This window comes from Glycine max, chromosome 16 (genome assembly GCF_000004515.6).
Source record: "Glycine max cultivar Williams 82 chromosome 16, Glycine_max_v4.0, whole genome shotgun sequence".
Taxonomy (NCBI): domain Eukaryota; kingdom Viridiplantae; phylum Streptophyta; class Magnoliopsida; order Fabales; family Fabaceae; genus Glycine; species Glycine max.
The window spans coordinates 24,531,259-24,603,347 of record NC_038252.2 but is presented as its reverse complement, the minus strand read 5'-3'; the positions used below and the strand labels follow the sequence as shown (position 1 = coordinate 24,603,347).

Genomic DNA, 72,089 nt, shown 5'->3' with positions numbered 1-72,089 from the left:
CACAAGTACAAAGCAAATAAGATGACTTTTAGCACTGATTATTGATTAATTATATGGGGAATTTTGTCCTTTTCATGTGATTTAGAACACCTTTGTGGCGGAGAGCTCAAGAGCCATGGATCATTCATGGGAAAAATTAATCGATCTGTTTCTCTGCATCAGAATTTGACTGGTCACATCTCAATCTAAGAACATTCCTTCATAACAGAGTGGAAGAAAACATGAATTGTTGTAACAAATCATAAAACCTAAGAACATTCCTTCATAACAAAAGAGCTTAACTTTATTCAAAGTTACCTGAATGAGACTACTGGGCCAACCTCCTGGCAGATTTCAATAAGTTGTTCCTCTGTGGCATCATACGGTATATTCCCAACTACAATAAAATCACAATTGTCATAATAACCCGGCAACCACCAATTTCACAATTTCCAATCTAATTGAAATCAAAATCATTTAAGGTTGCAACAACCATTGATGAAGGATTCCTCGAAAAGTTAAGGATTAGTAATCCTTTTGAAAATTAAAAATAAAAAGGATTCCATCTTATACACACCCAAGGAAAGTAATCAAAAAAGAAAGAAGAACTCATCCTCTTTCTTTCACGGTTTTGAATGAGAGAAAGAAGTGAGGAATTCTCTTTGGTACAATTGATAGCCACAATGAGGTCAAAATGAACGAATAACCCAATGCATAGTCATAGAAAATCAATCAGAAATCATAAGAGATCTATTCAAAAACCAGAGCTATAAATTGAATAAGAAATTGTAAAAATATCATGGACAACCTATCATAGAAATCAAAACAACAGAAATATTAGAAGCCTGGTCTCTTTAAAAGTTATACAACATATAGATCTTAGAACCAACATCAACATGAAGAATACAACATCAATTCAATTTGACCAGTCAAATCTACTGCCTCAGAAAACTAACAACATATGGCATGTCATGCACTACAAAATCGATAGATAGATCAAATCAAACATAGAGTTGAGAAGGTTTATTACCCCAACATTATTTGCCTCCCAGAGCTTGTGGACTCCATAATCAACAGCCTGCAACCAATAACGGGAATCTCAAATTAGTTGCAAAATCTTCTTCAGTCAAAGACCAACTCTCCTAGTTTTTTTTATTCATTTATGGTCGTAGTTAATAGTACCTTCATAGTTCATACAACTGACTGGAAAAAATTAAAACTATTAAATTATTCATCACTATTAACGCTTAACATATTTTTATTACGCATAGTCATTTTGTGTTTAATTTGTATCTACCGATAGTGTAAAAGGTTTTTTTTTTTTAGGAATAGCAGTGTAAGAATTTTTATTATGTCAATGTCAATAAATATCACAAAGATGTCTCCAACTGTGAGACTCAGCAGAGTAAACATTAAGCCTAGAGCAACAATGGCTCCAATGAACAGAAAATGGAATATTTAGCTTAAGCAAGAAAAAGAACACAGAAGAGAGAAAAGGCTGAAATAGATAGGAAAAAATGGAATAAATATTGCTTTGGGAAATCCAAAAAAATTGTTTAAAGTAAGCCATTGTGTGATTATCCTTTTTCTAGGTGCAGTTATGTTATTCTCTACATTATTAAGAATCTGTTCTCATCTTACGTGTATTTGTTGATAAGGTGATAGATGAAGACACAGATTTCAAGCTTGGCAAGGTTCATTCTAGGACACATACGTGGTCCACTACCAAATCCAAGAAAGCTGAAAGGCCTCAAGGGTTCCTGCAATTGAATGAAAATATCAATTTTGTGATCCTTAGAAACATAGATGATTATTTATTAGAGTTTCTTGTCAGGAAGTAACTTACATCAAATCTAGAGGGATCAAACTTTTCAGGATTTGAGAAAACTTCTGGGTCGTGGTGGATAGAAACAACATCTAGGTTGATGGACCAACCTTTTCTAACTTTATAACCTGCAAAGTTTAACAAATTTTTTTTAGTCTCTCATTCAAAGAACAATTTCAATAGGCAAACATTATATACCATAGTTGTCCATTTAATTTGTATTGCCATATACCATTAATTTCAAAATCCTGGGATGCCTTTCTTGAAAAGCAAGGTAGTATTGTGGCTCTACGAAGAGTTTCACTAATCACCTGAAATTTAAATGACCAATAATCTTGGTGAGCTGTGAAAACTTAAAAGTTACTGACAAACTAAAACATTGATGCTCACTTTGGCTGTGTACGGCATGTTATTAACTTCAGACCATGTAAGATTTGTTCCACTCTTTCTGTTTTCAATAATTCGTCTGTGTTCCTCCTGCAAAACATCACCATTAATTCATGAAGTTACATTTTAAAATCTTCAAACATGGAAAGGAGAAAGATTATAGTGTAATAAACTTAAAACCAAACTATTAAAATTAGAATTATAAAATGACGAAAAAAATGCGTAAATGAAAAGTTAATAAAATAACTAAATAAATTAAATATTTAAAAGATAAAAACAATGTCATACAACCACTTTAATTCATTGGGAAAAAAACTTGAGTATATACCACCACGGCTCCTCTCTCACTATCCCTTTGTGTGTGAGATATTAAGATCGAATGGAGCATAAGATGCAAGGTTGAATGTGATTATACTATTCTTATGATCCATCATAAAGAGAAAATTTTATTCCATATGCAGTGAAAAGTTGAATATCCATGAAATCCCATATAAATTGCATCCAAATGAATTGCAGAAACGAAATTAGTATGCAAACAAAATTCCCCAAAATCACTGGTTCTGTGATCAGTAATAAACACAAATAAAACCAACTGTCCAAAATCAAAACTTGAAAGAAAAACCAAAATCCCAATTGCAAGAAAGCGCCTATAAACACACCTCAAAAGGCCATGCATCAAACTCTGCCACTGATGCAGTGATATCGTCGTTTCTGCAAGACACACCAATCAAGCAAGAAAATTTCTTCAGTTTTCCCACTATCTCTGAGCAACCCAACATGCAGAACAACAAAAAGGATCAACTTTTACATGAAAATCATGTTGTGGACAACTAAGCATGTGGGAGAGAGTGTGAATAGGAACATCAAATTTACCTCTTAATCATTAAGGATAATATTTAAAATAGAAAAAACAAAAGGGAGTCTCTGTAATCAGCACAAGTCCAAGTGACAATAAAATAAAATAAAATTCATGCTGGGTAAGAAACAAAGCCTGGTTTGGAAAACTATTCTTAAACCCAAAATCCTAGTCTAGAATTGGAACACGCTATTCTGAGTGATGGCAATAGTACAAACACATGGTGGGCAAATAAATAATAAAGAAAAAGAAAAAGGTTTTACTGAGGATGCAGTGTATGGAATGCACCAATAGAATGAATCTACTATAATCATAACGGGAAAAAAGAAGAGAGTGAAAGAAAGAAAGAAAGAAAAAAGTGAACTTACAGAAATTACGTAGCAGTTGCTTGACGTATTGGGAATTCATTTTGAATTGGATACTACAAGAACAGTGAAAAAATGGAAGTGTAGACATTGTTGGAACAATAGTTTATGGCAAACCGAAAAAATTACTGGCTGAGTAACGGACAATGTCGCTTTCTTTAAGACGTTTCGTGGTACTACCAAACATTGTGCAAACAAACTATCAACCACGACGTCCCCAGGATAAAACAGCTCAGATCACTGTATAAGATTCCCACTGTACTGAGGGAACCTTTTCTAGAATTACACCTTCTTGTATGACTTGAAAAGTCACTCTAAAGCCACCCGAAAATATGACTTGAAAAGTCACTCTAATAGCTCAAGTCACTCTAATAGCCAACCGAAAATATGACTTGAAAAGTCATACTAATAATCAACCGAAAAATATGACTTGAAAAGTCACTATTATAGCCAACCGAAAATATGACTAGAAAAGTCACTCTAATAGCCAACCAAAAAATATGACTTGAAAAGTTACTCTTATACCTAACCAAAAATATGATTTAAAAAGTCACTATTATAGCCAACTGTAATTTTAGAGCGACAGAAAGAAAGAGGGAGAAGTTTGCCGGAAATGCATTGGCTGAAATATGGGAGGGAGAAAGAAAAGTTGAGGAAATGCTTCTCCACTGGGACAAGGAAAAATGAAGAAATGAGCTCTCTATATATAGGGAGTGAAACACTATTCAAATGAGCTCTCTATTTCAAACTTTCATCCACATTCTCCTTTGTTCTAACAATCCCCCACTTGAAATTTGAAAAGAACATTTTCGAGGATTTCATAAAATTGTGCATAAACAAAGGTGTCATACAACTTGAACCTTTGCATAGTGAGTAAGGTTCAGATTTTACTAGAGTGACTCGAAGTCTTGAACTCTATCTCCGACATCAAACCACACACAACCTTTTCATATGTGTATTCTATAAAGCCCGTGCGTTAAAGACCAAGCACGTCTATCCCAGTATAGTGAATGCTCTAGAAATTTTTGTCCAAAATTTCATATGAAGCAGCCCCCACTTCAACATTCACATAGGTGAGTCTATCAAGAGTACTCCTGTAGCCTAGGTACTCCACTCAACATAGAGTATAGATCTCATTAAGAATTACGAATTTTTTTTTCATAACTCATCCTCTTGTTACCTCAGGAATCATGCTGCTTTCACTTGTAACATCCTGGGAATTTCTACCCGGAATTTTTGGAAACGATGTATTTTGAATGATTATATATATATAAGTATTATTCAGTGTATATGCATATATGTTCTTGGTAAGGGTAGGAATAGTGGGGGCAAGATACGCGGGTTAGACTAATTAAGGAAGAGAAATCCATAACTGGGAGGTTATGGGTTAATTCTTAATTAATTAGTTTAAAAATCATCGTTTTGCGTGCGACTTAAAATTTAACGAAACCAACCTCTGAACCACGCTCGGGGTTCTATTCTGAGCGTTTTGATATATATATTGGTTACTTTCGAAAACCGGCCCTGACGGACGCAAAGAAACGCGAGAAACTGGAACCAGAGAAACGACATGCAAACCGAGGCATGATTTTAGCGTTTCAAAGGTCAGATTTTTCCTCACTTTTGTGGCTGAGTGTGGGTCACAGTAAAAAGGGAAAGTGGGCCCTTTTGCTCCACTCAAATAGGGACATGTGGCAGAGCTTGAATAAAATAATAGAAAAAAAGAGAAAACCCTTTTATTTAAAAACCAAAAAGCTTTTCTCTCTCTTCACTCAGCCCCCACACTTTTCAGACAGCTCTCTCTCTCCCTCACGTTGCCATTTTCTTCTTCTTCATTCTCCATTGAAGCTTCAAGCAAAGCTTCAACCTTTGGCCATCATTTCTGCCCCAAATCGCGAAAGGAGGGCATTTTCGGGGTCGTGAAGTGCGTGGCTACGAGTGGGACTTCGAAATTTCAGGTTTGGATGGACTTCTTTCCCTCTTGATTTTCGTGGGTATGGGGTTTTGGGAGAAATGATGGGTAGTCTTGCTAGGTTTCTGCTGTGTGATGATTATTTGTGAAGACATTTGCTGAAAACTTGTTGAAATTGCCATGTTTGAATGAGTTAAACATACCCATTCTGTTTTAGGGTTTTTGTGATGATGTTTGTGATGTTTATATGCTGAAATTGCTGATGGAAAACTGTTAGAGATGAAGGGTAGAACTAACCTAGGGTTAGAAAGTGAGAATGTGATGTTATGAGTGGAAAAAGAGTGAGGCTTTGAGAGTTGGAAGGTTAAGTCTGAATTCTGTGATAAATGGAGGTTAAAGTGAGTTAATCCTAGCTTGAAATGTCATTTAGGACTTGGGAGAAAGCTTGGACTGTGCTAGAGAGAAGAACAAATTATCAAAGTGAACAAAGAGCCATTTCTAGGGCAAAATTGGGTGTTGAGGAGTCAAATTTTGATTCGGTGGAATTTTAGGTGTAAATTCAGTTTGAGCAAGTTTAGATTGATGTTATAGACTTGTGTGAGGTGAGAGTTTGCTTCAAATTTACCTCATTCTAAATTTCACTTCTCAAACCTAGAAAACCCATTGAATAGAGGGGTGTTGGACACGTAGATTCTGTGTTGCTGTGTTTTGAAGCTTGGTTTTGAGTTAGACATGGTTGATACATGATTTGGGACTTGTAGGAATTGATTTGGGCAAGATTGGATGAGAGGAAGTGTGATTTTCGAAATCTGCACTTATGCAGAATTTTGCTGTCAAAATAGGTGCAGCAGAATTTTGGCTTTGTGCAGAAAAATGCTTGTGTGTGGTAGGCTGTGGAAAGAGTAGTACAGAATGAGTTCTGGATGTTTGCTAGTAGATCCCAACGGTCACAATGTAGGCTTATGTACTATAGATTTCCAGTAAAATTTTGGAGTCGATCCAACGGTTAACGAATTGGATCGAAGGAATTGTTACTGGGGTCTTTAAGTGAGAAAAGCTGTGATTTTGGTTGGTGTTTGAGCAGAGTTTTCTGCCTTTGCTCTGTTTTTGCTTGGCTGTGATAGCTTGTGCTGTTTGAATGTTGTTTTGCTTGGATGTTGTGGAAGCTTGGGAGGATTGATGGGGACCCGGTGTTGAGAGAAACGAGGATATGGGCTACATGGGAGTACGTGAGCTCAGTTGGAGGTGGGCAACAGGGGATGGTGGGTTTATGCGCGCATTGTGGATGTGGAAAACTTGTTGTGCACCATCGCCCGACCGCCACCTAGTACCACATGTGATGGGTACCCCATAATCCTACAAGCTTGAGATGAGGAAGTGTTGAAGGGTGAAACTTCCTGCTTTTATTGTTGACCACAGAGTGGTACCTGGAGATATGTCGCGGGGGTCAAGAGACCTTGGGGACGTCAGGTGGGGTGCTATTGCCCAAAACCAAGCTTGACCAATCCCGACCCAACCCGGGCATAGTCGGTCAGTGAGAACTTGTGATGTACCTAAACAGGCGAGCTCCTGGCAGTCAACAGATAAAAGGAAACAAGACCACAAAGCAAGGAGGCTTGTGGTGGCTGGCCAGTTGCGAATTTTGTGTGATATGTGATTATGGCCTCTGGTAATCGATTACCAAGGGTGGGTAATCGATTACAAGGCTTAAAAATGAAGACAAGAGGCTAAGATGGTCTCTGGTAATCGATTACCAAGGGGTGTAATCGATTACCAGGCTTGAAAACGAAGTCAGGAAACTAAGGGAGCCTCTGGTAATCGATTACCAGCCTGTGTAATCGATTACACAGAGGGATGGGTCACTGGTAATCGATTACCAGGTATGTGTAATCGATTACATAGTGCATTTTTGCATATTTCATGTCCTGAGGCTGTGTAATTCAAGTTTAGCCTCTGGTAATCGATTACCAAGGCTGTGTAATCGATTACCAGAGATGAAAAGCCTTAAGATACTCCTTTTAATTGCATGTAGTGGTTATGAGACGCATTGTGCGGCGGCATAGTTAGATTCTTGTGAAAGAGTCTACCCCTTTCTTTTCTTTCTTGTAGATCGTGATGGCGGCGCAGCTAATCCGTGATCGAGTAGAGATGGAGTGCCTAGAGGGAGCTTGGGAGACCCTCGAAGGCAACACGAGGTGCCGATTTCGGGGCACTATTCGATTTACGGCGACTTCTTTAGTGCATCCAGATGAGCCCGCACGGACCCTTCAGCGCACGGTGGAGTGGATACTACCCATGCCTACACCATATCGTCTAGTAGAGACCGTCCAAGTGATCGAGGTAACGTCATCCGAGGAAGACCCCGAGGAGGATCTGGAGGAGCTACCTCCTGAGCCTGCTGTGGATGCCCTTGACTTTCTAGAGGGTGATGAGGATCCACTTCTTGAGGTGGATTCTCCCGAGGAAGTCATGTCGGCATCTGAGGCAGACTCTACGGAGGATAGTGGCCCGGGGGAGATGGCGATCAGTGGAGGCTCTTCATCCTAGTGGACAGCTCTTTGGATTAGTTTTGTATACTTTTGAGGGTGGGTGTATCTAGGACTGACTGTTAGGTTTACTCTTTTGTTTTTGTATGGGTAGACCTGATGTATAGGAATTTGATGATTGTATACATGTGGCTGAAGCCACCACTATGGACACCTTTGCTCTGGATGACACTATATTTTGTAAAACTCCCATATTTTGGATAGCTTTAAATGATGAATGCTTTTATGATCGATCTTGTTATTTGAAAAGAAAGCATTAGCAACTTTATTTGTAAAAGAGTTTATCGACCGTATTTTATTCTTTTATTTTCACGTGACGACCTAAAGTAATGGCTGGTACATTGTTCCTTTTGAAACAGCAAAATAGTTTAGAGATTATGAGCGGTAAGAAAGAAATGACTCCGAATAGAGTTGTGAACTGGCCATTCAGGACTCTATAGTGAGGACTTTCCTTCTAAACCTAGTTATGGTGAAAAGAGAAAGAAATGAAAAAGAAAAAGAAGAAAAAAAAATTTACCATGATTTTTGTTATTTAAATTATTACCATTAAACCAGTCGTTAATTTAGGGACGCCACATCACTTATAACAGCATGTTCATCTCATATCACTTCATAACTTGTTATTACCCATTGAACCTAGTTCTTGGGATCTCCAGTCATTTAGGTCGGGTTACCATCATGAATGATCATCGCAGTAAGGGCAATAGTCTCATTCTTTTATAAGTGTTATGGACTTTCTCTCTAGCTAATCCTTTCATCAAAGGATATGCTAAATTATCATCAGTGCATACGTGATCCACTCTAACAGCTCCTGTTGAGAGTAATTCTCTAACAGTGCTGTGCTTACAACGTATATGTCGTTTCTTACCATTGTAATAACGGTTCTCAATTTTTTTTCAATAGCCGCGGTACTATCACAATGGATCAACATAGCTGATATCGGTCTTTCCCATAACGGAATCTCTGCAAGTAAGCTTCTCAGTCAACTTGTTTCCTCACTAGCAGTTGCTAGTGCTATCATCTCAAATTCCATAGTGGACTGAGCTAAGATAGTTTGTTTCTTTGACTTCCAAGAAACAACCCCACCAGCTATGCTAAATATATAGTTGCTGGTTGCTTTGGAATCATATGAAAGAGTGTTCCAATTTGCATCGCTGTATCCTTCAAGTACAGCGGGAAACCTTTTATAATGTAATCCAAGATTTATGGTTCTTTTAAGGTACCTCATTACCCTTTCAATAGCGTGCCAGTGCTCCATACTAGGTCTACTGGTAAACCTGCATAATAATCCCACAACATAGGCTATGTCGGGTCTAGTACAATCAGTGGCATACCTAAGGTTGCCAATGATACTTGCGTACTCAGTTTGTCGTATACCTTCACCAATGTTCTTAAACAGTTTTACACATGGATCATATGGTGTACTAGCAGGTTTACAGTCAAAGTAGTCATATTTCTTTAAGATCTTCTCAATGTAGTGAGATTGATCCAGAGAAATTCCCTCTTTTGACCTAGTAATCTTAATACCAAGGATTACACTTGCTTCTCCGAGGTCTTTCATATCAAAGTTGTTACACAACAATGATTTCACATCTAATTGGTTTGCAGCCAGGAGGCAAGTCTACTAAATGTCATGTCTTGTTAGATTCTAAAGAATCCATCTCATTATTAATGGCTTCTTGCCACAAGTCAGCATCCAAAGAAGACAAAGCTTCTTGGAGGTTTGATGGATCCTCATTTAATGTATAAGCCATATAATCGGACCCATAATCTTTAGCAATTCTTGCTCTCTTACCTCTTCGAGGCTCTATATCTGATTCTGGTTGTGCAAGATTTTCACTACTAATAGCAGGAAGATGACTAAATGAAGTACCCCCACTATTCCTTAATTTAAAAGAAAATCAGAAACCAGATTCTTTCTCATCTCTAGAGTATGCATCACATCTTTGAGAATCAAAGTCTTTCCAGAGGTAAACTTCAGTTCAACATCTCCAGTTCCAGCAATAGTAGTGGTGTGAGAATCTCCTACCAACACTTTCTTATTTTCAACATTCGTGTATGTTTGAATCATAGCACGATCATAGTAGACATGGCGAGAAGCGCCAGTGTCTACCCACCATCCATCTGATCCTCCAATCATATTAATCTTAGTTATCACAGCTATGTATGACTCTTGAGGAATTTTCTGTATCTCATGGGATTGAGACTCTACTGATTTATCATTAGTCATTTGATACTTGAGGTAGCGGCTAACAACATACTTTTTAGTCCCAGCTTTCTCAGTATCATACTTCTCTTCCAAAGTCAGCCAAACTAATTTGGCAGACTTATATAGGCTATAATAATCATAGAGATCATCAGCTAACCCATTAAGAATGAAATTATTGCATAGGTAATCATTTTCATTCCAAAGAGCTAATTCCATAGTCATTTTATCCTTCACTTCCTTCTCAGCATCTTTAGGCATCACTGGAATATCAGTGTTCAAAACATAGACAACTTTTTTCATAGAAAACATCATCTTTTGTTTCCAATGTTTGAAATGATACCCTTCAAACCTAAAAGGTTTGTTGAGGTCATTGTTGTTCGAGCTAGTAATATCAACGGTAGCCATAGCAGAACCGAAACGTCTTAAAATTGTTGGAACAATAGTTTATGGCAAACCGAAAAAATTACTGGTTGAGTCACGGACAATGTCACTTTCTTTAAGACGTTTTGTGGCACTGCAAAACATTGTGCAAATAAACTATCAACCACGACGTCCCCAGGATAAAATAGCCCAGATCACTATATAAGATTCCCACTGCACTGAGGGAACCTTTTCTAGAATTACACCTTCTTGTATGACTTGAAAAGTCACTCTAAAGCCACCCAAAAATATGACTTGAAAAGTCACTCTAACAGCCAACCGAAAATATGACTTGAAAAGTCACTCTAATAGCCAACCGAAAAATATGACTTGAAAAGTCACTATTATAGCCAATCGAAAATATGACTAGAAAAGTCACTCTAATAGTCAACCAAAAAATATGACTTGAAAAGTCACTCTTATAGCCAACCAAAAATATGACTTAAAAAGTCACTATTATAGCCAACCGTAATTTTAGAGCGACAGAAAGAAAGAGGGAGAAGTTTGCCGGAAATGCATCGGCTGAAATATGGGAGGGAGAAAGAAAAGTTGAGGAAATGCTTCTCAACTGGGGCAAGGAAAAATGAAGAAATGAGCTCTCTATATATAGGGAGTGAAACACTATTCAAGTGTTTATCCTGAGCTCTCTATACAGAAATTACGTAGCAGTTGCTTGACGTATTGGGAATTCATTTTGAATTGGATACTACAACAACAGTGAAAAAATGGAAGTGTGGACATGTATCAAGGATATCAGGTACAAACAATTCTATTTCACAATCTAAAATTGGCGGCATTCAATTTTAGCAGCTACCTTTCTACCAAATGGCGATTCATGATTTGAATTTTCTCAAACACGTTCCTCTAATTCTCCCATAATAATAATAATTTAAAAGATCAAGCTTAACTTTAATTTATGTATTAACATAGTGACACAAAGACAACAAAAAAAACAGAAAGATGAAGGTTAACTACACATGCAACACCATTTAATTTCTGTATTAAGATAGCGGCACAAAGAGAACTATGTTGCCTCTTCCAGACTTCAAGTCGGTGACTTTAACGATGCCAATGCTCCAAGATTATTCGTTAAGCAAAAAAAAAAAAAGAAGGAAAGCCACTAAACAACTTTAAAAAATGGGGGAAACAGAACATGAAGGACAAATTTATAAAAGAATCATACAACATAACAAACAGAGTAGGAAAACAGTAACAACCCCGCCAAACACAGACATGCACAACAGTCCCACCTTGAACCGCAGAAGCAACAAAAGAGGAAGAAGAAACACGAAATAAAAAACTATGAATCACCAAATAAACATGCATAATAGAAAAGAAAAGTTAAACCATGGCCCTGAAAAAAAGATGCACAACAACAAAAGTAAAACCTTTATTCGAACAGAAATTCCAAAACTCAGCAGAAAACAAAAGCATAAACTCGAAGTGAAGATGGAACAGATAGACCACAAAAATGAAGAAGAAACAAAGCAAACGGAGGAAGCAAAATGATGAAGAAAGAAAGCCAGTTGCTGAGGAAATGACACAATTAGAGGCAGTGGCTTTCAAGTTGGTGAGAAGACTAAAGAAGAAGAAGACACATGGGTGAAGATTGGATTACTCAGCAAACAGATATCACAATCAAGGCACTCTCAACTGGGCACCCAAAATGTCCAAAAACCTTATAAAAGAGACACATGGCAACATTTTAAGCTGGGATACAATAGTATTTTTCCTATACTCCTCTTTTTTATGGTGAATAAAAGGAGTTGATCCTTTCCATTTCTACGATAAAGGCTAAGATCCTTCTCTCACATGCTAATTGTTATGCGTAAGTGGTACGCCTCGTCCCATGTCTTTTTTTGTTGTTGTTTTGTTTCTTTTTCTATGGAACTGTTATTTATCTTCTCATTGATTAAAATTAATTTAAGTGATTGTTACGCTCAAGAAATAAATTAGTTTAAACTTATCAAAATTTTATAATTTAAAATAAACTGATTTTTATTTATATACTTTTTTATGTTATTATATATGCACTACTCTCTTTTATTGATACTCTATAGATTAAATTGTAAAAATTATTTTAATAATTTTATAAGCTATGCTAAAAAAATTATGATTAATTAATGATAAAAAACTTTAATAAAAATAAATCTTTTGAATGAGTTTTCATATAAATTTATATACATTTAGTCTCTGGATTTGGATAAAAAAGAAATCTTTGGATTTATTAGTAAATTATATTATTTTTTTATATTTATATATTTTTTTTAAATAAATGTAAATGACTTATAAACTTATGATAATTTTATTCTTTTTAACTAAAATTTAATAAATGAATAATATTTGTACCAATTATATTGTTATTTAATAAAAAATTATCATATATAAAAAATCTATTAATTTTTATAATAATTATTTTATAAGTTAAATTGAAAAAATTTAAGATTGATAAGCATCAATTGGCACTGTGTCTCAGCTTCCTTTTTTTCGTCATTGATTTTGCTACCAGCTTTTCGGTAATGTGTCTACAAAAAAAATGAAATAAGGAGATGAAGTCAAGAGGAAAAATGTTAGACAAGTGGCCTCAGATATCTTAAGAAGGGGGGGGGTTGAATTAAGATATTCCAAACTACTTCCCCAATTAAAAATCTATTTCACTTTTTATTCAAGTTATAAATTCCCTTAATAATGAACTTCTTAAATATTGATTCAAATAAAACAATTTGAATATGAATATAAAGCAATAATAAACAAAGGAGATTAAGGGAAGAGAAAGTGCAAACTCAGATTTATACTGGTTCGGCCACACCCTTGTGTCTACGTCCAGTCCCCAAGCAACCCGCTTGAGAGTTCCACTATCTTGTAAATTCCTTTTACAAGTTCTAAACACACAAGGACAATCCTTCCTTTGTGTTTATAATTCCTTTACAACAAGAGACCCACGGTCTCTTAATCCCTTAGAGAATGAGGAGAAGAAGAAGAATGAATCTCTCTAGAAAGAGATAGATTTTACAGATTGAGCACTCAAATAATTCCTTAATGAATTGCAATTGAATTGGCCAAGGAATTCTTAAGAGGATAAAATGATTTTTGCTCTTTGAGAGGATAAACAGTTGTTGTTCTGAAAAACTCTGAGCAAATTTGTGTTATAAGTCACATATATATAGACCATTGGTGGTCATGAATAAAGCCTTTGAAAAGTTGTGACTCTTAGAAATATTTTCCGAAAATCCTATCTGGTAATCGATTACAGAAATTGTGTAATCGATTACAGCTTTTAAAATTTGAATTAAAACGTTTATTAACTGCTGGTAATCGATTACCAAAATTGTGTAATCGATCACACAGTCTAAAATTTCGAATTCAAATTTTAGTAGCTGTTATAAAACATATTTGGCCACTGGTAATCGATTACATCCTCTGGTAATCGATTACCAGAGAGTAAATCCTTTGAAAAACACTTTTTTTTAATTTAAATTACTTGGCCAAACCTTTTGCTAATTCAATTAGGATTTCCCTTCCTAATATACTAGTGATCATCTTGATGTTGTGACTTGTAATCTTGAAGTATTGTCTTGAATTTAATCTTGAAAAGCCCATTTGCATCATATCATCATGATCATCATCAAAACACCAAAGGCAATTGCATCTACAAAAAAGCGGGCTGCTGATGCCTCAGTTGAAAGCAAAATGAAAATACCAAAACACCAAAAAAATGGCATGTGTCAGGCAATAAAAGAGGGCCATAAGCTCTGTCCACTAACATTCCGGAAATGCATTCTTTCCCAGCAATGTAGCACAACAAGAGGAGTGGGAATTGGACACCCAAAATGACCAAAAAACCATTAAAAGGGACAACTGTCTAATTTTTAAGCATGGGTACACCAGTAATTTTCCTATACTTCTCTTTTATAATATAGGATATAGAAGTTGTATTTTCTTTTTGTAGAAACTAGTTAGTTAGCTGTCGTCGTTCTGTTTTTTTTAGTATTGAAATAATTCTTAGATTAAAAAGATAAATATTTTTTGAAAAATTAGAATCTAAGATAAAAAATAGACCTTAGTTGGGGTTAATGTAATTTAAATAGATGCAGGATTGACGATAAATTGAACGTTATTTAAATATAGTTATCATTAAAGTTTTTTGTTGACTATGTTGTAATATTTAAGTTGGTGTTAAACTTTATGTCAATTTTGGAATTTTGTAATGTGGATAATGTTTGATTAGATGTGTGGGATTATAAAATGGATGTGGTATATTTTGGAAGTTTCTAATGACAAAAATGTTGATGTTACTTGAATCGTATAACCAAATAATTGTCACTTGTAAGATGCTATTACTACATACCTCAATGAAGTTTAATTACTAAAGGTCTTTTCAGAAACACACAGGATGTGTTTGCAAGCTATTGTTTGAAAAATTTAAAATAGGTTATAGTTGGAAATTTGGGTTTTGCAATTTTGTGACATAACACCTATATTTAGACATGTGCATTATTAGTAGGTGTGCGGCTGTTAAAATTGCGAGTTAAAATTGTCAATTAGTGATTATTCATAGTGCTATTTTTGCTACTATATTATTTTGTTTTGAGGTATTCATAATAATTCCAACATAAAGATAAAGAATGACAAAAAGACAATAACAAAATTGTAAAAGATATTATAAGTTTGTTGTAACTTATCTGCTGACAATGGAAAGAATATCTACTAATGGCTGAGATACACTGGTTTCTTGTGCATTCTATTGGACATGGTACCCATTTGGGTTGTGTTGCTATCAGATTCATTGTTTCACAAAATCTGAACAAAGTGCAAATAGTAGAAGATTAATAATATTATTGATATAAAATATTATTTGTTCACAAAAGATTACTAATAGTTGATGACCAAAAGATGAGAAATAAGTTAGAAGTACTCTAAATATTCACATAAGAACCTTCACAATATATCCATATCAAAACCATCAAAATTTAAGCACCACTAAAATCTATTTCCTTGCTTGAATTGAGCATGTTTTCGGAATTCCTCCCTCCCTATTGGTTGCCTAATATTCTTTTATCATCAATGTCAGTAGCTCCTGTATTTTTTTATTCAATTGCATGTTGAATCTTGCAAGTTCAGGATCCTTTTTGAAGAACCTAACATGAAATGTGCTATCACCCACATATGCTAACATGATTTCCCTTTGATTATAGACTTCATTTAGTTTTTTGAATTCAGGCCAGCCTTTGTAGATGAGAATTGTGTCTTTGTCATATTTTATAAGTTTGACCTTTGATACCCTCCTTCGGTTGTCAACCAACTCCCAGTCTGAAGTAACTTGACTCTTAAATGTTTACCAAAACTTTGGACAAATGAATAAAGAGTCCTGTTTCATTTACATAGCAATGTAATTTGTATAGGATTTTGAACAATGAACACAATTTTTGAAAAACATAAATAGGAAGTACAGGAAGAATTGAAGAGATTATTTTCAATTATGAGAAAAATTTGAATAGGTAAATTATAACCAAACAATAATGTGGAGTATTTGGTTGCAGTAGAACCAATTATTATAAGTTTCACTTTACTAATTTTTATTTTTGAATGTTTAAAGGGATTAGTATGATGATGATATGACTTTGTTTTTGGCTTAATATGTATCATTTTTATTTTATCGCCAAAACATGCAATATAATCCAATAAATGAAATTTAAGATAATCAGTTCTATTAACACAAATACATGAGTAAGTATTTCATTGTGCGAGTGTGTGGATCATTACTTATCTCACGATATTGCAAAATAGAAAAAATTTATTTGTTTCAGTGCTAAATAGTATTTGTCAGTGAACACATGCACCAATTCCAATCAGTTCCATTTGTTTAATTAATTGTTTTTCCAATTAAAGTTTATAGTTTCCTATAAATATACAAACTTGGAGTAAAACAAATACATGAGTAAATATAGAAAGTTGAAGTTGTCACATCCAAATTACTTTGTTTTGGGGTTAATTATTATTTAACAGTCAATACATGTAACATTAGTGATCAGATACTTCCACTGTCAGAGTTTAAGACATGTAATAAAATTGATTGTACTGTTGATTGATTAAATATGAATAATACCAAAATGGTAATGATCATACTTTGTTCATGGTGTACATAGTATTTTAATGTGAAGAAGTAATTTTTGAAATCAATTTCGGTACCCTAATTTGCGATTGCAAATTTTTTTACTTTATCCCTTAAAAGAAAATTTGTTTGTATTTGTGAACTCAAACAACGAAACAAATAGTTGATTCTATTTAATTTTTTTAAAGGGTACATAAATGGATTAGGTTATGAGGAGCACCACATACTTGATAGAAGAAATCAAATGTCATGAACCCTCCAATCATTGTCTCTCTAAGGAACTCGACATTTTTTGGAGCATCAGCCGTGGTGTTCTTTGCTATGTCATTTTGTCTTCTTCCTATGCGTGGTTGGATCTGGTTTTGAGAATATGGAACGTTTGCTTACTTTGTTATTTGTGTGAGAAGTTTGACAACTTTTAAAATGTTTCCTTGTTTACAATTTACATTTTGGGGCAAAATGCGCTAGTGAGACCGATGTGTTTTGATTGATTTTCTACTTGCACCACTAGACGGTTTGATACACCCAGAGCTTATACAAATTGGAATTTGTTTCAGCCCAAATTTGTAGTCATGGCCTGTGGTAACAATTATTTATGTTGGTTAAAAGATTTCCTGTTTTGATCAATTTTCTACTTGCACTAACAAACAATGTGATACACCTAGAGTTTATACGAATTGAAAATTTGTTTCGGGCTAAAATTGTATAGTCATATCTTGGTTAAGAGATGTCTATTCCTGCACTCACCATATGATTTTATGCACCCTACAATGAGAGATAAAAACCCAAAAAAAAAAATACTGTTATGGGTTGTGTATAGTTGGCCCAAGATGGTGTAGTTATGGGCTTTGGTAACTTGTAGCCCCTATATGATATTGAAAAAAACAAAAATATCCTTATAGATTGCCTATATAGTTTGTTAATTCATGTGAGGTATAGTTATTGGAAATACCCTAATATGACTTTTAGTTAAATTTTATATATTTTGAAAAAAAATATTAGACGAAAATAATTTATTACCACTTACATGTGTATTAAATATTATGACATTTATTATTTAGGATAATTAATGTATGGCCTTAGTTGATTACCGCATTGCGCTAACAATGAGACATAAAGTGACGCATAAGTTTATCTTTGTGAAGGTTCTACAAAATTTGAAAATAGACAAAACAAAAACACATCCAGATGGTTGTTGTGAAAGTAAGTACAATATATACAATTGCATGATTTGCAACATCAAAATGACAAAATAAATAACATTATTAAATTTAAGGACGTGGGCTTACAATTTTGCTACTGGTAGATGTATCCTTAGTCAAAGTTTCTTTGAATTCACTTGATAATGATTGTCATCATCAAAAAGGGGGAGAATATAAATGTATGAATACATGGTTTTGATGATGTCAAAGAAGAATCAAACAAGGTTGGTTACAAGGTTACTTCAACTAACATTCAAAGGTTAAGCATTGTTTTAAGATTAATTCAAGGTTAAGCAAACAAGATCAAGAAAAAGATAAGGCCTCAAAGAATCTCACTGGTTGATCAACTTTTGTCTCAAACACATTGTTTCCAACAAATCAAGGCAGTGTAATCGATTACCAGACACTGTAATCGATTACCAGAAGACAAGTTTGCAAATCAACTTTTCAAAAGGGTTTTGAAATTTGAATTTGAAAGCTATAATCAATTGCCATTGGTGTGTAATCGATTACTAGTAATGGAACTCCTGAAATTCAATTTGAAAAGTCATGACCCTTCAAAATATATACTGGTAATCGATTACCAATGAGAAAATTTCAGAAAAAACTTTTTGTCAAGACACATCTCTTCAATTTCTCACTTTTTAGAAGGAAATTAAAATTTCACATTTTTAGTTGTTTAAAATTTTGTTTTAAAATTCTAAAAATTTAAATTCTTCATAAGAAAATATCCAAACAATGAATTTTAGATTAAAGAAATTTAAATTCTCTAATAAATTACTTTCCTTAGTTAAAATTCTCTATTCAAATACACTCTCAAGGAATTTTCATTCAGCTCTCTGAAATTCCAAAGTTGTTGCTTTGCCCAGTGGTTTCTAGGTTGCTTTGCTACAACAATACCCACCCCGTTTCTCATTCATTTTGTGCCTCCATATTGTCATTATTCATTAAGACTGATTTATTTTGATTTAATAATCTGAATTTGATATAGGTTGACAAGCATATTGCAATTCTTCAGACTCCATTAAAACAACACTATTGAGTCTCTTGACAACATTGCAGCCAGAATTATCCCTATATGCTTCAAGTTCTATGTAAAATAGAAAGAAATACCTTAAAACTCGAATTATCCCAATATTTGAATGTGAGCTGTCTTCTTGATGGGATTTTCTATTGGCCTTATTATTCCCTGAATCATGCATCACCATATCACAGAAAAATATAATTTTGTCAAGAGACCAATTCATTAGAATATGATAAAGTTAAACAGAAACAACATCACACTCGTACTTGCTCGATGGACAAAGGAAGGATAAGTTCTTCATTTTTAGCTAGGGTCTTTCCCGTGACCAAAGAGGAGGTATATGTATGTTAGGGATAAATATATCTTTTGGAAATTAACCTTTTATTTTTTAAGGGTGCTTGGTTTGGAGGATGAAAAATAAAAGAATTTTTTAAAAATTAGAGTGTAGGAGGTGTAGGTCCTAAATGGGACCCATACAATTTCTTCTCTGTTTCTCTCCCCCTCCTTCCAACCAAACACACCTTAACAGTCTAATACACACAAATGCATGTAAACATACCAGTCATACAATCACCACCAAAAAAGCCTTGCTCAAGAAGGTAGCGAATAACTGTAGGGGTCCCTCCAATATACCAAAGAAAGAGAAAAATAATAGGAATTTTAAGCTAGAATAATAATGACAAAAGAGTATAAACATATTGATAAGTAAAGCAATGTTCAATTAGTTAACAAAAACATTACATGCATACCTTGTGAACATCTTCCACGACATATTTCCCACTAGGCTTAAGATTTGCAATACAAGGAACCCTGAAAAATGACATTGATTTCACTTGTGACAACAAATTCTCTATCAACATCTCCCACATTTTGAGTGCATTGTTCCTGAAAAATGACATTGATTTCACTGTTAATGATACTTATGATGTAGTAAATGAATTTAAAAAGAGAGGAAGAAAGAAGTGCAAATCAGCTAGCATAATGACAACCAACTATTGATATACAAGTTGAATTGAAAACATGAAGCATTCTAGAACTATGATTAATCATAAATCTTGTCCAGAAAATGTGTAATTCTTACCTGGGCTATAATGTTATAACATATGTTCTACTAACGGTAATGTCTTGGTGGTAATAATATCTGCTCCTATCTGCCAAATATAATATTTGTATATAAAGATGAAACATGTTACTACATGGAGATATTACAGTACATAGGATCCTACTGGTATTTAGAGTACGGTAGAGGTGACCTAGGTAAATGAGTGAACAAGTGTACAATAAAGGATTTTTTCCTGTGTATAAATTAAATTGTTATTGTATGATTTTTAAAATAGATGTTATAAAATTTAACAAATTTTATTATATATGTGGTGGCATGTGATTGAATTACCAATGAGTATAAAAAAAACTAGAAGGAACAACTTACATTTTCTTGGATTGGAATCTAATAAGTAATCTGTTAAAAAAAGATATAATTGTAAAGATTGATTGAGAATAAGAAAAAAAAAACTAGTTTTCTCTTATCAATAATTATGGCTTATAAGCCCCCAACAGGTTAATAGTAAACAAAATTTTCGACCAAACAGGTTACCTAAAACTTTTATGTCGAAATAATTGAATAAATGAGCTTTATCCCCTACAGATTAAATTCTTGTGTAAAATTTTTTTTGTGACAAAAAGCAAGGAGAATAGGAAAGGCATAACTTGGCATTCATTGGACTCTGTTGAGGAAGGATATTAATCTTGCCCACAGATCAGTAAATGAGCTCATGATACACTCATAGAAATTGGATCAGGATATAACAGTAATAGAATACCTAGAAAAGAAAAGAAGAATGAAATTATGTTATTCCCCAATAATGAATTGAATCACAGAAAGAATGGCTATGGTTCTTTGAGGGACCAGAATCCTCCCCACAATGAATTTCCAATTTTCTTGAATATCCCTTCCTAAGCCTTCCTCCCCTTCTTGTACAAACATCTCTCAATCCTAACTACTTCCAACTAACTCTATTGACTTATGTAACTAACTCAAGCAGCTCTACTCCCTTATTTCTTCTTTCATACACCTTTTTAATAGGGGGTCACACCCTATCATACACCCTATATGTTAGTTACAAATAGCAAAACAATCCAATTTTATTTTTCTCACCAACACAAGATAACAACAACAATATCAACCAGCTAGAGCTTAACAATTCATTCTAAAATTTCAAATGCATTTCTACTTTCCAAAATGTTTAACAAAGGAATTATATGAGGCTAAAATTCTACATACAACCCATTCATGCATGGACATGAAAAATAGAAAATTAAGAGGAGAATATCAAATTATAAGCATTGGAAAATCATATTTTATGACAAGAAAATCGCAAAGTCTTACTTTAGCATATTTTATGAAACCACGTGAATAAGATCCACAATGAACAACATCTTGAAAAAATACATAGCACAACCAGATCCAAGGAAAGTAACAGTTACCCAGTGCACAGAGGCCCTTTACTTGCATCTAAACACTTGGTATTGCCTCTGAGTTCATAGACTCTCCTGCATTTACAAAAACTCAAAGCTTAAGTATGAAATTGATTAGGAAACCCACTTGAGAAAGAACCCATGAATTAATATATAGATTGGGAAAAAAAACAAAAAACAAAAAATCCCTGCTTTCCAATTTCCAGTGATTGTCATTCCCATGCCTCATGATGGAAATTTTAGATTTCACAAACCCAATTGCCCCTTGGTGTAATTACCAGAAGTCATGCAAAGCATAACATATGACTAACATTTGAGCATCAAACTCTTCCTTGAATATTACCATGTACAGATGTACTATGGGAGAAGAAAGTATTCATATAAATTTAGTAGTTACAACTTATAGGGATGTGGAATACTACTGAAGCAGTCAAGGAACCAAGTTGAAGAGTTATATTTGAAGGGGAAAATTATCATACCTATAATTAACTAAAAAAAATTATTTCAAGAAAAAGTTCAATGTAAAATAGTAAAAAATAATGTAGTCAATCATGATTTATCAAATAACTAAACATTGAAGCAAAAATACAGAACAAGCTTACAATGTTGAAAAAATTGGGGAAGGAAAAGAATTAGTGAACAATTCATATTCAATTACCTTGTAGAATGCAATGTTTCTTAAGTAGTTTTTTAGTAGATGTTGCGTCAAACGTATCCGCCACCCTAGAGCCAGCCTAGTTGTCAAGTGCCTAAAGAGTAGAACATAATTTACTCAAGTTTGCTATTTGAAAGGGCAATAAATATATTATAAATTTTGAATCAACAAGCAATAATTGAAACATGTAAACATGAACAACAAATAAGGGATAACAAAGGAAATGAACATTGGAATTATTTGACGGCATTTATGACAGATTTTAATATAAAAAAATGCAGCAAACTACCAAATTCCTTTTCAACTTCTTTCTATCTTTCACGTCTATCCTTTTCAACTTCTTTCTCCCTTTCATGTCTATCCTTTTCTCTTACATGTACATATTCACCTTCATGCTCCTTTTCAAGTTCCTTATTTCTTTCCTTTTGTAGTTTTTTTCTTCTTTCACTTATCATTTGCCTAAGTTCATGCACATCTTTCGTGATAAGATCCCAAGGTTGTAAGTGTCAATAAGATTGATAGCCAGATTATTTACCATTATTTGTGCAAATTTATTGACCCTTTAAACCAATATACCTTGTATGATTTTATAGTTGTAATTGTGTAATTATATCCTTAATTACTTAGCCCAGCTGTAGGTTACCATATATAGTTTTTTTAGCAAACTTCAAGGCTAGAAATCATATTGTATCATATTATTTAAATGAGAATTCTCTAAAGGAGAGCACACAATTTTCATCCTAATTTTCTCTAAGTCTAACATGGTATCAGTCTAGGTTTCAATCCCAACCTAGTTTTTTTTTTTTGCAGCACTCCCAGTCTTCGAGTTCCCAATTTACTGTTCATGCGACATTGTTCACGCGGCACTGTTCATGTAGTGTTGTTCTTGATTTGTCGAGTTTCTTGTTTTTTTTCCTCCTGTGATCTTTTTTTCTCAGCATCATGTCTACTGAAAAATATGATGTCCTCTTTGTTCGTCTTAATGGAAAGAACTACTCCACCTGGGCATTCCAGTTCCAGATCTTTGTTAAAGGCAAGGAGCTTTGGGGTCATGTTGACAGAAGTGATTCTGCTCCTGACAAAACCACGCACAAGGAGGCACATGCCAAATGGGAGGTCAAAGATGCACATGTCATGACTTGGGTCATAGGCTCTGTTGAGCCTAATATCATACTCAATCTCAGACCCTTCAACACTGCAACAAAGATGTAGGACTACCTGAAGAAAATTTATAACCAAAACAACATTGCTCGTAGGTTTCAACTTGAAAATGAAATTGCCATTTATCAATAGGATAGTCTCTCAATTTCTATTTTTTATTCTCATTTCATGAATCTTTGGGCTAAATATACTGACATTATCTATAAAGATTTGTCAATTGAAGGACAAATTGCAGTCCAAAACGTTCATGACACCACAAAACGAGATCAATTTCAAATGAAATTGAGATTTGATTTTGAGGGCATTCGAACCAACCTAATGAATAAAGCTATTGTCCCCTCCTTGGATGAATGCCTAAATGAACTACTTCATGAAGAACAATGTCTCCTCATTAAGACAAACATGGAACAACATAAATCTGCATCCCTTCCTGTGGCATATGCAATACAAGGCAAACCTCAAGGACGAGACATGAGTATTGTCCAATGTTTCTGCTGCAAAGGCCATGGACATTTTGCTTCCCATTGTCCTAAAAAGTTCTGCAATTACAGCAAAAAAGAAGGTCATGTCATAATCGAATCAGACCACCACAGAGAAATGCAACAACCTTCACTACAACTGATGCCTCTTCTACTACTCTTGTTTATGGGGATTAGAATTCGCCTGCTCTAGTGCCAACCCCTGAAATGGTTCAACAAATGATTGTTTCAACATTTTCTACTTTGGGTCTTTCAGGTAAAGCTTATTTACCTAGCTCTCCTTGGTATTTTGACTCTGGCGCATCCAATCGTATGACCAACAATGTTGCTGCACTTACCAATGTCACAAATTACTCTTGTAATTTGCAAATACACATAGCAGATGGAAACAATTTACCTATCACAGCAATTGGTGATATTTCCTCATCTCTTACCAATGTTTATGTTTCCCCTGATTGCACCAATAACCTTATTTCAGTTGGTCAACTAGTTGATAATGATTGTAAAGTTGAATTCTCAAAATCTGGTTGTCTTGTGCAGGATCAACACTCAGGGAAGATGATCAGGAAGGGGCCTGAAGTTGGACGTCCTTTTCCTCTTTATTCATCGTTGTCATCATGCTTTTTTTTTGCCTTTTATTTCTTGTAATTATGAAACTGATAATTTCCAATTATGGCATAAACGTCTTGGTCACCCAATTTCAAATGTGCTTCATGAACAGATGAAATCCAGAGTTCTTGGCAATAAAGATTCCCCATCTTTTAGTGTTGTTCAATTTGATTTCAATTCTTGTAAACATGGTAAAAGTAAAACTCTATCATTTCTAGTTCATCAATCAAATGTAAATTAGCCTTTTGACTTAATTCATAATGATTTATGGGGAATTGCACCTATAATATCTCATGCACATTACAGATATTTTATTACTTTTATTGATGACTATAGTCATTTTACATGGGTCTATTTTTTGTGTTCTAAAGATGAAGCATTCTCTGCTTTCAAATTCTTTCATGCCTATGTTCAAACTCAGTTTTCATCAAAAATTAAAACTCTGCATTCTGACAATAAGGGGGAATATACATCTCATTTGTTTCAAGAGTTCTTGCAGGAAAATGGTATATTATCTCAAAGGTCTTGTCCTTCCACACCCCAACAAAACGGGGTAGCTAAAAGAAAAAATCGTCATCTTCTTGATGTTGTTCATACCATAATGTTGGACTCCTTTGTGCCCTCTCGTTTTTGGTGTGAAGCTCTTTCAACTATTGTCCACCTTATTAATCGGCTACCTTCTCAAGTCTTAAATAATGATTCCCCTTTCTTAAGGTTATTTGGTAAGCCACCCAATTATTCCACTCTCCGCACCTTTGGTTGTGTCTATTATGTTCATCTTCAGCCACTAAAATGCACTAAACTCATAGCTTAATCTGTTAAATGTGTTTTTCTTGGTTACTCAGCCCATCAAAAAGGTTTCATATGCTATGATCCTTATTTACATAAGATTCGAGTTTCTAGAAATGTCATTTTTCAAAGAAGATACATAATTTTTTACTACTAACCAAGACACTCACTCTTCTACATTGAAATTTGTTTTGCCATTTTTTCCTAACAATTTTGCAGAAGAACGAGCTCATCCTCCTTTCATGGTTTACCAAAGACGTCCGATTGTTCCACTAATTCAGCCTTCAATCCCTCTAAGACCACCTCGATCATTCTCTGGCTGCTAATTCAGCGCTTCAACTAGAACTAGTCCCTTTAAGTCGCAACACTTGTGTTCATAAACCACCAGAAAAGTATGGTTTTTCTGAACCTTTATCTTTGACAACAACTTTAGCATCTGTTCCTATTCCTTCTTCATATAAACAGGCAATGGAGCACTTGAAGATTGAGGTGAGTGAAGATGTATTCTCACTTCCTCTCTTAACTTTTTATTGATTTCAAAATAACATATATATATACAAGATACATGAGAGAGAGAGAAGGACAGTTGACAGTGACAACACACTGCTGTCCTTCTGAACTAAGCAAACCAACTAAGCTACCATACATAGAGAAATACTAAAATATTCAACACTCCCCCTCAAGCTGGAGCATATAAATCATATGCACTAAGCTTGGAACATATAGACTGAATCTTATGTCCTCTTAAGGACTTAGTCAAAGTATCCGCTGGCTGATTATTAAAACTAATGAACTCAGTGACAATCTCCTTAGACAAAAGCTTCTCTTGAATGAAATGACAACCAATCTCTATCTGCTTAGTCCTTTCATGAAAGACTGGGTTTTAGGCAATATGAAGATCAACCTGATTATCACAGTACAACTTCATTTGCACCACTTCACATAATCTCAATTCTTGCAGAAATTGTTTAATCCACATGAGTTCACAAGTAACCATAGTCATAGATCGATATTCAGCTTCTGCACTGGACCGAGCAACAACATTTTGCTTCTTGCTTTTCCAAGAGATAATATTTCCTCCAATGAAGACACAATAACCTGATGTCGACCTCCTATCCATGGGACAACAAGCCCAATCAACATCACAATATCCCGATAGTTGCGTATTACCCTTGTCTTCATACAACAATCCTTGTCTAGGGGCTCTCTTAACATATCTAAAAATACGCATGACAACATTCTAATGGTCCAAATGAGGATTCTTCACAAATTGGCAAACCACTCCCACAACAAAGGAGATATCAGGTCTTATAATGGTGAGATAAATGAGTTTTCCCACAAGTCGCCTATATCTCTCGAGGTCATGATAAACTTCACTCTAATCTGCCATGAGCTTCAGATTTGGATCCATAGGGCTATCAACAGGTCTACAATTTTGCATACCTGTTTCTTTTAGAATATCAAGAGCATACTTCCTTTGAGAGATCACAACACTATCTCCTGATTGAGCCACCTCAATACCGAGGAAATACTTCAAATATCCCAGATCTTTGGTTTGGAAATGGCTGAATAAGTGCTCTTTTAGCTGGACAATCTTAGTAGTATCATTCCCTGTAATCACTATATCATCAACATAGAGAGATCGGTGAAGCTTACACACAAGACCATACTCCCCCTGAGCAACAAACCCAGGAGGTTGCTCCATATAAATATCCTCCTCAAGATCACCATGGAGAAAAGAATTTTTAATATCAAGCTGATGGAGGGGCCAGTGACGTATGGCAGCCATAGCAAGAAATAGACGAACAGTAGTGATTTTGGCTACAGGAGAAAAGTATCACAGTAATCAAGACCATATATCTGTGTGTAGCCTTTAGCTACCAAGCGAGCCTTAAAACGATCAACCTTACCATTGGGGGGCCCAACTTTAACAGTATAGACCCATCTACAACCCACAGTTGTCTTGCCAGGAGGAAAGGGAACGAGTTCCCAAGTACCATTATTTTCAAGAGTCTGCATTTCATCAATCATAGCCTGTCGCCAGCCAGGATGATCAAGTGCCTCATGGACATTGGAAGGAATAGTAAAGGAAGATAATGAGAAAACAAAGGAAGCATATGAAGGAGACAAACGGTGATAACTTAAGAAATTATAAAAAGGATGAGGGTTACGAGTAAAGTGAGTACCTTTTATGATGGCAATGGGCCAATCTGAGTCAGAATGATGAGAAGAGGTGGAAGGGGAAGAAGGATCCATGAGTTGAGGAATGGTTGAAGAAGGATGAGGATCACGAGGAGAAGCTTCAAGTACTGTAGGTCCAACTTGCCTTGTCCAGTGTTGATATCTAATAAGAGGTGGAGAAGCAACTTCAGGTGGATTTGGTGGGGAAGATGGGACAACACTGACATTTTGGTCTGAGTTACCTAGAGGACAAGGAGAAGGAATGGGAAGTACTTCCTGGAAGGAAGAAGGATGGTCTACGGAGGGTGAAAAGAAAGGTGTGTCTTCAAAGAAGGTTACATCCGCATACATATAGTACCGTCTTGTGGTTGGAGATTAACACTTGTAACCCTTTTGAAGACGAGAATACCCCAAAAGACACATTTGACTGACCTAGCAGAAAGTTTGTCTAAACCAGGAGACAAATCATGGACAAAACAAGTACAATCAAACACTTTAGGAGAAACATGAAATAATGGATCATGAGGGAAGACAATTGAGTGAGGGACTTGGTTTTCAAGGGAAGAAGAAGGCATCATATTAATTAGAAAACAAGCAATAAGCACTGCATCTCCCCAATGATGTGTAGGAACATTAGAATTTAGCATTAGGGAATGTGCAGTTTCAAGGAGATGGTGATTCTTCCTTTCTACTATACCATTTTGTTGTGGTGTGTAAGGACATGTGGACTGATGTAGGATACCTTTGGAAGACAAAAAAGAAGAGAGATCATGAGAGAAATACTCGTTAGCATGATCACTTTTGAAAATTTTTAATTGTTTTTCCAAATTAATTCTCAATCTCATTGTAGAACGACATGAATATAGGGAAAAGTTCAGATCTGTCTTTCATTAAATAAACCCAAGTACATCTGGAGAATTCATTAATGAAGGTTACAAAATATCAAAAACCAAAAGATGTAACACGACTTGGTCCCTAAATATCAGAATAAATGGTAGAGAAAGCCGAGTTACATCTTTGTACAGTTTGAGGAAATGATGACCTGACATGTTTTCCTAGTTGACAAGACTCACACTCTAAGACTCGAAGATTCTTAAGAATAGGAACCATAATCTTCAATTTTGGTAAGCTTGGGTGACCTAGACGATCATGCAAAAGTTTGGGTTTTGAAGTTGCAAAACAGGACACAAGTAGGCTGGATTCGAAGTAGTAAAGTCCTCGTGATTCACATCCTTCTCCAATCAGTCGACCCGTCCCATGTTCCTGAATAACAAAAGAATTAGCAATAAAGGTTACTAAACAATTTAATGAACGAGTCAACTGACTTAATGAGATTAGATTATAGGGACACTGAGGAATGAATAATACAGAATTCAATTTCAAAGAGGGAGATAATGAAACTTGACCACTTCCTTGAGGTGCAACCTTGGAGCCATTAACTACAGTAACAAGGTGAGGAATTTTTGGAAAGGAAAAGGATGAAAAAGAGGACTTATTACCAAAAATATGATAAGAGGCACCTGAGTTGAGTATCCAAGGACTAGGACCTTCAATGGATTGAGAGATACATGTTGTTGAAAAACATGGTACAGATGAGGATTGAGCTTGGTTGCTAGATTTCTCAGATTTAACCTTCAAATACTCTTGATACTCCTCATCAGAGAATCTAGACTCTAATTTCTCTGACCTAGAAACCTACGCAACCTTGTCAGGAAAGCCATGCAATGAATAACAATTCTCTTGGGTGTGACCCATCCTCTTGCAGTAGGTGCAATGAGGACGTCCACCCCTTCCACTGCGGCCTCCTCCTCCTCTACCACGAGGTGCAACCATGGCTGATGTTTCCATAACGTCAGCAGGATTTTCATCCTTCAATACATGAGGCACGTGGAGAAGTCTAGTGATGAGGGAATCCATTGATGGAACCTGGTCCCCAGCAAGGACTTGATCATGCACATGATCAAAGTCTGAATGTAAGATTCTCAAGATGAGGACCATGTAGAACTTGTTTAATTTTTTGTTCACTTCTTCCAACGAATCGGCCACAAGAAACTTTCTCAATTCTTCCATGGTAGCCCGAGCCTTACCCACATGTGCAATCATGTCATGGTTAGTTTGCTTGAGGGTTGTAACCTTCATGGTTGCATCAAACAAGCTTTGGATATCATTGGCTAAGATTACTTAGGCCTTCTTCCAAAAAGATCAACACATTTTAAATGATTTAAGGATCTCCAAAATGTCTGGCTCAACTAATTGCCATAACACAGCGCAGAGTTGATAGTCAAGCTTTTCCCACTCAAGTCTTTTGTCGTTTGGAGTAGAATCAAAAGCTTTCTCCAAGTGGTCATGGTACCTTTGACCGAGAAACCACAGCTCCATGGAAGCAGACCACGATAAGTAATTCTTCTAGTTGAGTTTTGCAGTTATGATGGTTGGGGTCCCAGAGAAAGAGAAAATAAGTCCAGAGGAAGCCATTTCAGATCACAAAAAGAAACCCTAACACAAAAGGAGAAGAACACACAAGGGCTGACAGAAGAGCTTGCCAGAAGCGAGAGGTGAGACCTGAAACAAGCTCAGGGGAGGACGACGAAGCTGTCGGGACAAGTCGGGTCAGCTTCCAACGACGTTACGGCAGCGCGTGGGCTTCACCCGTCAGAAATTGCGGGGATAGTGACGACGCGTGGAGGTTCATTGGCGGCACCATTTCTAGAGGTGGGGCACGCTTTTCAAGGCGAACCTAACCCTGGTCTCGCCGGAGAAAATGGCGGCCAAAGATGACGGTGGCCGGCGGCGAACAGAACTCGCTCTGATGCCAACTTGAAGATTGATGTGAGTGAAGATGTATTCTCACTTCCTCTCTTAACTTTTTATTGATTTCAAAATAACATATATATATATACAAGATACATGAGAGAGAGAAGGACAACTGACAGTGACAACACACAGTTGTCCTTCTGAACTAAGCAAACCAACTAAGCTACCATACATAGAGAAATACTAAAATATTCAACAGGAGCATAAATGTTGGCAGGATGGTATAGAAATTGAACTTCTTGCACTAGAGGAAAATCAGAGATAGGACATTGTTCCCATAAATTTGTATTCACTATAAAGTTGTGTTCAGATGGATCAATAGATCAATACAAGGCTAGATTGGTTGTTCTTGGAAATAAGCAACAATTTGGCCTAAACTATGAAGACACCTTTGCACCAGTGGCTAAGATGACTACTGTGAGGACTATTATTGCCATTGCTGCATCTGAATCTTGGCAAATTCACCAGCTAGATATAAAAAATGCCTTCCTTCATGGTGAACTCAAGGAAGAAGTTTACATCAAACTTCCTACTGGTATGTCCTCACTATTACCTAATACTATTTGCAGGCTAAAATGTTCTTTGTATGGATTAAAATAGGCACCAAGAGTGTGGTTTGAAAAGTTTAGCATGACACTACTTTGGCTTTTCCTTCATCCAAAGTAGCTATGATCCATCTCTCTTCCTACAAAAGACCTCGAAAGGAATTGTGGTCCTCCTTGTTTACGTAGATGACATTATCGTCACTGGCTTAGATCAAGAGGCTATCACTACAATCAAACAATTGTTGCATACAACTTTCCACATGAAAGAATTTGGACAACTCACTTATTTCTTGGGATTAGAAGTACAATTCCAACAAAAAGGAATCTTTGTCACTCAGCACAAATATACTCAAGATCTAATTCAGCTAGTTGGTCTCACCACTGCAACTACAGTTGACACTCCCATGGAAGTTAATGTCAAGTTAAGACGGGATGAAGGCGAACTCCTACAAGACCCAACTTTATATACAAAGTCGGTTTGAAGTCTCATCTACCTAACCATCACAAGACCTGATATCTCTTTTGTTGTCCACACAATCAACAAATTCATGCAAAATCCTAGACATTTGCATCTTACGACAATACAACGAATCATTAAATATTTGCTTGCCACTCTTGGTCATGGTCTCTTATTTCCTGCAGGTGCACCAATACAACTTCAAGCCTATAGTGATGCTAACTGGGCTGGATGTCCCGACACAAGAAAGTCTACTACTGGTTGGTGTATGTTTTTAGGAGATGCCCATATCTCCTGGAAATGCAAGAAACAAGAATCGGTCTCTAAATCCTCTACTGAAGCAGAATATCGGTCCATGTCTGTCGCATGCTTTGAGATTATTTGGTTATGGGGCCTTCTTTCAGAACTTGGTTATTCACAAGCAACACCAACTCCATTGTATGCTGATAGTACAAGTGCCATATAGATTGTAGCAAATCATGTGTACCATAAAAGAACAAAGCACATAGAGGTTGATTGTCATTCAATCAAGGAAGCCTATGACCGTAGAATTATCACTCTGCCTCATGCCTCCACATCTGTTCAACTAGCTGACATCCTCACCAAATCTTTGACACGTCAACGACATGATTTCCTAGTCAGCAAATTGATGCTTCTAGATTCACCAACATCAATTTGAGGGGGGATGTCAATAAGATTGATAGCCAGATTATTTGCCATTATTTGTGCAGATTTATTGACCCTTTAAACCAATATATCTTGTGTGATTGTATAGCTGTAATTGTGTAATTATATCCTTAATTACTTAGCCCAGCTATAGGTTACCATATATAGTTTTTTTAGCAAACTTTAAGGCTAGAAATAAGATTGTATCATATTATTTAAATGAGAATTCTCTAGAGGAGAGCACACAGTTTTCATCCTAATTTTCTCTAAGTCTAACAATAAGAATGAAAAATTTTCTTCCAAGTCTACATCACACTGGCAGTCTTAAAAGAAACATTGATCAACATGAAACCTAGGGTATAAAAGCTTAGAAAGGTCTACTCAAATGGATGTATGTTAAGTTGATAGTAAATCAAGAATGCAAAAAGTAGATAATGCTAACATTATTAGTAACGACAACAACAACCAAGCCTTTTCCCTCTAGATGAGGGCAGCTACAAGGATCAAACAATGCGATAATGTTCTATCATAAATCATATCTATAGACAAACTTTGACCTCTAAATTCTTCTTGATGATTTCACCTACATCTCCTTTCTTTGTCTCCTCTACCCCTAGCAATTGGGTTTGATAGGTATCAAGTAAAGATAGAAATAAAGGCTGAAAGTATTTTTATTATTTACATATTCAGGTCTGGAATTAAGGACCAGATCCTAAGATATAGTACTGTTTACATTATAAATAAACAAGGAAGACAACAATAAGAGAAACTCTCCTTAGGCACTTTGAGAGGCATAAACTCTCCCAAGGATCCTAAACCACCTCCTCCCACCTCTCTCAACTCATACCGCTATTTTGTTATCACACTTTTCCCACTAATCCCCCTTATTTTGGCACTCCTCAGATACACTTAGAAAATAACAGGCTTATTTGGGCTTGTATCAAGTTTACACTCCATTTGGTCTACTCTCCTTATTAGGACTTCTATAGGTCATCTCCACATAAGCTTGTAGTGTGTAAAATGCAATGCTCATTTATACCATAGTTTAACTTTTATTTAGCAGAATGTAGACAACAAAGATCAAACATGTATTCACTTAGCCATAGGGGATCTAATATTCTAATATCATGTTGAATAGACATGGAATGGTTTTATATCTATCATATAGATCACAACTCAAGCAGTCAGTTCCATATAGCTCACAGCTCCATCAAGCTTCCTTTCAATCAATAATTCTACACCATCCTTTTGCAAATATAATTCTTAACTTACACCAACCACAACCACAACATATTTAAGTAGGAGCAACAAAAAATTAATCTCATCATAGGCATCATTTTGATTCACTATACACATCTCAATCAGTATAAAATGAACAACAACTCATTATCAACATATAATTGTAGTCTTAGTGTATCTTAACTAAAACCCATAATTGATAAAATAAAAAGAGAATTTCAAAACCGCAAACATCAATCCTAACACCACATTTATTTTTTTCAGTAGCAGATCTAACAATTTTCAATCCTTCTTATATCTTCAACCAGGAAAAAAAAAGCTTAAGGACCATTTTTTTCCCGTGAGACTAATTTGTCTTTTCTTAGCAATCAAACCCTAATCCGCTAAAGCAACAATGAAATGCCTAAACCATCTCGAAAATGTTAAATTCAAAAGAAATTACAAAAAAGCTCGATACTCCTCAAAACATCAGAACTTTAACATCTTTCTCTCTCGCACACACACACACAAAAGAGAGAAAGAGAGAGAAAAGTATCCTACATGTTTTGAAACACGAACAGAGAGAGAGCAAGGAAAAATGAAGCGCAAAGAAACCTGATTCTTGAAGGTACAAAAAAACTAGGTAAAGGTAATAGAAGACATCTTACAAACACACTCACATATAAAAAAAGAAGAAAAGGAGACAAGTATATAAACATATCAATGGGTTTTGGAATGCGAAAAGAGAGAAGAAGAAGAAAGGAAAAGAAAGAGAGAGAGAATGGTTCCGCTACAAGAACATGAGAGAGAGAGAGAGAGAGATAAGTATGGAGAGATCGGAGGCCATGTTCTCCGAGTAGCGAGAATGGTTCCGCTACAAGAACATGAGAGAGAGAGAGAGAAGTATGGTTGCGATCGGAGGAGAAGGTGAACGGTGAACGATTATGTGAGGGAGCTTAAAAAATATATGTAAACTTGAGAGACGATTTTTTTTAAAAAAAAAACATAGTAATCTTAAAATCAAAGGCAGTTTTTAAAAAATAGTCAAGTAACATTCAAATCAAAGACAATTTTATAAAAATCATTGTTAACGCTTTCAGTTTTTTTCAAAAACAACAACCATATTAAATCATAATTTTTTAACAGCAAGTCTTCAAAAATATTAATTAATATTTAAAAGTTATGAAAACCATTTGGCCTCTTTAATTGACTAAAACATCTATCTCTTTAATTTAATTTAATTCTTCCATGCCTGCTATAAATGCAACAACATCCCTCTCTTCACCACTACAAGTCCCAAAGCCAAAAGTCCAGTACGGGAACCAAAACTCTCAGCTCCAAACCATGGCCATCTCCAAAGCTTTGCTAGTTTCCGTCCTCATTTTTTCAATCATCCTAAATCACGTGGAATCAGATACAATGGTATCATTTTTGGTTAATTGTTTGTTATAGTTTTTCCCGTTACAAACACATCCTAATTATATGTTTAAATTGCGTTGGCCTCAATCTTTTCGTTTTCCTTGATCAACCTTCAAAATAAAGTATTGATGTGCTTTTCTTTAAATTTCAGGCAACTACGACCTTGGGGAATGAACCAAGTTTTAATTTTTCCTCGTCAAATATTGGTACAAACTCCTATAATAAAATATGAAGTTAATGTTTGATATTGTATAGATTGGATATTTCAATAAAATGAAAACTTGAAAACTTTTTATTAGTCTCACATCCATAAAAATTTATTTATTTTAGTTTTTTTTAAATAATCTATATACTTTCATGGAATAAAAAATAGTCTGACTTTTAAAATAATTAATTTAAAAATATACTTATCATAGTTTTTTATCAATAATGTAAAATAAGGATATTGTTGATAAATAGACATTAAACTCTAATGTTTTTTTTACACTCAATCTTTCATTGCACTTTATCTTGATGCTATTTTATAGAAATTAGAATTTAACAAAGTATACCTAAAATGTGAGAAATAAAATATTGGACTCATTTTTTTAAGGATGGATTAATGTATGATTTATCATTTATATAATTCCTTTGTGTCTCAGAAATATATTTTTTCTTGAACAATCAACTGTTTTGTTTTCTTAATTTGAAATTATTAATTGAAGTGAGTGCATTATTTTAATTTGAAATCATTTATATAATTCCTTTGTGTCTCAGCAATATATTTTTCTTGAACAATCAATTGTGTTTTTTTTCTTAATTTGAAATTATTAATTGAAGTTGGTGCATTATTTTAATGTAATATAGATTGTTGTGTTGAATGCAATCGAAGATGTCAGTTATCATCAAGGCCAAATTTATGTAAGAGGGCATGTGGAACGTGTTGTCAAAGGTGCAATTGTGTGCCTACAGGTACCTATGGTCACTATGAAGAGTGTCCATGCTATGCGAATATGACCACCCACAAGGGAAAACACAAATGCCCTTAATAAATCACATTCATTTGTTGACTCTGGTCCTTCTCAATAAAGTCAATGTAATTATTAATCACATGAAATACCTCATCTAGCTTTGTTTCTGAAGAAACATTTTTTTTTCAAAATAAAATTCCTCATCATTCGTTTTATTCCTGAGTATATTTAAAAATGTGTTTAGTTACATTTTATTATTCTTGGAAATATCTTTTAAAATTCAAAATAATTTAAATAAATAAATAAATAAAAGAATTTACTGGTATTTTAGAAAATAAATTTTCTTTATTCTCACGAGAATATCACATTTTCATCTCTCCTTATTGGAATAAAAGTGTAGCAAAATATGATAAAAATAAAAGTTAAAACATCCTTAGAAATATATGAATATAATATCCAATAACAAATTTTCAAAGTTTGTAATAAACATGAGATTGTAACATTTTCATGTTTACATTCTTAGGAATCTAATTTTAATCCGAGAAACAGTCACACACTTAAAAAATAAATGATTTCGCACATTATTATCTACACACGAAAATTGTTATTGAAAAATTTCATAGCAATTTTATACTGCCTGCCAAGAGTTTTATTTAGTATTAATAATAAAGACCAAAATTTAACTTTTATACAAAGTGTAGAGACTAAACTTTATAGTTTTCTTGTTCTTGTATAAGGGACTAAAACATAAATAAAGAGAAATATAAGTATGAAATTAATAGTTTAATCTATTATTAAATATTGAGAAAAATGGTTATGCATTTTATATTGTCATTCAATCACAATTTATTATATATGATAAATTTTTTATTTATATAATAATTACCTTAAAAATCATATCAATAGTATTTTATGATTGGATAATAGTATAAAATCATTTTACATTGTTAGTATGTAAATATTAAACTTTTAATAGTTGTTAAATTATATTTTTTTTATGTTAAAATTGTATAATTTTAAAAAGGAGAAATGATCATTTTTGGTCTTTGAGTGTGTAAATAAGTGATAATTTAGTTTTTGAAAGAATAAAATATTTGATTTAGTCCTTGAATATATAAAAGTATGACTTTTATGTCTTACCATTAAGTCTTATGAGATTATTTTATGATGTTAAAGGAATCAATATTTATGTGATGCATATATTGTTCACAAAAAATATAAACTATATATTTTTTTTGTAATTAGTAAAAACATAACAATAAGATGAAAATATTTGGGTAAGAGCAAATACCATGCAAATTTATATATTGCCATCATGCAAAATAAGAGCAAACATGATGAACTTCAAATTTAGTATATGGCAAGCAACAACAAAAAGACAAACTGTTTTGTTTATAAAATATAACTATATATGATAACTTGATCTAATATAGACAAACAAATGGATCAAAGAAATTTTTTGATTTAGAAAATAAAACTAAAACATTAAAAATATAATTAAAAGGTTAAAAGTTATTTTAATCTTATCAAAATCTATAGTTATTTAAAACCGAAGAAATATATAAGTGATCTCATTTCCATCTCCATCCCTATTCAATAAAATTAAACCCAAAAAATATATAAATGATGATTGTAAATAGACATGACAACGACGAAAATGAATGTATTGTTATACATCCTTACTCTCGTTCTTATCCCTAATCTTTGTCAGGAAAAAAATTTTGTACCCATCCTATTTCCATTTAGAGTTGGATATATTCATCATATATTCATCTTTATCCACTAAAAATGATTACTACTTTAAAATAATATATTTATTTTTTGTCTAATTTTAAATTTAAAACTAATATTAGATGTCATTCTGTTGAATAAGTCATAAAAAGGTAATGATTCATAGCATAAGCTCAACCTATTACAATAAAAAAAATGTCAAGTCTCAAAAAGATTAATTATATTTTGAGAAAATATTATTAACTGTTTAAACTTTTAGAAAAATGCAATAAAGAGCATAAGTATTCAAAAAAATAAAATATATTTGATTATAGTCACCAATTATTTCTTATTTTATTTAAAAATTTATAAAATGGTATGAGAAATTGATGTTTAAAAATTTAAAAATAATTCAACTCATGTCAAATTTAAATGTTTTCATAATTTTGAAATGTGAAATAATAAAGCATTCAATTATTTTATAATTATACTCTAAAAAATATCAATTTTATAATATTTATAGTTTATAAACTATAATTAAAATTATAATAAATTCTATTTATGATATTATTCAGTAAGTAATTAAAAATTATTTTTATTAAAAATATATTTAATAAATTAATTCTAACATTTTTCATCTATTTTTGAAAAAAAACTTATTATTATACAAACATTAATCAATACAAAATTTTTATATAAAATTATTAAACATAGAGTCAAAATATTATTTTATAATAATTATAGTAACTAATTATTTAAATTATTTTTTAGTAAAAATTTTGAACCTTATAGTATGAATATATTGAAGAAAAATATTTATTTATGAAATTATTTTAAATTATTTTATAAATTACAAGATTTTATAAGATTTTAAATTACATCAAAATATTATTGAGTTTTTTTATGAAATTGTATTAAATATTTACAGAAAAAAAATTGTGTTCAAAATTTTTAATTTATCAGGGAATTATTGTTTTTTTCTAAATGGATATCAAACATAAAAAATTAAGATTTTAAACCTAAAATTTTCAGAAAACACAACTTTCCTCTTACCAAATGTATCTGCTTGGCATCACAAATCAACTGAACCGGAAGCCAGCACTTGACCATGGCAGTGGTGCGGGTGTGCCTGCGCCTCCCTTTTCGGCGGACACTTCGTTCTTCTGCTTCGTCCACCGCATCCCTATGCTTCAAGCTCTCTCTCTCATCTCATATAATTATCGAGATACATGTTCGCACCTGACCCACCTTCCATTTTCAGATCACTGTTACAACAATATCTATTCTATGGTCTGTTGGAGGGTGCCCGCCACCTGTTTGACACAATGGCTGTGACGGATATCGAAACTCATTTTTATAATACTCGTCATTAAGGATGAATATGATGGGACATACATGTATGTATTTTTATTTATTTATTTATTAATTTATTTTATTGGTACTGTTGATATTATCGGGGACAAATGCGGCATATACAATCCCAATTACAGTCGCGTTGCAGTTGTGAACATTGAAAAAACCTTGATTGTTGCGGGCTAAATCATGACAGTGGACCATTTTTTAAAACCTTGGTGTCACAAATAGTAACAAGGGAAAATTTGAGGGATGGGAACGGAGGGTTATTAGTTATTAAGAAACAGATATTCAGAGGTTTCAGATGTAGGAAACTCTGCTTCTTATCTTAATGCCTATGGGTTACAGTATACATACAAATTCACTTGAAATTTGGGGCTATTAATTTTTTTTCTTTTTCTTAACTTGTAATTTATAAATGCAGCAGGTCGTGAACTAAAGAACATGAGAGTCATTTGCCTTAAAGAAAAAAAGGTGAGAAGAGCGTGAAATAATTTCTTCATATGTTGTGTATAAGCTGATAAAAAAAATGCTGTATGCATTTATGTAAAAATATGTATACCATCAATTTAATTAGAAATTATCTTATGTATGACTTTTAAAATAGTCATTATAAGATAACATATTCTTCATGGATGACAATGTGTGATGGGATGGTAGTGCAAAGAATCTTTATACTATCTGTGCTTATAAATTAAAATCATTAAAGAATTGCTAAATCAAAACTACCCTTCAAACATCATCCGGAATGTGTCAGCTGTCTCAAATATTAATGTTGTTTGCATGTAAATACAAGGACATAGGATAAAATATATTGCATTCACCCACCCTTCTTGTGTGTAGGTGTGATCTTGGGTGGTGTAGGTAAGTCATTTTGCTGATTGAAGTCTAAAAGGTTTCCTACGTCAACTATCTATGCCAAACAGAAGAAAAACAAGCAAGGGACAAGTTGTCCCTAGTTTCTGCTTTCTCCTTGGTGGAGCTTTTTTTTCCCTTCTGCTTTAGTTCTTTCTCCTTGGGTTGTTCCTAATGGCAGTGGCTCTTTCCCGTTTGTCGTGTTTTTCATAGTTCTTTGCAAATAAATTTGCATACATTTGTTGGATTTGTATATTTATAAATGATTTAGTATCGACAGATATCTGGAGTTTGGCTTTGAATTTATCAAATTAAGATACTTTTTGTTATGATAAATATGAGGTTTTTACTTTTAGTTTTCTTAGATTGGTCTTGTGATTTGTTCTTACACAGTTGTAAGACCTTTGGATCAACTATGCAAAGCTATAGAGAATGGTGTCATTAGAAAAAAAAAGGTACAGGAGAAGAAAAAATGTTTGAAATAATATCCAAACTCAAGCCATAATAAATCACACCTCAGATCCCTTCTCTTTCTCTTTTCTGGTTGCAGGGTGCAACATTTTAAGAGACTCTTTTCTGATTTAAGTTAGTCTTTACTTGACCATTCCTATATTTTATACAATATCTTGAGATATAACCTTATCTCAAGTATTATTTTTTTTTGTGAATTTTATCTCAAGTAATATCTTGATAATATTATTAATTTTGTAATAATCATTTTAAAAGACATGTCTTGTCGTGACTTATAATTGGCTAGTGTAAAATCTTCACATTTCACTGTCCACCAGAATCAACTTAGTAATGAGGGATTTGCTTAGTGTACATGAAGTTTTACATTGTGTATTGCATAACATAAAAAAGTCTTTACTTGACAGTGCATTAAGATTAAATATAATAAATGCATTCTTTTAGTAATGATCATTTTATTACTAATTAACCATGCTTAAGCATTGACGGACAAGATACAGTTGGTCAGCATCAAAATCAACATACTCTATTTTGTAATAAAATATCTAAACGTAATGAAAATGCTGTTTAATGTATAAATATTCAAACGGAAAGCTTTGCTTCATATGGAAAGTAGCAAACATCTTTAGGAAGAAAAGGGGTAAGTAGCTTGCAAGGTGCAACTGAATTGAGTAATTTAATAAGCTTATTTTGACATGTAAGATATGAGATTGTATCATATTACAACTTTTCTTAGCGGTTTAACTGTTACAGCATCCAAGTGCTTTTTTCCCAGTCAAAAGTCTCCTATGAAACAAAGGGATATTCTCTGTAGTAATGGAGGTTTATTAGTCTAAAAATGGTATGAAAATAGTCACAAATAAATTGATCTTCACGGTTTGAAAAGCTTCTCGCGCTCAGCTGACTTTGAAACTTTAAACATCTGAAGGCTTTTATGGTCACCGGAAAACTGTACAGCGACGGCAGAACATGGACACTCAGTAGCCACTAAAGGAGAGTGGTAAGGAATGATGGAATGTGAGTTCTTGTTTGTTGTGCTATGCCTCTTGTAGAGGAAATCAGTTTAGAAGTGAGATCCAGAAGAAGCAAATTAGTATGGAATTAAACAATCTTGCCAACTCTTCTTTAGCCCCGTGGTCGTCATCTCCATGACAAAAACTGAAACGCTGGGACATGTATAAATGTTTTACAATTTGCAGTGAAGATTTAGAGGAAAAATAACAGAGAAAGGAACTCTCAGATATCTGTTTGTGAAAAGCTACCATTACAGATGACAGTACAATGACAAGATGTTCAAGCAATGCCCGGAAAATTTTCATCTTGGGCAGTCCAATTTAATTGGCTTACAACTCATAATAAGCCACAAAATTTGTTGCAAATGTACAAGTGCAGTTACAAAGATAGGAGAAATGCGTGGAAATGTTGTTAGTATGATTAAAAAATTTGTATTAATAACTCCAAAAATATAGAAAGGACAATCAATAAAAAGAATATGCATGTGCTTTACTAGTATATATCTACAACTATTATTATGTTACAAAAAAGAATGCCTACGAAGAATTGATTAAGCAAAACCAAAAGAAAAAAAAATGGTTTGTTTATAAAAACTGTAATTTTCAAGAAGATACTAGTGTAACCATACCAAAGTTTTCAGAAGATCACACCCTAAGCCTTCACCATGTGTGTCTCAGCCAATGAAGAATTCAGGTCTTCTCGAGATTGAGATCTTCTACTCTGCAGATGCATCTGACTTCTGTGAGGTGACCAGAATGCCCCTATACTACTGCTGTCGAACTGCATCTGCCCTAAATTGTTCGAGGAATAACTATGTGAGACACTACTAGCTGATGGGTGAAAGGAAGATTCCATCAGCTGGATGTTTCCACTGTTATCACTAAGGCCATGCCCCAGGCTAAACGGTCTATCCTGTGAACCTGCAATTGTTGGGCTGAGTGGGGTCTTTGTTCTTCCATCTCCTGCAATACCAAAGGACCATGACTTCAAAGCTCAACCACAAGGAAATATTACCAACACATTACACAGAATGAACAAAGATATCCGAACTATCCAAAAGGAACAACTCAGCTATAATTTATAAAGAAACCGAAACCAAGAATAGCATGCTGTGAAAGTACATGATGCACTTTTTGACAATTACAAAATTTACTTACATTATCAGCACATATATAATTAGGATATAGTAGTATAAATTACAGTTTTTGAATTAATCGCATTTAATGGAGGGATTGTTTAGCACATCAGTTCACAGCCAAAGATTCACTCTATGTCTAAACACTAATTTGATACACATGGATTGTTAGAATATTAAGGATTCACTCTAAAATTGTTCTCTTAGTTTTTGGTTTCAAAGATCGGTGTAAAAAATGGTGAAAACTACATTCATTTTCACCATTTCTTATACAAAATTTAAAAATAGGAAACAATGTAAAAACATTGTAGTGCCCAAGATGTATCTAAGTAAAAACTTTCTCAAAACAACTTGCTGAGCCTTACACTTTCCAAGTAAATATTATTTTTTTTGTCCGCCATAGACCGCCACACCATCTGCCATTTTGATATGGCGCTTAAAGGTGCTCACTGCCATCCGCCGTAAATCACTATTGATAACCTTGTTATAGCAAGCCTCACAAAATAATACAAGTACGCTATAAAGTATTGTCTTTTAATATTTTATATTATATTTTAAGCCGACTTTATCAAAGTTAAAAACATAAATTGATTTTATTATATGTCTTTGAAGTGTCTAATTATATGAAGGTGTCAGCTGACTCAGCTTAGTGTCCAAGATGTATCCAAGTCATGTCCAAGTTGACAAAAGGGAAAAAAATAATCAGACACCTAGTGTGCAGTGTCCAACACATGTTGGGCGAGTGATTGTGTTGGAAGCATTGTGACATTCCACACCTCATGCAGGAGTAGTGTTCTTGTTTCATGGCATATTCATAACTTATAATCCACAAATGGGAAGTTAGAATGATGTGAAGAGCAATGAGTGGTCATAACAGAGTAACAGACAGAAAAGAATTATCAGAGACTGGTATGCAGGTTGTGGACCAGGAATCAGAACACCACAGGTCAGCAGCCTGCATGACCAGAGACCAGGAATCCAGGATGAGGGCAGGTGACCAGATCAGCAGAGAATGCATAAGAGCAGTTGGTGTGCGAGAAAACACCAGGCATGGCAAAAAACACTGCCGGTGAGCAGTGGTCCAAGGGTTGTTTAGAGTTTGTATTGAACCAGAGGTCAGTCTTGACGTTGAATGAGGAAGAAGGGTTTTGAACCCTATAGAAGTCATCAGATGAAATAAAAAAATTAAAAAAAATAAAAAAATTATGAAAGCATATGGGTTGGAAAACTTAAAAAAGGGGCAAAGATGGGTTTCAATCACACTGCGAACCTATAGTGGCTGCAATTTTTCATAATATTGGCAGCAAACATGATTGACAGCAAATTTTGAACATTTACTGTCAATTGTGTGACTTCAAAAGATGAATATAGATGTTTAAAAAAAATCATTCCTTCCCATGAAATACTATAAATCAATAATAGATGTTCAAAATTAGTTGTCAATAGCATTGGAAGTTGTAGAAAAAGAAAAACATCATTCGGATGCACATTCATATTTCATAGTTATTCATTACTGTTAAAAGGTTCAATTACATTAAAATGGACTAAAGTATAAAACCAAATTATCTCTCAAGAGACAAGAGAATATATTTTAAAAAAAGAGGGGAAAAGAATGTAACTTAAGTACTCCCTCCTCCATTCTCTTTTATAAGCAAAAAAAGTTCAATATTTTTGTTAAGTATAAGCAAAACTCAACTACTTTAGCCTTATTTAATGAGACTATCTTCAAAATAATCTTCATTTAATAGGGAGTCTGTGTTTGACATCAAGTTCCAATGAATGATAGTTTAGGAAAAAAGTTTGTTTTTAAATTGGGAATAATAAGTGTGAAATTAGTTTTTTTTGCTCATAAATGAGAACAGAGGGAGTCTCTATTAGAGAGGAAAGTATAGATATTTGTCATATAGTAAGAACTAAGTGATGCACTAAACAGAAGAACCTCAGGTTCTTTACTAAGCAGAAATGAGACAGCAATTCTTCAGAAAAACTTTGAACTTATTCATATAAATTAGGGCTTGTTTACAAATTTGAACCAACATGAAAGCTTGATTGACTTCAATACTCATAATGACATCTTCCTTCTATAACGATTCAAAATAAAAATATTATATGCTGGCCATATCAATCCAGGAAGGTTGGTACATTGCTCTTCCCAAATGAGGGATCAAGATATTAAGGTCTTGAATTTGAGCTAGGCCTAACTTAACCCCAAAAGCTAACTCATGTGATAAGGATTGTCAAAGCCATTATAAGCTCCACTTTAGCAAATAAACTACATAGAATTGTAGTCTATGTCTGATCTCAACACATCCCCTCACGGCTATGATTGACATTTGGAGTGTGAAGATTGTAGGACAGAGTTTCTATATATTACCATGGGACAGCTCCAGAGCCAGGTAGAATGCCCAGGGAAAGTCGCAGGGACAGATAGTTTCCCTTTCTTATATTGCACTGGGAAAGTCGTGAGGCCAGATAGATTGCACTGGGAAAGTCGGGGGTCAGGTTGTTCATTTTTTTGGACAGTTGAGGGTTGCTCAATATCATATCTATGATAGGCTCTAATACTATCTTGAATTTGGGCTAAAGCCAAATTCAACCCCAAAATTTCATGAGGTGAGGATTGCCCAAGCCTTTATAAGCTCTACTTTATTCATATCTATATTCTACAACCAATATAGGATCTCAACAAAAGGTAATTTTGTCACACGCACTGGAGCATTAAGACACATAAGCATAAATAAATTTGCATCACTCTAGTTAACATGAAAAGGGAAGACTTCACACAAGCATCATTTCTTTACAGTCAATCATCTTAAGTAAACACTCCCAAAAATAAGATAATTATATCAAGAATCCAATTGAGGAAACCTGATAAAGATCATTTTCTTCTTCATCGGTTCATCCTAGGCCCAATGTTGTGACTGTCTGTAGAATTATAATGTCTACTTCATTCCAAAAAAAATACACGACAATACATTTTTGATACTAAATGTTGTTTATTCAAGTTGCAGCAATTTCATGCAATTACATTAAACGCATTCATCAGAAATCATCAGTAGTGAAAATGGAGTGCATAACACTAACAGGGAAGAATGTCACAGATTCATCAGTTCTGTTGTCTAAGCATGAGCACAGACTCTAACATAGACACAGGAACAGCATGAACATGAACATGGACACTCCAAGACAGCTAAGGTCCAAAATATACAACATTGGCAAACTGCATGTGTGTGTGTAATGGAATTAAACATAAGCAACATAACAAAATATATAAATTGATAATTAAGATATGAATGAAAAAAATGTGCCTCAAAATATATTAAGAAGCATTATCATATTTTAAGCTGAATTTGCTGAATGTTTAAAAAATTCAATATCTATATTTTAAAATAATGGTGTCCTTAAAGTGTTTATCCACAAGAAGAAGCCAATTGACTCTGTTCAAATGTCCAAACTATATTAAGGTGTTGGCTCAAGTCAAGTGTCCGAGTTTACAGTTACATGAGATATTTTTTTGATTAAAGGCCTAACAAGGAGTGTCAGAGACATGTCAAGGAGATATTGGTCACAAAAACATGTAAGACACCTCAAGCATGAGCAATGCACATGCTTCCATGTACCTAACTTATTGTAAGTTCAGAAATTAAATTTATTGGATCATAAAAAAAACAGATATCATTTAACACGTAGCTTACCAGAATTCATAGGACTCCACCGCTGAAACCGGAAAGGAGATGGGATATTAATACCAGATGCACTGGACGCACTGTTATGCCTGAAAAATGGAAGATACTGTCTCCGGAAAAATCTTGGCATCCAATTGACAACCCACGACAAAGCACAAAGCAGAAGAATGAAAGAAAGTATCAAAATGGGAATAAGAATAAGCGGATTCATCTTCATCTGAAGCAAGTAAAAACCACGGAGTCCAAACCTAACCGAATACGCCTTCCCAGCTTCCAACAAGGCCACCCCAAGAGTCCAAGTTATGCTTCCAGAGCCAACAGTTATATGCTTATCAGTAATGTGCAAACCCTCCCTCAGCAACGATGCAATATATGGTGCTCTGAAGCAATACTGCTCAATAAACGGCTGAGGGGCAACACTCTTCCTCGCAACATCCCATCTCTTATCACAGAACTCCCTCCCCTTCTCCAACACATCCTCAAGCGTGGCCTCAGCAGTCAAATTGAAAAACCGATACACCACAAAGAACCCAGAAATCACATAAAAGTGCCCCATTGGCTGGGGCAAATTACCACGAAGGGCACACGGGTGAACCTCACAATCCAGCCCAGGCCTAACATCACTCCACTCAGACAAATTCACGGCAACCTTCGCCAGCGTGCTACACTTCAACCAATTTGGGGCGCCAACAAGCGTCACCACAGTCCTTGATCCTCCCTCCTTCTTCCCCACCACATTCCCATTTCCCTCAACCATCAGACTCTCCCCTCCTTTCTTCACAGCAGAAGAACAATGTGAGCACGAATACCTCTCCTTGTACCCGATTTGCAAGCAGGGATGCTTAACCTCCAAATTCCCCTTAACAACATCCTCCATACCATACCCAAACTCCTTAAAAACATGAGCAACAGACTTATCAAATGCCTCATTGAGGCCATACCCCGCGAGTGAATAAGCCGTCAAATGATGGTTCACAGACCCAATCCTAACATACAAACTAGTCTCACTATTGAACAAATGTTGCGGCTCTTTATTGCTATTCCCCTCAAACGTGACCTGCAATGAAGACCCTCCCAAATCAAGAGCACCGTATGTTTCTCTCCTCGGCTTAACCCCAAGAATCCCGGAATCGTAATTAAGCGCAATCCATCCAAAGTAAGCCTCTTCGGTCCCCGAAATGATCTTGACCCAATCCCTCTTGCACACGAACGGCGAAGAGCTCTTCAAAAAGCTCCACGCGTTGTCGAGCAGCCATTTCGAATCGTCGAAGGGGAGTCTCCGAACCCCTGCGGTGGCGTAGAGGAAAAGCGAAGTGGTTTTATGGGAAGTTTCTGGAATCTGCTTCTGAGCCCATTTGAGAAGCGGTACGAGGGCGGTTTTTAAACCGGTTCGGTTGTGGAGCAGTTTGTCGAGACCCGGTTCGGTTTCCATGCGGTCGTAGGCGCGGCCGCTTGAAGGGTTCTTGCGCAAGCCGTCTTTTAGTGATTGGATGGAGATAGGGAGGGTGGTTTTTTTGTCATTGTGTTGGATTTGGGCTCTGTAGACGTAGACACGTGTCCCGGTGCTGCCGCAGTCGAGAACGACGTAGTATTTGGGGGAGGAGTGGTGGGAGTAGAGGGTGTAGAGGAAAAAGAGGAGGAGGAAGAGGAGGAGGATGAGGATCGGGAAGAGGAAGAGGTGTTTGCGGCGAACCGGGTTGGGGAGTTGAACCGGTTTGGTTTTGGAGAAACTGGAAGTGAAGTTGTTGGGTGTGGGGCCATGTTCGAGGTCGTAGCGATAGGAGGAGAGATCTTGGAGGGAGGAGGAGATTCGGAGGTGGTTCTTGACGCCTGGATGTTTGCCAAAGACCATGTCTGTCTCTGGGACGGGGTTGGATGGATCTGGTGCGGTTATGGGGCGGTTCGGTGCATGGTGTGGTTCAGTGATATGAGATCGGGGTTGTGTTGTCTTGTGGTGGGTAGTGTCAGTTTGAAGACGAAAGTGGAGTGAAGAGGGAAAGGGGGTAACGGAATATACGCAGATCTCTCTCTGCACAAAACTGCGTCGTTGGTGAGGAGGAAACAGAGAAGGACATCGGTTTTTCTCTCTCTCTCTCTCTCTCTCTCTTATTTTCGGGTGGATACAACCACGAAAATTAATTTTTCTAATGAAAATTTCAAATTTTAAATACTCATTTGTAGTGGACAATTTTATTTTTAATTTTTTTTATCTTAATTTATATTACCTTTTCACTAGTTTTATATTATTAATCAATTTTTTATTAACTGTATTTAACTTCTATGTTCTTATTATTATTTTAAAAAAATTAGAGAGTCACGAATTTCTTAAATAATAATATTAATAAATTCTAAAGTGAGAATAAATAATTAAATTTAAGAATTAAAAGTTCATCATAGTTTTACATTATAAATGTTAACAACACATTATGATAAACTCTTCTAAATATATTATTTTTATTTATTTAAATTTATTGAAAATAACAAAAATTTGTAGAATTCACTCATATTTAATGATTTTTTTCCTAATATTGACGGATTAAATAAAAGATACATAATAGGAGAAGATCCCTAAATATTGGGAAAAGGATCTTGTTATATGTAAATTAGATATTATATAATGAAAATCAAAGACATTTTGTATGAGAATTTTGATCCAGAAGAATGTAAAAATCACATAAAAGCCATTTTAGATCTAAAGGTTATAGAACCCAACACTAATCCTCACATTAAGTCCTGCTTTCATTGTTAATAAACACTCGGAACAAGAAAGAGGAGAAACTAGGATGATCTATAATTACAAAAGGCTTAATGATAATACTCACATAGACAGATCACTGATACATTGTTCCTTCTAAAGATGTGTTAATAAATAGGATAAAATGGTTTTCAAAATTTGATTTAAAACCAGGATTTCACCAAGTAAAAATGCATCCTGACTCAGTAAAATGGACCGTTTTTTCTTGTTCAGAAGGATTATTTGAATGGAAAGTGATACCTTTTGGATTGAAAAATGCACCACAAATTTTTCAAAGAAAAATGGATAACATTTTTGGAAATTACAAAGAATTCATGTGTACATATATAGATGATGAACTTGGAAATGGAAAAATAAGGCTTCAGCCTCACATTTCCCAAAAAATCCTTAGTTTTCAAGACAAAATGGAAGATATAAAAACCCTAAGAGCCTTTCTAGGCTTGCTTAATTATGCAAGAAATTTTATTAAAGACTTAGGGAAATATACAACTCTTCTTTACAACAAGACCTTCTTAATTGGACAGAGGAAATTCAATACAGAAGATATAAAATTGGTTCAAAAAATAAAAGAAATGGTTAATAATCTGTTATATTTATCTCTCCCACTAGATTTTGATTATCTAGTTATAGAATGTGATGATTGTGAGCAAGGATGGGGAGCCATCCTAAAGAAAAAGAAAAATAAATATGAAAAAAATTCATGATGAAGAGATCTGTAGGTATGTCTCAAGAAAATACCACACGAAACCACAAGTATACTCAACTTCTACAGATTATGAAGTCAATGTTGTAATAAATGCCCTAGAAGGATTTAAACTCTTTCTGGTTAATAAAAGCAAAATCACCATAAGAACTGATTGTGAGCCAACAAATAAATAATGATAAAAAACCTCACAAAAGATGGCTTTTATTCCAAGAATATGTTTATCATAACGGAATAAAGATAAATTTTGAACATATAAAAGGAGCTAAGAATGTTGTTATTGATATTCTTTCTCATTTTGCAGGAATCCAACAAGATGAAGCCCTCTAAGGTCTCCTACCAAAATATAAAACACAAAATGAAGTTTGGTAATTAAGAATTGTCAGTACGTACAAATGAGTTTCACTACCCTGGTAGAGAAGCCATCAATGATAAATTCAATTGTCTTATTGACAATATTTGGAATATTCCAAAGCACACAAAAAATAATGAGCAATTCATTTGTTCTATGAAAAAGGGCATAATTTGTGTCTTATACAATTTTTGTATAACAGATAATCAATGAGTTCCTCTCCTTACAAAAGTCTCTCTTTTTGGGAAAGGTTATACAACTTTTGTCCTATTATCAAGACCCTATAAAGGTGTTTACACCAATTTTAAAGACCTTTGCTTGGCAAAGGAGGGTATCCAAAGCCCAATCTACAAAGGATTTTATTCAAGGGAAGAAGCAGAAAAAGTCCTTGAATTAAATACCACTAATATAAATAAGATTAAGAAGGCCCTTGAGCTAGAGACTATGACCATAGTCATAAATGCTGACCAAGCCAAAACGTACCCCAAAACTTGAATGAAAAGGCAATTTAGTCCCTGACATTGTACCCATTTTGTATATTAGTCCCTAACTTAATATTAAATTCAAAATAGTCCTTATCTTTACATAAGTGTTGCAAAATAGTCCTTCCGTTAAATTCTAAAATAACGCTGTTAGTGAGGTCAATTTTAGTGCCACGTGGACTATCCAACGTGACACTAAAGGATGACGTGACATGACACGTGGACGTGTCTCTTAAAAGATGCCACGTCATTTGATGATAACAAAACGAGTAAATAGGCAATTTAGTCCCTAACTTTGTATCCATGTTGCATATTAGTCCCTAACTTAATGAAAAATTCAAAATAGTCCATATCTTTGCATAAGTGTTGCAAAATAGTCCCTAACTTAAAAGATGTCAGAAATCGTGCTTAAAGTGTTCATGCATTGCGAAGGTTGTGCCTTGCACGATTGCTGGCGGCGCAAATTCCTCCTTGGATTCCTTGTCATCTTTTGATTCCCCTGGTTTTTTCTCTTCTTCTTTCTTTTCTTCTTCCTCTGCTTTTTTCTCCTCCATTTTGTTTTCCCCTGGTTTTTTCTCTTCCAATTCAGAACAAAAAAAAAAAATCAGAACCTGGAATGATACATTGATGGTAATTGAAGAAAAAAAAGAGGAAAAAATAATGGTTATGCAAACCTCGCCCATTGGTGTTGACAGCTGCAGAGATAAGGTTGTTGCTGTGGATTTTTGGTTCTTTTTATTTGTGCAAGTGTGTGTGGGTTCTTTTTCTTATATGTGTCTCAATTGGTTCAGAACCATCATATTTAAAGAAGCCACTCATTCTTGTAGAAGCAAGCTTCATGATGAATCAAGATTGATTCAAAGAAGTTTTGATGATAACAAAGGTGATGAAGCAAGCTTCATGATGAATCAAGATTGATTCAAAGAAGTTTTGATGATAACAAAGGTGATGACAAAAAGCTCAAAGGTCAAGAACACTTCATGATAACAAAGGTGATGACAAAAAGCTCAAAGGTCAATCAAAGAATGAGTTCAAGATGTTCAAGATAGAATCAAGAACACTTCAAGATTCAAGAGGAAAGTTGATTTCAAGAATCAAGAATCACGATTCAAGGATCAAGCTTCCAAGAATCAAGATCAAGATTCAAGACTCAAGATTCAAAAGTCAAGAGAAGACTTAATCAAGATAAGTATGAAAAGGTTTTTTTCAAAAACTGAGTAGCAGATAGATTTTTCTCAAAACATGTTTACCAAAGAGTTTTTACTCTCTGGTAATCGATTACCAGATTGTTGTAATCGATTACCAGTAGCAAAATGAATTTGAAAAAGTTTTCATATGAATTTACAATGTTCTAATTGATTTCAAAAAAACTTTAATCGATTACAATGTTTTGGTAATCGATTACCAGTGCCTTTGAACGTTGAAATTCAAATTCAAATGTGAAGAGTCATATCCTTTGACATAAAAGCTTTGTGTAATCGATTACACTGATTTGGTAATCGATTACCAGTGATTGTTTCTGAATAAATCAAAAGATGTAACTCTTCAAATGGTTTTGGACTTTTTCAAATTGGTTTTAAGTTTTTCTAAAAGTCATAACTCTTCTAAATGGTCCTCTTGACCAGACATGAAGAGTCTATAAAAGCAAGACTTTGTTTTGCATTTTACAACAATCCAATCAATCTAATACAATCCTTTACAAGCCTTGAATCTCTTTGAACTTCTTCTTCTTCTTTGTGCCAAAAGCTTTCCAAAGTTTTCTGGTTTTCTAAACCTTGAAAACTTGTGCTATTCATTCTTTTCATCTCTTCTCCCTTTGCCAAAAAGAATTCGCCAATGACTAACCCCCTGAATTCTTTTTGTGTCTCTCTTCTCCCTTTTCCAAAAGAACAAAGGACTAACCGCCTGAATTCTTTTGTGTCTCCCTTCTCCCTTGTTAAAGAATTCAAAACGACATAGTCTCAGAATTCTTTTGATTCTTCCCTTTTCCATATACAAAAGATTTCAAAGGACTAACCGCCTGAGAATTCTTTTGTATCCCCATTCACAAAGTTTCAAAGGTTTAACCTCCTGAGATCTTTGTCTTAACACAATGGAGGGTACATCCTTTGTGGTACAAGTAGAGGGTACATCTACTTGGATTTGACTGAGAACAAGAGAGGGTACATCTCTTGTGGATCAGTTCTAGTGGAGGGTACATCCACTAGGTTCAAAGAGAACAAGGGAGGGTACATCCCTTGTGGATCTTTGCTTGTAAAAGGATTTTTACAAGGTTGGAAAAGAAATCTCAAGGACCGCAGGTCGCTTGGGGACTGGATGTAGGCACGGGTTGTTGCTGAACCAGTATAAAAACTCTTGTGTGTTTGTCTCCTTCTTCCCTACTCTTTTACTTTCCGTTGTGCATTTTAATTTCCGCTTTTACTTTTGGTTAAGTTTCTCTTCTACTCCTTATTCACTTAACAACATAGTAAAAGCCTTAGAAGAGTAAATTTTTAATTAGTAAAGGTTTAGGAATAATTAATTCAACCCCCCCTTCTTAATTATTCTGAGGCCACTCGATCCAACAATTCTATCATCATCAAATGACGTGACACTAAAATTGACCTCACTAACAATGTTACTTTAAAATTTAACGAAAGGACTATTTTGCAACACTTATGCAAAGATAGGGACTATTTTGAATTTTGCATTAAGTTAGGGACTAATATGCAACAGGGGTACAAAGTCAGGGACTAAATTGTCTATTTACTCGTTTTGTTATCATCGAATGACGTGACATCTTTTAAGAGGCACATCCACGTGCCATGCCATGTCATCCTTTAGTGCCACGTTGGATGGTCCACGTGGCACTAAAATTGACCTCACTAACAGCGTTACTTTAGAATTTAACGGAAGGACCACTTTGCAACACTTATGCAAAGATAGGGACTATTTTGAATTTAACATTAAGTTAGGGACTAATATGCAAAATGGGTACAATGTCAGGGACTAAATTGTCTATTCACTCCCCAAAACTTACAAAGACTCTGTCAACCCAAATGCCCCCGGACCAATAAACAGCTTGAACCTAGACAATTTTAAGAAGATACAAAAATTGTTGTTTAGGGTACACAACAATCAAACCCAGATTCTTGGCCTTTACATGGGTGTGCATGCCTATTTCAACTAGAAATTTGTGTGTACCAACAAAATGCCATTCTATGAAGATAAAATTAATTGTCCGTGTAAAATAAAATTTCTTTTCAGGAAAGCCAGACTATACCTAGACCAGTTCAAGTCATTCGGATATGAAGACTTGGCAATCTCCACAAAAAGTCTTTTGGACTATGGATGTTTAGAATCAATCCTATTCCTCCCTCAGAAAAATTTGAGGGGTTTAATCCCTCTATAAATGAAGCTATAAATCTAATACAGGCAGAAATGATGGATTATATTTCCATCGAAATTGTAACATGCCCGAGCAACTTTTCTGCTCAAAATTATCCCTCTCATGTTATGAAACTCCTACCAGAAGATCATAAGGACTTTCCCTATCTGTTCAATGACGAATGTGAGACTTGGGATGTACAAGACATCATACAGTACCAATACAACCTCATGAGGGCACAAACACAAGGGTACCAATGGTTTTTCTTAGATTCAGACAAACGAGATTTTGACCTGATAAGAGAAACCTATGATACAAAACTCTTCCTACCAACATACAATGGGAAGTTTTTCATACCCTTCCCAGTTGAACATAACAATAAATTGGTTCAATCCTTTCAAAAGGAGAAGAAGGATAAAGAGATTTGTGAGGCCAGTGGTTGTCATGGACAACAAACTCCTCCATTTCCATCCACTGATCTTTCCATGAAAGACTCATCAGACATTTTCTACTCTAGAAACGTCCAAGACGAAGAAAATGTTATTGTTACAAAGTCATCAAAGAGTTGGTCAGAAGAAAGACACATCCTACCAAAATATAACTGTAAATTGAAACATGAATCTTTAGTTTTGCCGAGACTCTGACATTGAGTCTTTTCATAAATAGTTGTTGTAAAAATGGGCCCTGTGACAGAGTAAAAGAATAGTAATTTTACTATTCTTGACTGAAGGGGTCTTTTGTTTTCTTCCTTCATCTTCATCTTTCTCTATAAAAAGAGCCTCAACACTCAGTTGTAACACACAAACACATAGAAAGATAGTGAAAGAAAGAGAAGTAGATGTTTGTAATGGTTTGGTACCCACAATAATATTCAGTGTTCTTCGGATCTCCCCCTTTTCCCCCTTGTTCTTCCTCCTATTTGTAAGTATGATATCTACTATGGTCGGCTAAGTTTTTCAAAGGCACCCTTAAAGGGCCTTAGTTATCTTCATTTAGAAAATGCGAATATGATTTAGAATCTAGACAATTACTTTATTTCTTCTTATTTTTTAAGAAAACCTGGGATTTGTAAGTCTGCAAAGGTGTGCCCTTGATATTTGTTTTCGAAAATGATGGAAGTCCTTTATGGTTAGACTAGTGCTTAGAGGAAAATAATATTTTCGTAAGACTCAAAGAGTGTGGGTTGTTAGTGATTTTTAGTACTCGACTTAATATCCAGAAAACCTAAATGGTAAACATGGTAAAACCTCATGCAATCCTATGATTGTTTTCTGCTCTTTTCATTTCATTATGGAAAACCTATTCTAAAATTTTCCATAAAATAATTTCAAAGCTTAACAAAAACTCACAAGACTAAGTCCATGCATTATTATGTGGAAGAGTAAAACAATGTTTTCAAGTTTTCAATCATCAAAACATCATATAAAACATTTGATTCAAAGGGATTTTGGATCTTGCAACTATAAGCTAAATAATATGTTGGTTCAAGATTCAATTGTCTAATCATAATTTTCTTTACTGGTTTGTATTATCATAGTTAAACATGTCATATTTTTTTTCAATTTTTAACAAAACATATTAAAAATATTAAATAAAATAACATAGCATTCTTACTTCATAATATTAAAAAATAAGTTTCACTTATAAATATTGTTTTGGGTGAGGATTTTAGCCTTTTAGATTAAAAACAGTTATATATTAACCCAATGTTTGGGATTGCCCATTAAAGATAAAATATAAATAAATTTGTTGGACCAAAATTAAAAGTAATTCAAATTTAAGAGACCAAAAATATATTTAAGTCTTTTTATCAAACAATAAAAAGACATAAATATATTTTTGATTCTTATAATATATTGCTTTTTTAGTTTCGTTCCTTAAAAAATTATTTTTTTCCAAAATAATCCTTGTAGCTTTTTTTTCTTCGTTTTGGTTCTTGTCTTTTTGTTTTAGTATTTTTAATATTTTTTTTTTCATTTTTTTCCCTTGTAATAGGAAGATCTATTTCCATTTTCTTCTCTTTAACACCATTCCTTAATTTATTTATTTATTTTTCCTTTTAAGCTTTCTCAATTCTTAACCAAAATTATTTTGAGTCAAATTACCCTTCTCCTAAGCTTTTTGGAAAAGATCATTTTTCTCATTTGGGATCTAAGATAAACTCATCAAATTGATAAGATCAATTTCCATTTTTTTTATCTTTAATATCATCACTTACTTTTTTTTTCCTTTAAAGCTTTCTCGTGTCATTTTTTTTTTGCACAACCTTTCTCATTTCTTATCAAATTGAGCCAAATTTCCTTTAACCTAAGCATTTTGGAAAATTGCATTTTTCTCATTTGGGATCTAAGGTAAAATTATCAAATTGATATAATCTATTTTCATTTTATGTTTATCAGTATAATTCCGTAGCTTAACTTTTTTCTTTCTTTCTTTCTTGTAAGGCTTCTCATATCCTAACCAACATTATTTTAAGCCAAATTTCCTTTTACCTAAGCTTTTTGAAAATTTGCATTTGTGCCATTCTGGATTTGAGGTAAAATGATCAAATTCATAAGATCTATGTCCATTTTTTTTAGTCTTTATTATCATTCCTTAACTTTTTCTTTTTCCTTTTAAGCTTTCTCATATGTTAGAAAACAATATTTTGAGCCTAGTTTCGTTTTAGCTAAGGATTATGGAGAATCACATTTTTTTTCTCATTTGGGATCTAAGATAAAATGATCAAATTGATAGGATTTATTTCCATTATTGCTCTTTAATATCACTCCTTAAGTTTTTTTCTTTTAAGCTTTCACATATGTTAAACAACATTATTTTGGGCTAAACTTCCTTTTAGCTAAGTATTTTGGAGAATTACATTTTTCTCATTTGGAATTTAAGGCAAAATGATCAAATTTATAAGATCTATTTCCATTTGAATGATTCTATAAAAAAAAATCCATTTGAACGATAAAAAAAAGATATATTTTCATTTTCTGATCTTTAACACCATTTCTTAATTTTTAGTCAAATTTCCCTTTGCTTGGAATTTTTTGAAAGTTGCATTTTTCTCAATTGGGATGAGGTAAAGTGATCAAATTGACAAGATTTATTTTCATTTATTTCTCTTTGGTATCATTCCTTAATTCTTTTTCCCTTTTAGGCTTTTTCATATCATAACGAACATTATTTTTGTAAAGACCAATATTACAAGAAGGAAGATTGAATTGTGATTTTATAAATTTTCTAAATCATTTTTGAAGACATGGTTATCATCTAAAAAACTTTGAAATAACAAATAACATATCTTTAACAATGTAAATATGATTAGACAATGATCAATAGATTTTGCAAAAATGTGTTTTTAAAACAATCAAATTCAAACCCAATGTCAATTAAACACAGAAAGAAAAAGAAATAAAGATCAGACACAGGAAGTTTTATATTGATTTATATCTATCACTAAGACTACGTTCAATTTTTGACAAACTGCCAGTTCCATTAACTTTTCAAAGTTACGAGTATTTTACATTGCCACTTTTGGCTCTTACAAATCAAGCTTATCACCAAGCTTAAATAACCTAATATTCTTTGTCCTACCAAGCCACTGCTGGCTCTAAAACAAATCAGAAAATTTGTTTTTAGGTTGGCTCACTGACTAGTTCTTAATCATCTCATAGGCGAATATACAATCTAAGCTCTTAGTCATTTTCCCCAAGATGATGTCCAAGGTGTGTTGAGAGCATTTCAACTTTACAAATAATACACATAAAGCTTTAGAAACAAAATTCAAAATGATAGTGCGTAGGTTTGTAACCCATTTTCTTCAAAGCTTTTGATATTTATAGGCTTTCTTCTTCAAGTGTTTGTTGTCTCTAAATGAATAGATTTCTTCACTTGAGTTCACGTATGAAGATATGGTCATTGGGACATTAAATGCAAGTCCTTTTCATGTTGAAAAACCACTCTCTTTAGCTTCCTTGAAGAACATTTAAGGAGAACACCACTTGCTTTTCATCAAAGCAAGTCTATCATAGCAGGAGAGGTCTTTTGATATTGTTTAGAATTTCAAAGTGTTGAATTTCATTTATTTTTCTTAGGATTAAAAAAATCCTAGGGTAATGTCTTATAAGATAGTTCTTGCAAAATGAATCTCAAACACATAATATTAAATGAAGTCTTAAATATTTTCTTAAATGATGTATCAGATACCATAACATATATTTGCTTCCATTTGAAACTTCAAATGCAGATTCAAGATTTATAATATGATCTTGCATAAGACACAACTTCTAACTTTTATATTTATTTGTATCTAATCAAAATAATTAAAGGTTTTGATTCGTCTTAAGACACATCTGTCTTTTGACTTAACAATTTTGAACCAAATTTCCTTTTACTTATGCTTTTTTGGAAAAAAAAAATTAAGATTTCCCTTATCATAACCAACATTTGAATCAAATTTCCTTTTTTAGCCAAGTCAAATTTCCCATATCTTAACCAACATTATTTTGAGTCAAAATTCCTTTTTCTTGGTAACGAAAATGAGCTAAAAGCCCCCAACACTAAAAACCTCTCTTGAAATAAATACCAGAATAATCATTTGTTACAAACAAAGTCAAAATCCAAGAATGAAATCAAAATACTTAGAAACTACATTCATATCAATAACATGACTAAAGCATATACACGTTGTTTTTCCTCACAAAAACATGGGCGAAGCAAACCTCCTTATCCTTAACAAGAGCCTTGATCTCTCAAACAACATTATGATATTGGTGTGTCTGAACACAACCTTATTTTATCAAGCTAATTGTAACCTTCGAGTCACTCTCCACAACAATTTTATTAAAGCCTCGAGCACAAGAAAGCTCCAGTCCTTCACAAATACCACACAATTCAACATAGGTGACATGATAAATCCTCATCTTCCTTGTAAAAGCAGCTCCCAATTCTAACAAAGTTGAGGGCTTCTTCATAAATTGAACCCCCTCCACTTTGAGATAGTACCCTCTTAAAAATATGGGCCAATATTTGGATCAATTAGCAAATCCCACACCTTTGCTCGAGTTCAGTCCATGAAGATATAAAGAATTGACTCTAGTTGCTACAAACACACCAACCAAACATTTGAATCACTGATATTTCTTTTGACTCTCTGGAACCTTCAAAGTCTAAATGGCATTGTGAAGCTTCACATTTGTATCTTGCATGCTAGTGAGCAAAGACAAATAAGCATGCTTCGAGGAAAAGCTTCCATCAGCAGAACCCTTCTAGACTACCACATCATTACCAAACCCTAAACAAGGAACACACAACTCTAATACGATCAATATATTAATCAAATAAATGACCTTGAAGTTGGTCTATCTTCCTCGTTCGATCAAACTTCACATAATCAACGACCACACTATCAATTTTAATATTGTAAAGATTCCTTTGAGCAAGACTCAAAAGCTTCCCCACACCAGGCAGCCAATAATCCTCTCAAATATTAACCATCCTCTCATTATTGACTTGCCAAACTACATTCTACTCCACCAAAGCCAACAAGCTTTGATGCCATGCCATAAATTTGACCCTTGTTTTGTAGCATCAATTCTTAGTAAACTTGTATTACGACATTCATATTTTGAGCAGATCATATGGAACCAAGTTGACTCTCCATTGTTAGTAAGACTCTAGCCAACCTTTAACATATTTGTCTAGTTGATCATACACATCTCATAAAGGCCTAAACCACCTTGGCTTTTAGGTAGCAAACGAACTTCAAAGATGCCATATGAATTATTCTTTGCTGATACCTATCCCCCCATACAAAATAGTGGCATTTCATATCAATTTCCTCACAAATCGATTTGGGCAACCAAGTGGTTTGCATCACGTATAAAGGACGAGCTTGAAGGATGGACTTAGTCAGGGTGACTCTTCCTGCCAAAAAAGATTTCTCACCTTCCAAGCACTAAGGTACTGATTTACCTTATCAATAATAAACAAGTAAGTATTTTGGTTTCCCCTATTATGAAAGATAGGGACACCTAGATACTTACCCAAGTCATATGTCCATTGATAACCCAAAAGATATTTAATCACCTCTTTGACCGGCCAAGAAACATTCTTTGAAAAGAAAACTCTAGTCTTGTTTGTAAAGGCTAATATCAGCAAAAAGGGGGTTAAATGGTGATTTTAGAAATTTTAAGGCATTTTTGTGAAAAACAAAGTCACCGTTTGATGATAGACTTTGTTAAGACAAATAACTTATTTTACCAAAAACACTTTCAAACGATATTTTTTTTTTTTGCATAACAGATAAAGTTTACAAGTATTAATCATTGCCACTTCTGGCTCTACAACACAAGTCTTATCCCAAGCTAGATACAACCAAATATTCTTTGTCTTACCAAACCACTATTGGCTCTATACAAATAAAATAGATTTGTTATTTTTTTGCACAATGACTAACTCTAAATCGTCTTATAGATAGATATACAATCTCAACACTTAATCTTTTCTCCGAAGGTGTTCAAGGTATTTTGAGAGCTTTTTAAAACTATATAGAAATATACAAAAATAATTTGAATAAAAGCGCAAAAGTTCATGTCCTTGTCTTCAACGCTTTTGGTATTTATAACCCATCTTCATCAAGTGTTTGTTGTCTCTAAATGGATAAATTTATTCACTTGAGCTCGTGTTTGAAGATTGTGGTCGTTGAACCATTTAATGCAAGCATTAAATGCGCATACTCCTTCATTGTGGAAAACCACTCTTGTGAGCTTTTGTGTTGACCACTTCAGTAGAAAGCCACTTGCTTTAAGTTAGAGCAAGTCTGTCACTAGCAGAGCGCATCTTTTGATGGTGTTTAGCAACTTTAAGATATTGGACTTCATTTATTCTTCATAGGAGAATGTTTTCTACAAAAAAATCTTAGACACAGAGAAATAAATGAAGTCTTAATGCCACCAATTAATGTTGTATTAGATCATGACCATCACTAACTATTGTTTGATAATTCAAACATAGAATTGTAAAGCATAGTTTGATATCACATAAGACACAACTTTTAAACTTTGTATTTATTTGCAACTTATCAAAATAATTAAGGATCATGATTCGTATTAATACACAAATTTAAAAGTTGAAGGCAAACTTATAAGATATATCAATAGAGAGTTGATCATTCTTATCATATGCATAATAGATTATAACATTTATAACACACGGATCATAAGACTTTGAGATAAAGTCTAATCGAATTACTGAAAATAACTCATCTTATCCATAAATAATTTTCATATAAGGAAGATGTAAAATACAATAAATCACACTAGAAAGGGGGGGGGGGTTAAATAGTGTGTTAGTTAAAATATAAAACTTTTTGAAATGGAAGATGTTTATAATAAACAAGTTTATAAAACCTTCGTCCAGTGACTAAAAGTGAAATGTTGCCCAATGATGTATAAACTTATTTTTCAGTGAAAACCTTGTGTGCAGAATTTATCAATAATGAACTTGGAAATACTTTGATAAGCTAAAGAAGAATAGTAAAAATACTTTGTTTTATATTGGTTCACTCAACCTGAACTACGTCTAGTTCTCTTTTACCAACCAATAAAGGTTCCATTAATCAAACTTGATTACAAAAAGTATTATTTTCTTCTACTTTTGGCTTACAAGTATTTTCAAGGCCATTATTTGCACAACCCTTTGACTCCCCATGAATCTAAGAACGCCCAAGTATTGTTTTGTCAATAAGCCACTTCTGGCTTTCACAAACAAAAGTTTGATATATAATCAGAGATTCATTACAATACTCAATGAGTGAATTTACAATGAAGTCCTAATCTCTCATTGGTACTTTATATATCACAAAGGATGGACTCTCTTAAGCTTAGTGTATCTCTCAAAAAATGCTTTTCTTTTCTCTTGTTTCTTGATTCACGAATCTTGTTTTTCTATAAGTGTTCATTATTTTTCTTCAATCCTTGATGTCGTATTTATAGGTAGAGAAAAGCTTGTAATGTAGAGAGTATCTTTGGGATTGAATAATATGACTGTTGTGTTGATTGATCTTGTTTCTTGAAATAACCTGATATTATGTGTTTCTATCTAATAGGATTAGGACTTTCCATATATGTCATTCATAACTAAATATGACCGTTAGACATATAAAAGGAAATAAAAAATAGATTCATAAATATGTTCCTTTTAAATAAAATCATATAAACTGATAAATTCAAATAAACGTTCATATCCCAATTGATGTTTGGATGGTCTGGACGAGTACTTCTTTCTTCCAGTAGACGAGGTATCCATTAATGGATAAGTCTCTCTTGGTGTTGATTCCAGTCATCAATCTTGTTGGCTTACATGTAACAAATTGGTTAACACAAATTTATATCTTTCTTTTTATCAAAATCTTAAGAGATGTCTAGGTCGTCCATTGATGGATTGTCTAGTGTCTAACAATCTCCCCCTTTTTGATGATGACAAACTTTATAAATTTTGAGCAATGAATATAGCATGTATACATCAGAATAGTTTTAGTATGAATGACAACATATCAAAATGTTATGTGTGGTAGCTTTCAGCTCTCCTTAAGTCTAATATACTTATGCATGAGTCGATGAAATCGTAGAGATCAATATATTGGACTCTTTCAAAACACCTTATTTTTATTAATTGAATGGTGTTTACATAAAAAAATTCTTTCATATACTTCTCCCCTTTTTTCCAATAGCAAAAATACAGTGGGTTTGAAGGTGGAAGAAGTGATGGAGGACATCATTGCTGATCCTGAGTAAGGTGTGGAGGTGGTTGGGATGGTGGTGGGTGGTTTGGTGGTGGTGGAGTATCAGAGTGAGTAGGTGGTGGCGAAAGTGTTTGGGGAAGGGTTGTTTGTGGTGGAGGGTCAAGGCTAAGTGTTTGTGTTTGATTAAGGTAAGGAAGAGTGGATGGAACACTTATTGGTGGTTAAGGTTGGATGGGTGGATGCAGCATTAGGCAACAACAACATTTAACAGACTCATTTGGGCTTGTTGGAGGTTCAAAATTATAAATTCACCAAGGCTACTAAACTAAGTAGCTATAGCTTGTTGCATAATGCATATAACCTCATCATTCTCAGCCCTTTGCTTCTCAACAAAGTAGTATGGACAATGACAACATTTGTGTCTTTGGATATTGCTTCATTTGAGGTTGGTTCAGTTGGAGCCTCATCTACCTTATTTTTGGGCTTCTCAACAATAGGAATTGGAGTGGACTCAACCACTTTTAGTGCTTTAATTGTCACAACAACTGGTTTGGACACCTACTTGCTTGGTCTAGTCTTTTCCGCCTTTGCTTCAACCTTTCTCTTGATAGCAACTTTGCATCTGTCTTCTGTATCGGCCTTTCTCTTTGCTTCCTATTCCAACTGAATTTTCTAGGTTGCTTTATACTTGGCGTTGTTAGTTTGTTGCAACCCATGAAGGTGTTGGACACACGCTTCCAGTTTCTTCATACTCATCTTTTTTATGTCGAATATGCGATGATAGAGGATAATAGGCATCTTCTTTAGACACTCTAGGAAGTCATCCTCAGGGTTATTCACAAAACAAGTTTTTGCATCATCAAAGTGGTATACTTGGTTGGATGCAACACTTGAATGGAATCCCTTTGATTTGAAGTAGGCTCCTGTGTAGAATTTGAGGGACTTGCACCCTTGGTATCATACCACACAGTATGATTCCATGAAGTCCTAGCATAATTAGCATCAACCTCCTTGATGAGCTTTGACCCTGGAACAAAGTCTTCTAGTTACGTGAATGGTTGACTAGTCGTGTCTTTTGACCTCCGCTTAACATTTCTTCGTTGAAGCAGAGCTTGAAGCACTTTTTCTTCCCTTCATCATAGATACGCAGCCTTGGGCATGTTTTGTTCGACACCATCTTGAAGTTAGTGCATTTACTGATATGGAGTCCACTGGGATAAGTAGTGGCTTGGTTAGGTATGTACATCTGCTTCAGGATATCTCCTATCATGTCAAGATCCTGTTTAGAGGGTCTTAAGCATGTAGGGTTGGAGGGAATGGATTTGGTGTGAAGGGTACAGATGTCCACCTCCTTTGACCATTGGGTTTGAGGAATGGGATTCTCCTTGGATGGGTCCATGTTGATGGCGGTTGCAGGCAAAGTATTTAGTACTTTATCGGAAGGATCACTAGAAGTGGTAGCTTTCTTTTGCTTTTCCTCTACTACCATCAGAGACGGATGAATGGTTTTTGTGGTACCATTGGGAATCCAATGAGGACCCATCTTGACTAAGTTGGGATACACTGGTCTAGTCCATGAAGGGGTATCCAAAGCCACTATGGCATCTGGAGGCAGAGCCTCATAAGCAACAAATATAGTGTAGACATGATCATAATTCATCCATTTAAGTGGATTCACTACCTCTTGATGTTGTAGGATGGGTTCCAGATGTGGGTGTTGGACGATCTCACTTTTCTTGCAGTAGTTTTTTTTATTTCTTGTAAATAAGGCAATAAGAAACTTTCTACGAGCAATCTCCTCTCTTGTTTGTTGTACCCATGGTCTCTAGTTTCACTTCCATGTGGATCTGAGTAATGGAAACTTGAATGTGTTGGTTGAAGAAAGAGAGAGACTTCTTGGTCCGTACTAATGGTGGACTGGATGGCTATGGAGTTGGAGTTACCTCACTGTTTGAAAAACTAGAGTCGTCGGAGGACGGTGTTCTTATCGGTTCCTTAGGAGTCATAGACTTGCATTCGACTCCTGTCTTTCTCTTCTTTGGAAAGGAGGAAGAGATGATAGGCCGATCAAGCTTTTGCTTTTTTTGGACAACAACTACTTCTTGCTCTACTTTATGCTTTTTTGGGATTATCAGAGGGCCCTAGCCCTTTGTTTCACTTAAACCCCTTAGCTTATGAGCCTTTAAGGCTTACTTCTTAGTCTGGATCTTGCCCCTCTATTCCCTGAGAATCTGTTGTACCTTTTTAGCAAGGCCAAAGGTTTCTAAAGCCTTGTCTTCAGTAGCAATAGTCTTGGCCAGCTTCTTTTGCCTTTCCCATTGGATGTCATCTTGGTCTATTGAAGGAATAGGCGTGTTCCTCTTGATGTCTACCTTCATTGATTTTAGGTTGACAACACTAAAGTGTAGCTATCTGGCAATGTAAGTACTTTTAGTGATGATGGATTGCTTGGAGTTCTTGTCCATTTTCTCAAAGACATGAAAGACCTAGTATTCCTAGAGGAGTTTGTTGATGAGGGCGCATAGTAGATGTCATCCACTTATCCCAGAGTCTCCATGTTTCTCAGAATGTTGATGTAGACAGTGTGTGGAAGGTCGAAAAGGATCTCATCATTAAAATGGAATAACACAAATTTGGGTAGGTTAGACACAGTCTTTTGAGCCTACTTTGTGCATGAAGCTCTTCTAAGTGATGTTGTACCAGACCTTGGCCATATCACACAGAAAGTTGTACTGAACCTTCCTTTTCTCATCTGCCTCCTTGAGGTTCTTCCCATATAGATCTTTTGGAACATGACTATCATAGGTTTTCTCCCAGTCTTCTTGGTATGTGCTTCCTTCCCTGACGCACCATGTGACGTATGCAATAGACTCCATGGGTAACACTACCTCCTTTCCAAGAACCTTGGACACAATGGTCTTCCAACCCTTGAGTTTAGCGTTCCTCTAGAACATCCTAATGAGTTCTAGGTATACCATATTATGGATCATTGAAATAGCTATGGATACCACAAAGCAATAGAGTGTGTTGTATGTTGAGACCTTTGTTGAAGAAGTGTTCAATATGAATAGTGGATTCCCTTTCAGTGTGGACGGTAGTGGTGTTTGTGGTGATGATGGTCATGGTAGGAGCAGTATTTTTGCTAGAGTTTGTCATGTTGTGCAGAGAAAAAGATTAGGGTTTCTGTGAGGTTTTTTTAAGAGAATTCTTGCAAAGATAGTGAAGATAGATAGTTGCCATGATTTTAAGGAGTTTATAAAGAAATGTGGGTGGTTTCTCTGGGCTTTTAAAATGTAATTAAGATGCCAATTACTCAAGGATAACTCTAAACACAACGTTTTGATAAGATGTAGAGTTTTAAATATATCCCTTGTCCACTCGTAGTTGTCCAGTCCTGCACGTATGTATGTATGGACATTGGACGACGTGTCCTCTAGATGTAGAGTGTAACTTGTCGGGCATTTAGACATTATTCATTCCTTTATTAAGGCCATTCCAAGTTGATCCCTTAATAGAATCAACCTGTCTTTAGTAAGGGGTTTTGTAAAACTGTTAGCAAGCTGACCATCAGTAGGTACAAACTATAGTTCCATTTTTCCCTTCTGAACATGGTTTCTTAGAAAAAAATGTTAAACTTCTATATGCTTGGCTCGTGAATACAAAGTAGGGTTTTTAGAGATACTTATTGCAACTCTATTATCATAGTAGATGGGTATGTTTCCTTCATATATACTGTAGTCTTCCAATTGATTCTTTATCCATATTAGTTGTGTACAACAACTTGTTGTTGATATATGTTCAGCTTCTCTCGTGGACAATGTTATTGATCCTTGTTTCTTGTTGATCCAAGTGACTAGGTTCTAACAATGAGATGACAACTTCCACTAGTGCTTTGTCTTTCACATTTGTTGTCAGCATAGTCAGCATCATAGTAACTGATCAATCTAAATTCCTTGTTATGCTTAAAGTAAAGACCAAGATTAGGAGTTCCAATTAAATATTTAAATATTCTTTTGACAATAGTTAGTATACTTCCCTTGGGTCTTGTTGGAATCTGGCATATAGTCCAACATTGAACAATATGTAAAGTCTAGACGCAGTTAGATACAATAAGGATCCAATTATTGCTTTGTATTGTGAGTTGTCCACTTTGTTGGATTCCTTGTCCAGCCTAAGACATGTTGTTGGATGAATATGAGTCTTAATTTCTTTTGCATCTTCCAGGTTGAAATTTTTTAGAAGTTCCTTGGCATAGTTGGTTTGATGGATTTAGATGCTATTATTGGTCTTCTTTATCTGTAGTCCTAAGAAGAACTTTAGTTTCCCATCATACTCATTTTGAATTTAGCCTGCATTAGCTTAGAAAAATCCTCACAAAGAGGTTCTTTAGTAGCACCAAATATAATGTTGTTTGCATAAATTTGAACTGATATAAATTGGGAATCATAGTTTTTGCAAAACAAAGTTGTATCCATTTTTCCTTTTTTCAAAGCCATTATTTACAAGTAATGAACTAAGAGGTTCATACCAAGCTCTAGGAGCTTGCTTAAGTCCATACAATGCTTTATAGAGTTTGAAAACATGATGTGGAAAAGTGTAACGATTCACCTCGTCGCTACGATATCATTAACTCTAAAATGTGATATTTCAATTTTAAGTGAAAGCTCCATTAATTTGATTATGAAAACGATGGTAAAATTTTCACAATATACACTCATCAAACAACGCACAAATACGTGAATAAATACGCTCACACACATATATTAAACCACTATACATCATTCACATGTCAGAACATAATTCAGTTTTTACATATATCTAAACTTAGGATTTACATGCCCATTCAAAAAGAGTCAATGAACCAACTAAGAATGAGTTGATAACAAAACACAACTCTCTCCCAAAATAAATTCCAACATTATCACATCGGCTTGGCAACTCCAACAAAAGACTTCCCTCTAAGTAACCTACTGTTGCTCATCTGCTCTTACGAACGAAAGTTCGAGATCATCACAGGCACTAACCACATGGTACAAAAATTGCAAGTGTGAGTTTATTATAAAATATCCACAAACACAAATGACAATGATTAGCAAGAAAACAATAACCAAAATCATTCTTAATAATCCATTAGTTCAACGTACACTTAACAAACTAGTCATCAACTTTTCTACAATTCAAATCAATTATGTTTAGAATGATGCATGCACCTGACTTAACTCTAAAATGTAATGTGGTACCATTCATCAGGAAATAGTCTAAGTGTGTCCATATGACACTCTCACTTAGGAAAACTAGGCAGCAAGTGTCGAGGTCACCCTATCATGCACAGACAACTCCCCCCCCCATGGTGATCAACCTGAGTCTCAAGGAAGTTTCAAATCGAGTGACATGCCCCCAAGTACAAGTATTTTTCCTCATGAAAAACTATGAGTACTTATTGACAAAGTTTATACTATTACCATGCAATATTAAGTATGAAACATGAGCATCATCAATGCATTGACCATGGATAGTTAAAGATTCTAAGTCATCCCCTTCTTTCTCCAAGGATGCTTAAAACTATTTAAACACTATATTTCCTCGTCCAGGGATATCCAACATGGTCACTGCACCCCGCATGTACATACACAACATACATCATCACAATGACATCATCAACATCAATATCATATTATCTCAATGTCATTATTAGCATCAACATCATCTCATCTCAATATCATCATCATCATCAACATCATCTCATATCAATATCATCATCAACATGACAATAAATCACATTCCACATATATACTTATAAATTCATGCCTGGGATTCACATTCCCTAGGTCTTCAGACAACACACACCTCGTACAACAACCATTCACAATATCATGAGACTGGTATTTTAAGGAAAATTCTAAATTAAAAAGGAGAATTATGGTATTCAAAACAAACTCTTATGTTCATTTAAAATTTAATAAAGAAGCAAATAGAAAAACAAATATAAAATTTTGGGCAGAGTCTCCTCTATAATGAAAAAATTTCCCACAAATTCCTATCATTACAACAACAACATCATTCATAATTTCATTCATCAATAACAAATATATCACATCCCATTAGTTAAAAAAATAGTTCTTATTGAAAACTAGCATGCACATCAATAACAAATATATCACATCCAATTGGTTAAAAACATAACTTTTCTTAAAAACTAGCATGCACAAGGACAATCATACATCCCCATAATTGGGTTCCCTGACCCCAACTATGGTATCAAAAGCTATAAACAAACAATGAACTCTCTTCACCTATCTATATCTCTCTGTTAGTTCCTTGTGGTGTTGTTCTAAGATCTCTTAGGTTCACATCCATTCATCCAAACGCAGAGCTCTATGTACCAAATCAAAGATAATTTAGTATTGATTTCAAAGATAAGGTTAATATCAACTTTTGGGATCAAATACCCATTCAATTTAAAAAGGGGCTAAAGGGGTGTTTTGAGATCCACATCAAAAAGACGTCATTTTAAGAGTTTGGTGAAGGTTACAAAAACAAAGTGTATTTTATAAAAAGGCAATTTTTACAACGTCTCATTTTAAGGGTTTTTCAAATGAAGTGTAAAAACATCCAATAATGGTACCCAAGTCACAAGAGATGCAAAGATAGGCTCAAACTAACTAGGAGAAGGCTTAGTAATCATGGTTACCTTGAAGAAACCATGAAGGGAGGATTGGAGTCTCCATTCTCTACTTAATCCTTGAGTTGAGTTTTGAAGATTTCACTCTGATTAAAGTGTTCCTTTCCATTAAGTGGTCTTACGACAAGCAATGCCAGCTCATGGCAGTCACCCGTGGTCGATGGTGGTGTAGGAGGAGGTAGGGTAAGGTTTTGGGGGGAGAAGAAGGGAGAAAAATGTGTGTTTTATGTTGTTAGATGTATTTGTAGCCTACAAAACTCGCCTAGGTGAAATTTTGCTCGCCTTGGAAAACTGGCCCAACTCAGACTCGCTTGGGCGAATTCTGCTTCAACATATTTTACTACTTCTATGAAAATATCATATCTCACACTCTAGATGTTACTTTCAAAATCCCAGCGGTCAAAACATTCAGAAATGAGTTGCAAGCCTACAGTCCAAATTATAAGGCAATCCAACGGTTGACAAATATGGGATCATGGTTTTACTGAAATAGGTTTTGGGTCAATCTCAGAATCACATAGTTCTAACGCAGATAAATCAAACTCAACATAACATAATATCCACACCAAGCAGTTGCACAAGGATGATTCACACAATACTTCAACTTATCCAAATTAATCAAGTAATCAAATAACACAAGAAATACATCAAACATCTATTTTCAATTATTGAAATTTTAGGGCATTACTCTTAAACCCGGGGGGTTGTTCTACATAGACTTCTTCTTGTATCAGTCTATTGAGAAATGGACTTTTTACATCCATTTGATATGTCTCATATTTGTATGAGCTGCAAATGAGAGCAAAATGCATATTTCCTCTAGACGAACAACAAGAGCAAAGGTTTTTGTATAATTTATACCTTCTTGTTGTGAGTAACCTTTTGCAACCAGTCTTGCCTTATTTCTCATAACCTTACCTGCCTCTTCCAGCTTGTTTCTAAACACCCACTACTTTCTTTCCTTATGGTAGTTCTACAAGCTTCCAAACATCATTTTTCTAGAATCATTCAAGTTACTCTTGCATGACTTTTACCCAATTCTCATTTTCCATTGCATTATCAATATGCTTGGTTCCACTTTTGAAATGAGAGCTGTGTAACCTTGTTGTCTGAACTTTGGTTAAGGGATCTCAAATGATTTGACTCTTTGGATGGTTCTTACTTAGAATTCATCTAGTTGGTTCTCTTTCTTCTTAAGGTTGTCTTGTTATTTGATTGGACGCGTGTGTTCTTGTAGTTTGTTTTGTCAGTGGTCCATTGCATTCGTCCAGTCTTATATCTGCAAAAGATTTATCAAGATTAGATATTTCTATATTAGGCTTTATGTCATTAAATCTTATATGAACAACTTCCAAAATTGAGGTTCTAGAGTTGTAAACTTTGTATGCCTTGAATGTTTCAGAGTATCCAAGTAATATTTGTTAACTCATTGGCAAGTGTACCAATTTTATCACAAGTAGTAAAAATTATAATGGAAGTCCAAGTGTCGAATCCACATGGACTTTGGTTGTACTTAAATGATGCAAGCCTAATTATTAAGCAATGAGAAGAAGTGGAAGAAGAAAAGATAAGGAATTGGAAGTGTGAAATTAGGAGTAAGGCAAAGAAAAATAAATAATAATTTAAATGCAAAAAGATGAAGTCAGAATGTGATAATGTTGGGGCCTAGCATGCCAAAACTACTTATAATGTAATGTAAAATATTTTCTCTATCTAATGAAATCCATGTTTCCACCCAGATCTACTAAGACACTCAACCTTGATCCCCTACGATGAAGAGCCTAATTTATCTATTATCTCTCCCAAATCTCTTTGCAAAGATTAAATAGTAAATTGCATGAAGCATGAAGATGTATAGAGAGGCAAAACAAAGCCACTCTATCCTTAGCAATGAATTGTTTAGATGATTTTCCCTAGTTCTTTAGAAAATACCATTTCCCAATGTATAATCCCTAAAATTGATGCATGAATGATTAGACCATACAATAAAGATGAAGAACAGAAAAGAAGTAATAGAAATAGAAATTGCATTTAATAGATAATAAGAACAGATACATTATAAGGGTGTTGGCCTGCCAGGCTCCTAACAATGGGGGTTTAGCCTCTCATAGACATAAGAAGCTTTACACTTCAGTGGCTAATATGGATGGAAGAAGGGGCTAGATGACAAGAAGAAAAAAAAAAGAGGGAATGACTAAAAAAGGGGGGTTTCCCCTATTAGGGGTGCTCAAGCTTTGGATTTCTTCACTAGAGAGCTCTAAGACTCAGTGTGTCTTTTCCTTCTGCTTCCTACTCCTTTTATAGGCCTAAGGTAGCTTACTTTTCACGTTTACTTTGCACTTTGCGCGGGTTTTCGCGCTAGGCACGCTTAGTGTAGGCTAAGCCTGAAGTGCATGTCGAGCGAGCTGTCCAATTCTTCCAACTTTTCTTCAAGGCTTTTTCTTCTAGTTTTTGCATCAATTTTGCTCTAAAGCACTTGAAATCTTCTTCTTTTGACTCCTGCTTATCACAAATTGCAAAGATGTTAATTTCTTCATTATTTCATTAAAAAATATTAAAGTGGAGAAATTGCAATCATTATTAGCCAAAATTGATTGTCAAATTAACTCAAATTCCGTGGTTATCAATATTACATTATCACAATTAGAGTCAAACTTTCCCAAGTTGTCTTTAGTATTAAGAATGAAACATTGGCCTCCAAAAGGATAGAAATAAGAAATGTTGGGTTTTCATCCTTTCCATAGTTCATAAGGAGTCATTTTTAGAATGGGTCTTGTATAAATTATGTCCTGTAGATAACAGGTTGTATTCACTGCTTCAATCTAGAAATGTTTAAGTGTAGAGTTATCATTGAGCATGGTTCTGGCCATTTTTTGCAATGATCTATTCTTTCTCTCAACTAAATCATTTTGTTGTGGTGTTCTAGTAGTAGAGAAGTTATGAAGAATTCCATTTTCTTCTCAGAATAGATGAAAAGTCTCATTTTCAAACTCTCCACCATGATCACTTCTGATTTAAGTAATGGATACTCCCTTTTCATTTTGAATCCTTTTACATAATTTAACGAAGATCTCAAAGGACTCATTCATGTGAGCAAGGAACATAACCCATGTCCATCTTGAGTAGTCGTCCGCTACTACCAGACCATATCTCTTTTCATTGATAGAGGCTATTATGGTTGGACCAAACAAATCAATATGCAATATTTTAAGTGGTCTTGAGGTGGAAACAGAGTTTTTGCTTTAAAAATATGTTTTAATTTGTTTCCCCTTTGACACGGTTCACGAAGTAAATCATCTTTGAATGACATTCTTGGTAAGCCTCTCACAAGGTCATGTTTTTTGTAGTTTTGAGATTAACCTCAGGCTTGCTGTAGAAGCAAAGACCTTGACTTTGATGTTTTGATGATGCCATATGATCATGATGTTTTGATACCATGTGAACATGCGCTTCTCAAGTTAAGATCAAGACAAAAATCCAAGAGATTCAAGATACATCATAAAGAAGATCTCTAGTGATTTAGGAAGGGAATTCCAAATTA

The 72,089-nt window shown here is 34.4% G+C and overlaps 3 protein-coding genes across 5 annotated transcripts in view; 1 reads left to right on the top strand and 2 right to left on the bottom strand.

Moving 5' to 3' along the window:
* LOC102663998 (abscisic acid 8'-hydroxylase 3) overlaps window positions 1-3,730 on the bottom strand; it is a 9,819-nt gene extending 6,089 nt beyond the window's left edge. Inside the window, exons 1-8 of one of the 3 annotated variants that reach the window (XR_003264967.2) lie at window positions 2,851-3,730; window positions 2,195-2,281; window positions 2,037-2,115; window positions 1,826-1,932; window positions 1,621-1,739; window positions 1,010-1,057; window positions 298-376; window positions 1-197 (exon numbers count right to left, since the gene is read on the bottom strand). The exon at window positions 1-197 is cut by the window's left edge and continues 132 nt beyond it. Coding sequence is in view for 1 of the 3 variants with exons in the window: in XM_026126050.2 (XP_025981835.1) it covers window positions 358-376; window positions 1,010-1,057; window positions 1,621-1,739; window positions 1,826-1,932; window positions 2,037-2,115; window positions 2,195-2,281; window positions 2,851-2,970 (579 nt within the window). In the remaining 2 variants the exon portion in view is untranslated. Of the gene's footprint in view, window positions 377-1,009; window positions 1,058-1,620; window positions 1,740-1,825; window positions 1,933-2,036; window positions 2,116-2,194; window positions 2,282-2,850 lie in introns of all 3 variants that reach the window. The other 2 variants (XR_005888968.1, XM_026126050.2) reach the window with 2 other exon arrangements.
* Window positions 3,731-30,408: 26,678 nt separating this feature from the next.
* Window positions 30,409-31,468, top strand: LOC121173683 (uncharacterized mitochondrial protein AtMg00810-like). The gene is made up of 2 exons (XM_041010355.1): window positions 30,409-30,535; window positions 31,188-31,468. The coding sequence occupies exons 1-2, from the start codon at window positions 30,409-30,411 to the stop codon at window positions 31,466-31,468; spliced, it is 408 nt and encodes a 135-aa protein (XP_040866289.1).
* Window positions 31,469-40,308: 8,840 nt separating this feature from the next.
* Window positions 40,309-47,619, bottom strand: LOC100809597 (probable apyrase 7). The gene is made up of 3 exons (XM_003547827.5): window positions 45,486-47,619; window positions 41,284-41,617; window positions 40,309-40,807 (listed from the first exon to the last, which is right to left on the bottom strand). The coding sequence occupies exons 1-2, from the start codon at window positions 47,326-47,328 to the stop codon at window positions 41,307-41,309; spliced, it is 2,154 nt and encodes a 717-aa protein (XP_003547875.1). The 5' UTR covers window positions 47,329-47,619; the 3' UTR covers window positions 40,309-40,807; window positions 41,284-41,306.
* Between the last annotated feature and the right edge of the window lie 24,470 nt (window positions 47,620-72,089).

Excerpts from the sequence above, each read along its gene's own strand:
- LOC100809597 (XM_003547827.5), bottom strand. The coding sequence starts at position 47,328 with ATGGTCTTTGGCAAACATCCAGGCGTCAAGAACCACCTCCGAATCTCC. Across the intron at positions 41,618-45,485 it reads GTGGAGTCCTATGAATTCTG|GAGATGGAAGAACAAAGACC; the intron begins GTAAGCTACGTG and ends TTGGTATTGCAG.
- LOC121173683 (XM_041010355.1), top strand. The coding sequence starts at position 30,409 with ATGACTACTGTGAGGACTATTATTGCCATTGCTGCATCTGAATCTTGG. Across the intron at positions 30,536-31,187 it reads TTACATCAAACTTCCTACTG|GTGCACCAATACAACTTCAA; the intron begins GTATGTCCTCAC and ends TATTTCCTGCAG.